Source organism: Juglans microcarpa x Juglans regia, chromosome 5S (assembly GCF_004785595.1).
Source record: "Juglans microcarpa x Juglans regia isolate MS1-56 chromosome 5S, Jm3101_v1.0, whole genome shotgun sequence".
Classification (NCBI taxonomy): domain Eukaryota; kingdom Viridiplantae; phylum Streptophyta; class Magnoliopsida; order Fagales; family Juglandaceae; genus Juglans; species Juglans microcarpa x Juglans regia.
Genome location: NC_054603.1, coordinates 29323277 through 29395365, shown reverse-complemented (window position 1 = coordinate 29395365; position 72089 = coordinate 29323277). Strand labels below are relative to the sequence as shown.

The window sequence follows — 72089 nt, the reverse complement described above, 5'->3', positions numbered from 1 at the left end:
AAATTTAAAATAAAAATACTAGTTAGACCTAAAATATCTTAAAAATTAAATATAAATATAAATTTACTTGTCCAAATGCAACCATTAGGCTAGTTTGGGTAATAGAGTTGAGAATATTCTATTATTATTTATTATTTTATTGTTATTTTTTATCTACTTTTTTTAATATTGTTAAATATTTTATCATTATTTTTTTATTACTATTTATAGAATATCTAAGATTACCACACTACCCAAACGTAACAAAATTGATTATCCGTGGAACAAGAAAGATTACGGGAAAACACAGGCATCAAGCTGGAAAAAAAAAAAAAAAAAAAAAACTAAAACTAAAAACAAAAATCTAGAATCTTATATATATTGTTTTGATAGATATATTTGAATGAATCTCATGGATGATGCATTCTCTAAGAATATGTATAAGGGTGGTGCTAATCCCGTCAAGGGAGCCACCGGAGACTAGAGCTGTACAAGAAATTGAGAAACTGACCTAAATTGACTTAGACCGGCCACTGGAGCTCAGAACCGACCGAAACCGATAGAGAACTACTAAACCGATATCGGCCGGTACAGCGTCGATTTGAATCTAGTTCAAACCGCTGAACTGACTGACTAAATAAATGTTATTTTTTTTTTATATATATTATGCACTCAAAACGACATCGTTCTACTTAAATTTAAGTAGAACGACGTCATTTTAAGCCTCTAGTTGTGTTTTAAACACAACTGAAACGACGCTATTCATAACATGTTAAAAAAAAATTAAGTAGAACGATGCCAAACGGCGTCGTTTCAAAATTAGGTCATCTTCTTCGTCGAGCTTCTTTCCAGAGCCTCGATCTCATTTCTCATCCTCTCTCTCTCTCCTCTACAAAACTCTCTCTCTACTCTCTCAGATGAAACTCACTAATGAACCGATCGTGAACCGCCAGAGAACTATCGGTGTCAAGACAGCCGGTGTTTCTCCTCTCCATCGACCGGTTTCGATCGGTTTCCTCCCCCATAAATGATGTATTGGTCAGCGTCGGTTTTGCCTCAAAACCGCGCCGATGGAGTCAGTTTTCACCCCTACCGAGAACCAAATGGCTATTTTTTTTTTAATTTTTCAAAATATTTTTTAAACTTTTTAAATTATTTTTTTATAAAAGTTAAAAATTCATTAAAAAACACTTCATTAATTATTAAGTAAAAATAAAAAATTCAATCAGTGAGTTTTATCATTGAATTTTATAGGTGGGAGCAGTGTTTTCCTATATATAAAATAGAAGCTTGAATCTTTGTTTGCCAAAACGTGCATATATGTAAAAATGTACCATTAGTGTTTTGTAATTTAATTTGACCGAATTGGGTTGAGTTGGGTTCAAAATGTAAGAAAAATTGCAAGATAACAAGTTTCTTAGATCTCGCGTACTTGCTGGTTTGGGGATAGAACTAAGTATTTAGAGGTATTCTCATATATTTTATATTTCTTTTTCAAACATCACTTAAATATAAAATATTTTTTAATTTTAAATTTTTAAAATTTTCATCTAATCATTATAATTTTTTTAAACCTCCAAACAAAATACAAAAAATAATTTAACTTTTTCAAATTTCAAAACATAAATAATATTAAAAAATTATATTCAAACTATTTTTAAGTTTATAATATTTTTATTTTTTTTCTCTTCTTTATCTGAACTCAATAAAACATTTCAATTCAAATTATTTAACTATTATTTGTAAATAATTTTACTATTATTTACAAAAATATTCTGAAATATTCTAAACATCTAGACAACCCTTAATCGAAATTAAATAATCCCAGCTTTTAATTTCAACATCGGATGAAGACAAACTTGGTGGTGCTGGAAAACTCGAATATGATTCTACAAGTTCGTTTTTCACATCTTCAAATTTCAATGTTTATTAAATCAATTTGTTATGCCTCGTGGGACATTTAATAGGAGTAAAATATATGAAAAATGATATTTACGGTTGTGGAGTATGTAAGTAACGTGTAATCTCTTTAAAAAAAATAAACAAATACGAGAGATACATATAAAAAAAAATTATTTATTTAATAATAGAGTCCACCGTTTTTAAAAAATGTAAGGTTCTAAAAGAGTAGACTCAAAGCAATTCCACCCGCTGGGTAGTTGTCTGGTTTGCTGGAGCTGTATATTCTCATCAAATTAATGAACTCCACAATCATATTCTCTTTTGATCTACAGCTCAAACATTGCACACATAACAAAATAATCACCTCAAGAATGAAAATAGTAAGGAAGAGAAACGACATGCATATGTCCTTGTCTAAGAAACTTCCTGATCATATTAGTATCAATGGGTCAAGCTAGGAAAATAACCATTAACCCTATTCTTAAAAAAAAAATTGCACCATTTGCAAGAGCTCCTATCACCCGATCAATTTCAGAATATATTATATTAATGATAAGGACATAATATTGATCACTCAATTTCAAACATTGCACATCAATGATAAGGACATAATATTGATCACTCAAAGTAGAAAATTAACAGTGCTCAAAGTAACAATATGGGTACTCTAATTTGCCAATACGAAATTATATTTATAGTTACATAGCCGCACACTTATTTAAAAATAGAAAAAGAGTAAATATGAGAATTATATGAAACAATTAATTTTTTAAAAGTGGTTCCCGCACTTATTTAAAAGGAATATGCAGAGCTTACATAACTCATGACTATATATCCTAATGAAGGAATGGATTAATCTCCCTAATCCTTATCCTATCTGGCTTGAGGTCAATCAAAGCCCCTATGCCCCATTTGCTTGTTTGCTTGCCATATTAATTACATTATCATGTATTCAACATGTTTGAATTAGTACCTGAGTGACGTCATTTGTATACTTGTCGTACTGATCCCATAGATCAACAACAGTAAGAAACCAAAAAAAAAAAAAAAAAGAAAAATCGTGAGCGGCAGGATTCGAACCTGCGCGGGCAGAGCCCACATGATTTCTAGTCATGCCCGATAACCACTCCGGCACGCCCACCTGTGATTACTGCTCCTCCACTACTTATTTTTATCTGTCATATTTAAGCAAAAGATAGAAAGCCCGGCAAAACAAACAGTGGAGATGCGGGGTATCGATCCCCGTACCTCTCGCATGCTAAGCGAGCGCTCTACCATCTGAGCTACATCCCCTTGGTTGAAGCCATACTTATCCAGTATAATATGTACTTGGTAATCAATTACTGAAATCTACTATCTCGTCCTCATTTCCAATCAATTCAATATTAAAAAAAACAAAAAAAAAAATGATAGTTGCAGTCGTAAATATACAAGTATCGCACAATTATTTTTAAAAAAATAAATAAATACAGAACCTACATAAAAAAAAATAATTTTTTAATAGTAAACCCCACTCTTTTTTAAAACGATTGCACAGCGCTTGCACACTCTACGACTGTATGTAGCATTATTTAGAACAAAATTTGTCTGCTCACTCGTAAAGAATGTATAAAGATCGAGTCTCTATAGTCCAACTCTTTTTATTAGTTAACAATACTGAAGCTAACGCTACATTTGGATGTTGAGTTGAATTATAAATAGTAATATTTTATAAATTTTATTAAGATGAGTTTAACTTAGAAATAAATTAGAGAAATAATATTTGCGATTATAGAGTATGTAAGCGCCCTGTACTTTTTTTTTTTTAAAGTGAGTAAATATGATACATATATAAAAAAACTAATTTTTTAATGATAGACTCAACTCTTTTTCAAAAGTAGTGCACGACACTAGCACAACCCACGACTATATCTAGCATGTTCAAAAAATTAAGTTGATCCCATTAGGTATAATTAAAACAAGAGTAATACTAGATACAGTTCACATTCCTTTTGAAAAAGAGTGAGGTCTACTATTAAAAAATTAATTTTTTCATATGATCTCATATTTATTTATTTTTTCAAAATAAGTGCGCAGCGTTTGCGCACTCTATAACTACAAATATTAATTCTCTTATAACAATTGAGTCAATTTGGTGTCAATCGCATAACCCATGTACTAATCCGTAGAATGGATATGCTATGAAATTAGATTACGATCATTAGTTATAATTATGGATTCAATTATCAAATAAATATGAGAAATGATAGTTACAGTCGTGAGTACGTAAGCGTTGTGTAATCATTTTGAAAAAAATAAATAAATACGAGATTCACATGAAAATAAATTAATTTTTTAATAGTAGATCCCACTCTTTTTTAAAGCGAATATACGTCGCTTGCGCATTCCACGACTATATGTAGCATTACTCAATAAATATTATCATGAATCTAGTCGTGAATGTTCATAATTAATGTTTATAAAATATGAAATTGTTTTGGTTTGGTCAAATATCTCATCCTATTCAACTAATTTATACTAGAGCCCTACTTTCAAGTTGGTGCGGAGGATATGTCATCCACACCGCTTAAATGACGAGTTGATAAATAAATTTTTAAATTTATCTTACAAATCAAATTATTATTTTTTCATTATATGATTGTCACAGAAATAGCAAAATCCATACATACAATTATCACAAATAGCTTTGTTGTCATTAGGGATGCAACCCCCTGTTTTTCCTTACCCATCACCTCTACCTAGGCAGGGTGGTAGCTTCATAACTCGCCATTGTCTCCTCCAACACTCTTAGCCCACCTATACCCACTGAACGTGTAAAGATCAATTAGTTGCAAATACAACAAACACATAAACGAGATGAAACTCATCGATCCAAATCTTTGAAACTGATGGTGCACAACCATTGTAGATCTAAGCTTTAGAAGCACACCATAGACCTTGCATCAAATGCAATATTAGTCAAGCTAAATACTAGTGCCTTATTCGCACAAAAAACCTATGATTGTGTGTATCTTCCTCACACCAGAAACTCATTACACAGTTGTGAGTCTCTAGTGTGATCTTATCGCACCATTTTTGAACTAAAGAAGAAGAGATAAGAGAAGAAGAAAAAGAAAGGAAAAAAGAATATATAAAAAGCGAGAAGAGGGAGAGAGAAGAAGACTAAACTAGGGTTTGGGTGGACTTTTACTTGCAAGATCCATTATCAAACTCCTAATAGCCTTTTCACTAGCTATGGCTATAACAACAAAAGCATTTGGGAAGGAAACTGATTTGTAAAGACATAGGACATGCAAGTTATGTGCAAACATTTTAAATAATGGATCTCATTTTGTTCCAAAGGCCGTCATGGTGTTTACATACCCTAACTGTGTGTCTAACATTACATTTTGAAAAGATGAAGTGAAGGATAAGTAATTGAAACATTTTAAGGATGTTGAAGATACTTTTGATCTTTGAGGGTAAGATGTTGGACTTGGGAGGTATATGTATTGGACGAGTGCATTTAAAGTAGATCCCATACTCTTGTATGTGGTCTGTTTGGAATTTTCCTTTCCATAATCCCATCCATCTCAGTTGTCCATTAGGTTATTTTATTTTTTTGTAAGCTCTTAATTCAAAGGGGTAAAATGTAATCTCCCCTCAAGTAAAAGATTATTAGAACCATAGTTGCATGCACAATCTTCATATTAATTCTTGTTTTGATTATTCTATTAACTCCCTACATATAATATAAGCTGCATTCACAGCATGTATTTGTAGGTGTTGTGGATATATTTCTATGTTAATATCAATCACTGGACAAGAATTAAAAGAATTTTATTTTTTATATTTTGAAGATGGGGGGCTGATGCAAAAACTCGATCCCCAAGGAGAAATTGGAGAATATGTGAGGATAGACATCCTCTCGTAAGATTTAGATGTCTTATGAGAGGATGGAGAAATTTGGACCAATAAACATCTAGGGCTCGTTTGGATGATGAAAGCAGCTTAGCTCAGTTCAAATTTGAACTTCATCTGCCATTCAAACACACTTTGAGCCGAGTTTCATCCGTAAAAGGCAGCAAGCTCATTTCTAAACTGTAGATAGACATGACACATCCCTACAAAGGCAGGGATTCCTGACTTCATCTGCCCACTTTAATTTTTTTTTTCTCCATTCCGTTATAACTCCTCCCTCTATCTCTCCCTCTCTATTTCCCGTCCTTCTTCTTCCCCAACCTGTCCTGTAAATCCCAAAATTCTTGTTCCATTCAAAACTTATCGGATGCCTCTATTCAAAAGTAATATGAAAAACAAAAACTCGAAAGAAAATGGAATTGTGAATAGTGAATACTTTCAATAGTGAATACTATGAAAATGAAAAAAAAAAAAAAAAAAAACCAAATGGCTGCTTTTTGTTTCTTTATGTTTTGACCATTGTTTTTGTTGGCACAAATGGCCACAATGCACGCAAATGCATATTTTTTTTTCTTTGCTGTATTTGGCACCAGAAGAGCAGACAATTCGGTTTTTCTTGTCAAGTGAACAGAATAAAATAATGGTGGGATCCATTTCTTTTACAACTTTCCATAAATAAATCTAAACTTATCTTAACATCTAAACACACTTTAAACTTATCTTAAGTGAATCCTACCAAACTCATTCAACAATCTCAACTCACTACTATTCATAAAAAACTCAACTCAATTCAGCATCCAAACGTAGCCTTAAGGCCTTGTTTGGATTCAGAGATGAGATGAGATAAATTGAAATGGTTTGTGAATAATAGTGAGATTTGTGAGTTGAAATGAATAGTAGCGAGAAGATATCTCCAAATCCAAACCATCTCTTATTATGCCACACAATAAAGAAATAAGTAGAATATGTGCACAATTGTATTAATATGTACTTTATAAGATTGATCAAAATGAAAAATGAAGAAATCTAATGGAGTTTCACTTTCTACTCGTTCTCCTTGAGAGCCCTCCCTGCTTTGACAAAGAGGTAAAAACATCTCCTTTGGTTATATACAAATTTAGGTTTTTCATTTTGTATGAATATAATTGTAAGGCTCAAACTTGAAAGGTAAAGGTAAAAAAATAAAAGTAAAAGTAAAAATGAAAATTCACAAAATCTTCAAAAAAAAAAAAAAAAAACTCATGCCAAGAAAAAGTTCTCTGTAAACATATTTTCAATTCTCTCCATTGCTTTTACAAATTTAAATATAAATTTTCTCAAGCAAGCCGAACATAATTTCTAAAGACTCACAAACCACAACATATTTTGTAATTGTAGGAGCCCACAAATTGGAGATCACTTAAGCCCAATATTTCATTAGGTCCAAGCATGTCCTAAGCTGTTGAAGCAAACCCATTAAACCCAACAGCATCATCGGTCTACAGTCACAAACGTTGAAGATAATGTTTGTTTCTTCCAGATTCACAAACCGCACGCCGACTCCGGTGAGTGCTTTTACTCCTAAACTCCTGAACAACCTTTGTTTGTAGATTTCCTGCAGAACCCAAAACTTGAGCAAAATCACAATGTCAATTCTCCAAAACTCTCTCTCAATCCAGACCCTCCCGCAACAGCTCTCATTCTCTAAGGCTTTGACCGGTCCGACCCTCACATTCTTCCGCCCGAAACTCTCGTACCCTTTTCTCCAAAGCCAATCCATCACAACCAAAACGACGACGATTCGGATGGGCGGAGGGCCCAGGACCTACCCGGGCGGCGTCTCCAAGTGGCAGTGGAAGCGAATGCAGGCTAAGAAATCCAAGCAGCTCCTCAAGGCCCGCCTCTGCCGCGAGCGCCAGATTTACGAGATGCGCAAGCGAGCCGAACTCAAGGCAGCCGTGTCTGAGCTCGAGAGGCCCTGGGAGGTCGTCGAGAGGGCCCCTAACTTGTTATCCGTCGACGCAGACGAGCAAGTGAAAGTCTTGGCAGACAGGTTCCAGAGGCCTGGCGGTTTTGACTTGTGGACCGAGAGGGACGGCCCCCAATTGTTCAATACCGTAGATGACCTACCCTCGGCCAGGTTTTTCCCTAAAGGGGTTGTTCACAGTATTAAACCCTATCGAAGAAATGCTGGGTTTGATGAATTAAACGGTGTCGAGGAGGGTTTGCGATCGGATTCTGGAAATGGCGGGGCAGTGGGAGAACAAAAAAATGCGTTTAAGAGTAACAGGAGAAGTATTGTGAGGAAATCGACAGGTGCGTCTTCTAGTGAATGGGAGGGCCAGGGCTTAGATGGCTCGGAAATGAAGGGTTCTTATCGGAAAAGTAATTTGGAAGCATCGGAGGTGAATAGCGGAAAGGGGAAGACAAGTAATGGGAAATTAAGAAAGAATGATAATAGGAGGTTTGCGAGTGCGGGTTCGAATGGTTCGAGTGGGTTGAATTATGGACAAGTAGGCTTTGATAGGAAACAGAGAGGGAAGGGTTCCATTAAGCGTGGATATGAGTTGAATGATTCCCACTCTGATGTTTATGATATGAATTTGCAAGAAGATGGAAGATTCAAGTTTCAACCGAAGAATGGCCGTTAAGGGTGTATTTGAAATTGAGCCATTTTTTAATTCAGCAGCCATGATTTCTATATTGAAGAATTGGAGCTTTTCTGAGGAAGATGGTCTCTGCTGGAAGATTCTATGGAGTTGTTCGGTGATATGCCATCATCGAGTTTATGCAAGTGCAGTGATCATGAGATCGATGATCAGGCAAAGAGCTACAGTCTCTAATGTATGTGCGTACATATATATTATACTCTCACTTCTAGCGACTAGGTTGTAAATTAAGGCTTTAGTGCTTCTATGCTGGCATTGTTGAATGAAAATTTAGCTCCTTTGAGAGTATATGTTACCTACCCTCTTTCCTGAACTTAATGTCACTCAATCTCAATCGATCAATGTTCATCTATATTAATAAGTGCCACACAGTGCCTTTGAACTCAATTTGTGGATACTTCTAATGGTACGATAAACAAGAAAAGCAGGACCTTAAAATTAATTCTTTGCATTGCTTTTACATGGGTTGGGGTTTCTTTACATACTTCTATCATTGAGTTGTACTTAGAAAAGTAGATAAGTAACATGTTGAATTCAGATTGCTCTGAGTTATTTAGTTCTGTATCATTGAGGCTCAACTGCGTACATTGATGAGTGAGTGGCAATCTCAGTGTGATTTAGAAAGACACAGAAGCTTAAACAAAAAAGTTGAATCTTTCTGGAAAGTACATAATTTGAAATGTATCATATGTGATGTCACCATGTCTTTTTGAATGAACATAAGTACCGTCTTATTACATAATGTACAAAATTGATTATTTTTATGGAATCATTGGCAAGGTATTATTCAAAAGATGCAAATCTACTGCTGTTACAATTTTTCTTATTGGTATATGTCTATAGTCATATACATGTTGCATCCACGGGCATTAACATACTGTGTAAAACTGATCAACATATGATTCTTGGAGGTACAGGGAGTTCCCTATTTAAGGACCATCGTTGTATTGAAATTCGCATCAAAGTCAAATTATAGATTGTGGCGATATTGACACGTGCTGTCTTGAGTATAGCTACAATTTAGCATAAACATGGTCCTCCAATCCCGATTGATGCGTAATAGTCCTTATCTTCATGGAACTCTCCTTGACCCATCTTGTACCCAATTCTCTCATGGCATTTTGACTAATGGCATTCATGTGTGTTAACACTATAAGATGTTCATTACGTTTCCATTTGACAACATTGTCAACCTTCATAATCGCTATAAGCTTCTGATCTCCACATCTTTTTAGTCTTCAGGCACGAGTGGTTTAGTGGGGGTGTTGCACTCATCTTCTTCAACCCACTGAACCCATCTTAGTGGTTTCCATTTTCTATTTACAGTTGCTCTCAACTTTAATTCCACTCACTTGAGTAATGTTTGAGGGTTAGGCTTACCTCACTTAACCTTTGATTTGCAGATAAGAAATTGTCTTTTCCTGTGAGTAGTGATTGGGTATATTCTTTTTGTGCTCGACATATACTTGGAAGGCTTGGTGTTTTTTTTCCTGCTCTTTTTTTCTGAAATAGATTGAGATGCTCTGATGCATAGCAAATGAATGGGCCAACTAGCAAAAACTCTTTATCAATTTCTTTAGCCTACTGTTTTTTGTATCTAATGCTGGAGTTCTTGTATGATTTGATTTTTTGTTTGCTAAGACCGCTATAGGAATTAAATTTACAAGTTAGAATATGCGTCTGATTGCTAAACCAAGGTCTCATTACCTCATCGATTGGATTAAGATCCCAAATAGTTTATTGGATAATGACAATATAAGAGGGGTGGCTTGCTTTGTCTTTGATCATATGGTTCTCACAACAGATGCTGTTAATAATTGGGCTGGCTCTGGTAGTCCAGGGCCATGACATTAGTGGCTAATTATGTTATTTTCAGTACTACCACGACTCAGTGGTGCGAGAGCCGACATTACTGCCCTCACAATCACTGTGGAGAGCAGCAGTGGGATTATTTGTCATTTTTTTCATTAGTTTTTGATGTGACATCAGATAATTAAGAATAATATATTATCTTTTAATTATTAGTTAATCATTTGATGAAATAATAACTAAATAATAGTTAAAAGAATGGTAAGCATTTTTGTCATGAATATTATGCAAACTAACCAAAAAAAGTCAGAATATTCAGTATTGATCACTGCTCTAAAAAGAAATGAAAAGATGTATGGATGTTGCTTTTGCCCGATTTCCAAGTCTAAGGGCAAAGTTTGTGATGGGGGAGGGGACAGCCTTGCCGGGGGTTGATCACTAAGCTGGTCACTATGAACATCTTCAATCTTGGATAAAGGGTGATTGGATTGGGGACCAAATTGCACTATGGTATGGCCCCATTGTTAGGCCACAGTTTTGTTTGTTTTTACTTTTTATTCATGTGCATGCAGGATGTAATTAAGCATCTAAAAAGTTTTCATGTCTTAATTCTTAGGATAGACCACCTTATTTAGATCTTATGTTCATTTTTTGTCCTTTTATATAGCTATTTATCATCATCTTTTCATTATTATTTACCATTTCAAGAAAAAATAATGCATAAAAAATTAGGGGCAACAGAAAACTAATTGTAAAATCATATCAATATTCAATAGATCTAAATATCTAAGCAATCATATATAGATAATAGATATTATAAATTATAATTATTTAGATCAATTATCAATCTAAATACCAAAGATATCAAAACCAGAATCTAAGAAAGTACTAAAACAATCAGCACTTTATTTTTGTTAAACCTCCTCTAATTTAAAGATCAAAATCAACTCTGGGGTAGCCAATCCGAAGGAATCCCTGATTACATACGGTGTGTATGGTGAGAAGAATTTTTTCTTCTTACATATATATAACCCTTGTATTTAGACCCAACTTGCAATCCTGGCAAACGTCACCTCCCACCAAATTGGCTCCAGAACTCCAGAACTCCAGCTTTTTTCTTCTATATGGATCAGTACCTTAACAAAAGACTCTTCCACTTCAAATTGGAACTGCAGTGGCTGTAGAGTTTTTTGTAGTACTTTGGTATGAAACAAATAATCAAGGAAAGATTATCTTAAGAATTCAATATGTAATCAGGGAGTTTTCTATCAAGGAAGACAATATGTGAGCTGTTATTACCTCTCACTCTACACTAGAAATCAGACATATTGATCTATAGAAGTTTCTTTAGGTTGTTTAGAGACTCCAAATCCAAGTTAAATTGTGTTTCCCACTATTTTTGTTCGAATCAAGGTCGAGCAAATGTTATACGAACTTTCTATCTATTTTTCGGTCAATACAACGCCGAGCAAACTTTTCATCTAATTTTTTGGTCAAGACAACGTCGAAATGTTTTCATGACCTAGTAAACTTTGGAGTTCGAAGAATTTTGTGAAACATGGATTTTTATAGAGTTAAGTCAGCTTTCTAATGGCACAAAGCTCATCTCAATATTATGTTGGGATAAAAAAATTAAGGTCGATTTAGGCTGCGTTTGGATGTTGAACTGAGTTGAGTTGAGATGATAAAATATTGTTAGAATATTATTTTTTAATATTATTATTATTTTGGGATTTGAAAAAGTTGAATTGTTTATTATATTTTTTGTTGGAATTTAAAAAAGTTGTAATGATGAGTTGAGTTTGGTTTGGTTTCCAAACATACCCTTACTCTAACTAAGTTGATCTCATCAGGTCTTATGAATTTGTAAGTTTTGTACTTTGTTTCAATTGCAATCTAGACTCTACCCAACGCATTTACAACTCCATTAGACTAGGTTTCGCCATAGAAATATGTCAATGAGATATTATATTTTCAAGTCGGTGTGTAGAGTATATAATTCACATAACTTAAATGATAAAATTTGATTTTTAAGACTCAAATGTTAAAATGAGTAATTCTACTTAGTTAAAGTAAATCAACCTTAATTTTACTATTTAAGTTGGCGTGGAAAACACATTTTTTACACCGTTGAGATGGGAGGATTTAATTTGTAAGAAATTTGAATTATAACTTCTCTTGCAAATCAAGTTTTGTCATGTCAACGGCATGAATGATGTATTTTACGTGACACCGGCTTATAAATAGAGTTTTTCTTTTAAAATTGATATTCTGAATCAAATTATGTAATGTAAGAACTTTATTAGGTGTTCTCTATACACAAGCTTGATAATAGAATTTTTCTATGCCAATATATGATTTTTACATCAACATACATAATTTCCTTTTTACTGTTTTTCCTTTTTTTTTTTTTTTTCTATGACTGAATGAGAATCCTTCTTTGAGGATTTTAAAAAGAATTTCCAGTTTAAATTTGTGCATCTTTACATCATCAGTTACAACTACATACTTTTTCTAGGAAATGAAAAAGAAAAATTAAAACTCATGATCATATTGATATGAAAGTCCATTTCCTTTAGTCTATCCCATCTGTTCAATGCATGAGTTTCTTAACTTTCCTTTATTTGACAAGAAAAAAGAGAGATATTTGCTAGCTCGATCGTCGGCAAACTTTTTGAATGCGAAATAAAGTAATGACACGTGAGGATTTTGCAGAATCAAAAGGAAGATGGCCATGAGTCGGAGTAAAAGATGTTCTTAGTTCGTAGACATTGGAAAAAATTAAAAGAATACGTGCATGCATGACTTTTAATTGACGGTACATGCCGGAAAGTGCATGCAAATTGCAAGGACCAGACAACAGCGAATTAAAGATAAACCGTCCACTTCGCTTCAATCAAATTAATTTGACACAAACAGGCACCAAACACTGAAAACTCTCACGTTCAAAATGTTTTTCTTTCTAATGAAAAACATCCATCAATTCTGAAGATTAAAGTTTACTTTTTGCGATCGTCGGAAAAAGTGATTTGCGATATGTAATGTTATAAAAAAATTTGAATATCTATCTCTAAATACAAATTACGATTAGATCGATTGGCAGCTCATGGTTTGACATATTGAACTAAAGATACTCTCATCTCATTGATCACTACGACAAAAGTGGTTTTTTGGGACAAAAACTTTCGTCTCAAAAAATTGTGATTTCGTCCCAAAATATTTCTTAGAATGAAAAAAAAAAAGGTTCCAAGGTCGTTCCAATAACAGTATCCCAAAAGATGCTTTAGGATGAAAATATAAATTTCACCCCAAAAACTATCTTTTAGGATGAACTTGAGCAAAACTGTTCGATCGCATGTGAACATAATATTTCTTTTGGAACGATTGAATTTCGCCCCAGAATCACGTTCGAATGATATAAACTTGACGTTCGAACGTCAAATATGTTTGAACGCATCTTTCATGAGTGGTCGATCGATACTAGTCTATTCGACCAAATAGGAATGAGGAAACGCTCGCATAAACAATTTGATGGTCAAACAGTAAAATATATTTGAACGTATTGAATAAGACGTTTGATCAGACCATGATAGGATGGAAACGATTTCTTATGAGATGACACTCGAACATTTATTTCACGTTCGATGATTTAATTCGAACGGTTTCAAGTACTATTCCAACGTTTAATTTCAATTATATTCGAATGTTTTGTATCAATGTTCGAATGGTTTTACTTATCTTGTTCAAACGGTTTTTGGTCATTTGAACAGTAATTATTTTATTTTACCTAATAATAAAAATTAAATAGACATACATAATATTTAAACAAATACATTACAATTTGTTTAATACTCATAAAAGTAGTCTGATAAATGTGAACTAAATAAATAAAACAGTAGTACTAGCGTTCTTCGTATAAAAATATATCTCAAAATCTGTACATAATGTAAATCAGTTGCTTGGAGGCCTGAACTGTTGCATAAGTATCTGCTTTTGAAGTTACACCTCTCTCTCGAACTCTTATTGTTGTTGTTCTTGTTGTTTCATGCGCATCTCCATATCTGTTTGTTTTGTCAATTGAGCCTCTAACTCATACTGTCTTATAGTCAATTCTTCGATCTTAGAATTCATTTTTTCTAACGTTGTAGAGGTATTAGAGGCAACCCGGACGATGAGGAAGAGATAGAAGGTTTTACAAAATATGAATTTTGTTCCTACATCTCATTTTTAGGACAATTTTCATTTCGTTCCAAACAAAAATCGTCCAAAAATGAATTTTTTGTTGTAGTGATTGAGATTCTATCTTATTTCATTTCGTCTTATCTTATCTCAATATCCAAACATTAAACACTTTTCAATTTCAAAGTTTTAACTTTTTTATCTAATCATTACTTAATTTTTATAATTTTTTCAAACTTCTAAACAAAACACAAAAAACAATTCAATATTTTTAAATCTCAAAACAAAAATATTAATAAAAAGTTATATTATAACAAAATTTTAATTTTATAATAGTTTTATTCATTTTTTCTCTCATTTTCCAAAACTCTATAAAAATCTTAACTCAAACTATTTTACTACTATTTATAGATTATCTCATCTTATCTCACCATCCAAAATTTCTATGTATCTATTTAATTTGATGACCAATTCATTACCAACCTAGCTACGTGCATGCGGATCAGGACGGCCTTATACTTGGTGGAGTTTTTTTAGTAAATAGATCTAGAATATCATCTACCAAGACACCCAACCTAGAAAGATTTGGAGATGAAGAATTGAGTGCATTAAATATTAGTATGAAATCAATCTCAGTGTTAAACTCACGGAAACCTAAATGAAAAGATCATTCTCACCCCCAAATTTTTTTAAGACTAAAAAAAAAAATGGAGCTCCATCCACATTTTTAAGAGTTGGGCTGCTATGCCGCCCCACTCTTACTACTGAGCTTGCTGTCCAGTGGTTTTGTTTTTTTGTTTTTTTCATATTTTTTTAATACATTGAAATATTTTTAAAAAATAAAAAAAATACACCAATACATTTAAAATCACTTCCTTAACCACTAAGTAAAAATAAAATAAAAAAATAAAAAAATTTTGACCAACGGTCAAATTAAGCGGTCATAATGAGGCGACATAATAGACTTTCTACATTTTTAAAGGCTTCTTGGAGGATGAAACCTCCGATATCATGAAGATCACATTTCTACTTGAGGTTGAATATAAAATTCCGAATTTGAGGTGCATGTATTAATTCTTACTCACACACACACACATACATACATATATATATATATATATATGTATGGTATATAGGAAGAAAATCCCGACTAATCCCTACAATATACCGCCTTAATTTCAACAAAAAGTTTCTTGCAAGTAATCATGAATACATGATATCTTATTTGAGTACCACCTGGTAGAAATAAATTAAAAGAATATTTAACTAATTATATACAACTATTCTTTTTATTATCTTAAAAGTTAAGCTTAATTTACAACCAAAGGATATATAATGAATTTATAATCCACTCCAATCAGCAAGAATTCAAACCACCATGCTTGGATAATGGAGCTGATGATAGGATAGCCCCCAATCAATGTGGTGGGACTAAAGGTGACGACCGAGTATCCATCTCAAAAAAAGATGAATCCCACCAACGCATGCAAGCAGTATTCTGATCTAAATCTCAAGTCCAAGCCACATGCATTAATCATGTGCTACATGTTTCTTCCCCTATCTTTGCATTGAAACTATAAGACTATATATTATTTTTGTTGAATAAAAATAATGTTAGAATATTTGGATAACGAGTTGATCAGAAGAGATAAGATAAAAGTTAAAAATTAAATAAAATAATTAAATGAGATTGAGATTATTAGATATGGAAAGACTTCTTGTATCCAAACAATCCCATATGTCTCTATCAAACGTCGTTATACGCTCGTATTCCTTCCAATACGACTAGCTAGCTAAACCTAGTATTCGGCCTCCAATTTCTTTCGCACATAATTTTAAAAATAATTTATAAGTTTGTCGCGTAAATACATAACTTTTTGTGAGATTCAGAATAATTATATATAAAAAAAAAAGTTTAATCTATAAATATATTTTCATCGTATATAAATTCACGTGATAAACTTTCGAATCAGTAGTAGCACTAAGCTTTTTCTTTTAAAGGATATGCACAGTTATTTGACTTTTCTCCAATTAACTTATATTATCCATGAATTGGACCTTGTACGTCAAAAAACCCATCAGACCGAACTTGATATTATAATTAAGTTTTAGAACGAATTTGAAGGAGAACGATGAGTATTACCTGCATGCAGGTTTTTTCATGCAGGTTTTTTTATTGAAAAATATTAGGGAGCCCGTTTTGAACTATACCGATTATTTTGCCTGATTGCTTATTTTATTTTTTTTTTTAGTTTTTTTTTTTATTTAGTGATTAAGAAAATATTGTTTAATAATATTGTAATTTTTTTTAAAATATTTAAAAGTGTTAAAAAAATAATGTGAAAAAAAAAATAAAAAATATTTAATTTTTTTTTACATCATTTTTTTAACACTTTTTTAAATATTTTTAAAGAAAAGAAATAAATTCATAATATTATTAAATAATATTTTCTTAATCACTAAATAAAAATAAATAAAAAAAGAAATCGGGTAAAATAAACGGGAGCCCGGCCAAAAAGGACTCCTTATCATTTTTCTTTTTTTATTTTATTTTTATTTTGTAAAGAAGTACTGTTAAGTCTATAAAAAAATACTTTATAAAAGAAGTACTATTTTACATATTATCAACGTAACTAAATGTGATATGTAATATCTATTTATATGTAATAAAAAAAAATTAAAATACATGACTAGAAGTACCACGTACAATGTCATTTTGTAGGCCAAGTAATATTTCTTTTCTGGCTAGTTTGGATAATGAGATGAGATAAGTTGAATAAAATATTATTAGAATATTATTTTTTAATATTATTATTATTTTGTGATTTGAAAAAATTGAATTATTTATTATATTTTGTATAAGAATTTAGAAAAATTATAATGATGAGATGAGATAAATTGAGAGTATTTTTGTATACTCGTGTCTATCAGTACTTCTGTTGAACAATGCTTTCTTGATCAGGATTGATTATTGGACAGCTGCCAATAGCATATTTAAGGAGAAAAGAATATTTAGGCAGAAAGATAAAACACATGGGTACCTTGAACATGGGTAATTTAATGTCATATCACCCACAGTACATGATGAGCCACCAAGTATATATAGCAAAATTAAGCCTATGGTGGTGCCAAAAGTAATGAGCAAAAAAAGGCCAGATTTTGACCATTTAATTTCCATCGTTTTTTATATGCTACTTATGCTGTGAGAGTGTTCTGTCCACCAAATGAAAAGTAAATCATGCACTTCAATTTATAACCACAGCCACTGAAATCTCATGTTGATCACTATATATATATATATATATATATATATATATATATATATATATATATGTCATGAGATACTACAGTTGACCTTACCCATATATAATTTAAAATTGCCTACATTTGTGGCTGAGTTTGATTGGAGATTTGATCAATATGATCTATCTATAATTCTCAAGGCCCCACAACATTTTGTGAACATTCTCATTTTCAAGTTTACACTCATCGTATCCATTGGAACATGAGAGAAGAAAAACTACTACTACTTAATCATGCTGTTTCCTTCCACTTTGTCATTATTTTATGAAATATGGCAGGCTCTATTACTCAAGTCATTCTTCAAAAGGGTTTCTTTAATTTCATCACCTATATAATTATCTTAAAAGCTATCCTAATCTAATATATACCACTAGCTAGCCATGATTTCTGATGAGGTCTCTGTAGGCACAAATAACACCATTAATTTCCACTGGATGGATATATATATATATATATATATATATGTCTGTGCTTGGTCAAGATGAATCAGTACCATAGCGTGTTGGAATAATTAGGGGTCGAACAGTATATGTTCTTGGTTCAAAAGAGATTATAATCAGTACGTGAGTATTATATTCATTAGTTGGGTAACTTGTTTATATATTTAATTAGGTGATAATGGCCCATTAATTACAAATTGTAATGATATCAGCTACTAATTAGCTAGCTTGTGCTATACTTATAATTTTCTTGGCATTATTACATTTGGAATATATTATTAAATAAATATTTTCGTATTCATCTCTAGAATATTCATTCTTCTTGACGCAAATCCAAGCAAAAGCTGGGGATAAAATTACAGGGAAAATAAAAGTATACATTGTTCAAGTTTATTCTAGATTTGAACTGCAGGCCGCGGTTAGGAAAGCCAACACATGCAACAAAAAGTGGCTTTACTTTTTTTTGTTTTTCTTTTTCGAAGGATCAGAAGAGGTGACCACCTTCACTAGCCAAATCCTGCAGCTTGATCTGTCTTAATCTTCGTAGGACGTGGAATCCACGAATTAACTCCAAATTAACGTACGTGCAGTGTGTGAATAAAAGTGGATTCAAAACGCAGAATATAACCTAGCTAATTATTTACTCATTTGTCATGCAATGATAACAGTTCTTTTCAGTCGTATCACTTGAGCTCCTTCTTTTTGGACTCTCAAAAGCAAGCACTCAACATGCAGATCGATTAATATTCCAGTAGTAGTAGTAGTACTCATGTTGGGAAAGGGAAAGTCAAAGTCGCTGTTATGGTTACCTATAAGACTGGACGCCATTAATATCTTGGAGGCAATACCCTAGCTAGCTAACTCATGTGATATGGAAGTGATCAAAAAATATGCACATGAAATCCATATCAGAAAGCAAAATGATCATGATCAGAACCATCATTACGGATAATATCAAAACTATCTCTTTCACCAAAAGTTATGGTCGGATAAGAGAGTATCCCAAATCATCCAAAATCTGTACTGACCCAAATATGAGAAATATATTATGGTAGTACCATATATATATATCGTTTCAGATGTCAAGAGCTCTCTCTCAGCTTCCACTTAAAATCCATCATCCGTTTGAAAGTGCATGTACAAAAACACTATCTCCATGGCCTGTATTAATGATACGTACCCTCTAACAGCACTGTGAGGCGTGAACGGCCTGTTTAATCAAGTTAGCTCCGCACCATGATCACCTGATCTATATCCTATCCACATCCATTTTCTTTGCTTGGTGGGAGAAAAATGATTTCCTAATCTTCCTATTTTGAACATTATACGTACAAAAATTAGAATCCTGGTCCAAATATGCAAAAGTTGAAAGTATTCCCAAATCCAATTATATATGTGAAACAGAGATCACTGTTACATTAATTCCATAGTGATAATCCATGTACAAAAGGCTTTAGAAATGGAGAAGATAACAGAAAAAAAAAAAAAAAAAAGAAAAATGAGAGAGAAGCAAACTTTGCACTATTTTGATCCTTTTGTTGAAGAGTTTCTTCCTTTAATTACATGGTCCATGCCTTCGTTCGAGAAAAATAAAAAATATAACATAGCTAATTAAGGGACAGATGCGTTGGTGGGATAGGTGTACTGTGGAGTCGATCTTGAAGATTTGGTCTGGTACTGGTACGTAAGCCCCCACATGCTAGGTTGATGATGGCGATTCAAAAGTCATCTTGAAAATCAAGGATTGGGAAGTTCGGTGGAAAAGTAGTGTGTGGAGACTGTATTAAGTGCCCAGAAGGCACTAAATTGAGACATGATTTCCTAATTCCTACATGGAAGAAAAGAAAAATAAAGAGATCGAGGGAAGTGAGAATTAAGACTACAACATAAATAACTTTTTGCAACCAACGTTATTTTTGTAAGAGCAATGTTACGTACAATTCCTATTTGGGGATTGGAATGCAAGTTTAGATAATTATCTTTAAAATTTTTTAAAATTACAAAAATTTCTCATAAAATGATTTTTTTTTTCATTTAATAAAGAATCTGCACAGTCCCTAAGTGGGGACTGCAAACAAAATTTCTCTTTTTATAATAATGTATTTTTTGCAACGACTATAAATGTTTCAATATTGAAAATAGTTGCATTTGCAACAAAAAATTTTGCAACGGCAAATTCTCATAGGTATTAACCATCAACAGTGGATTGGAAAACACTAAAATATTATTTCCAACTATCTTTTTAACAATTGCAACGAAGATGGCCGAATAAAATTGGAAAACACATTTGCAACGAATAAAATTCATTGCAAATAGTACTACATATATCAAATAAAAATTAGGTGTGTAGTATTTGCAACGGTTCCCTTCATTTCCTTGCAAACAACAAGTTTTCGTTGGTGTAGTATTTGCTACGGTTTTCTTCATTTGGTTGCAAATAACAATTTTTCCTATCTATTTGCAACGAAAACTTTATTTCATTGCAAATAACAAAGTCTTTCCTCTATATTTACATCGAAAACTTTATTTTACTGCAAATAGATTCTCTTCATTTCGTTGCAAATAATAAGTTTTTCTGTTTGCATTGAAAACTTGATCAATTCATTGCAAATAACAAGTTTTCCTATGTATTTGCAACGAAAATTTTATTTCATTGCGAAGCAAATTTTTTCTAAGTATTTGCAACGATTATCTTTATTTCATTGCAAAAAACTATTTCTATCAGTTCAATGAAAATACATTTGTTGCAATTGATGAGTAGAAACATGAATTATTGCCCGTTGCAAAAAGTAAATGTATATTAAGTAGTTGCAATGGGATTATAATTCGTTGGGATTGTGTTTCTATTCATAAACATAATCTTGTCTGCATTGATCACCGTACAAGAATCCATTTGGTGCACTCGAACTCTTATAGCATTAGCAACAGTTATTTTTTCCCTCCCTTTTCTCTCAGCTTCCCTGTTCTCCCAAATCTGTACTCTCTCTTTCTTCATGAGTTGCCACTGCTTAACCTAATGCCAAACCCCTGTCGTCCCCTCGAGATCCAACCATGGTTCCACGCCGGTAAGCCTCTCTCTCTCTCTTTCTCTCTCTCTCTCTGTTTGTGGTTTGGATCTACCGCCTCTTCAGCTCCTCTGTGTAGCAGCAATGCCACCACCAGCCACCGTAGGCCTGCTACCCGCATGGTGCGGGGCGGGGGGTGCCCTTCCCCGCACCCCGCCCCGCACCATGCGGGGTTGGGGATTTCCCCCCCGCTCCGGTGCTGGGGGGCGGGGGAAAAACCCCCATCCGCCAGACCCCCCGCCATTATGTTAAAAAAAAATTTTTTTGGTCTAAAAATATTTTTTTAGACCAAAATTATAATATATTTTAAATAATAAATTAAAATTTATAAATATAAAAAAATTTAAACTCATTAGAGCTAGATTTTGGATTGATTTGGCCTCCTAGGCCAATCTTTATATAGGAGGCCAAGGCAATACAATAGTCATCCTTAAGCAATGTGGGACTTACTACTAAGTCCCACATTGCTTAAGGATGACTATTGTATTGCCTTGGCCTCCTATATAAAGATTGGCCTAGGAGGCCAAAACAATCCAATGACTTGAATATAATTTTAAGTCTTTTATAAATTGTGTATATCTATATACAATATATTTATTTAATATATATAAATAAAATTTTTTTTTTAATGTGGGGCGGGGGCGGGGCGGGGCCCCGCTGGGGTCATCCCGCCCCCTGCCCTCGCTATACCCTCTCTATGCGGGGCGGGGGACCCCGCCCTCGCATGGGCGGAGCGGGTTAGCCAGCCCGCCCATGCGGAGGCGGGGCGGAAGCCGGGCGGGGCAGCGGGGGCGGGGCCCCGCTGCCCACCCCTAAGCCACCGTGCTCAATAGTCGCCCTCTAAAGCACCACTTGTCAGAAACCCTAGCCGTGCCTCCCCCCCATCTACGTCGAACGTCTCTCTCTCTCTCTCTCTCTCTCTCTCTCTCTCTCTCTCTCTCTCCTTCTTCTTCTTTAAGCCGCAACCCTCGTGATTTTCCAGTGCCATCACAGGCTGCACCGCCTCAGGCCGATAAGCTCTTCCCTATCCATCTGTCTCTCTGACCACCTTTCTCTCTGTTTCCCCCTCTAATGTCTCTCTGTTTCCCCCTCTAATGTCTCTCAATTTCCATGGGTTCTAAAAGTCAAGGTCAGCAACCCAAGAATCACGCCACCAGAAGCCGAGAGCCACACACAACAACCCAAGTCTCAAGGTTTTGCATCGTATAGCACTCACGTTGATGCAATCGTGACCCACTACATGACAGCACCTCCCTCACCCCCAGATCACCACAAGCCATTGTAAGCTCCCCTCGGCCGTGAGCCCGGCCCTTTATCAGTGCCTACAACCATGGTAGGCTAAGGACCTCCACCCTCCCACTCGTGCATTGAAGATCAACCAAGCAACACCCATTCATATAGCACATTGTCCTATCCTTTGTCCGCCACGGCTTAGCCCTTCAATTTTGTTATCACCCCTAATTCTTTATCTCTTAGATTAATCTCCTTACTTGATTAACTGGAGTTGTGTCCAAATATATGGAGATATTTTATGTATAAATTGAATGTGTTTATTGTGATAAACTTAGAAGTGACAGGATTAATGTGTAGTTGTGATAAGGTCGTGCGTTATTTGAAGTGATGGGATTAATGTGCAGTTGTGATGTGGTCGTGTGTTGTGTGAAGTGATGGGATGGGATGCTTGTGTAGTTGGGATGTGGTCATACATTGTGTGAAGTGATGGGATGATTGTGTAGTTTGTGAAGTGGTCAAATGCCATGTGAAGTGTTGGGATTGTGGAGCTTGGAAAATCGTGAAGTATGATGATTGTATTGGGTTGAGAATTTGTGAAACCAAGTGGTTATGTTGGTTGTTGTATATTGAGTTTAAGTGAATAATGGACTTAATTGATGTGTGTATATTGATTTAGTTGACGAGTTGGGTAAATTTTTACTTAAAAATGATGGCTTATGAATTATCATTTATATGAGGACCATGAGGTCCAAGAATGTGAACATATTGTGGTTAAAGTGATATTTCTTTGTTTTTTAATGTTTGTGTGAGGTGTGTATGATTATAGTTGTAAGATTGTGATATTTTGAAGATATATAAATGCTATTAAGTAGCATAAAAATTGTATAAGGATACTCTTAAAAAATCGTATTATGTTTTATTAATTGAATTACGTATATGGAAGCGTTTAGAGGAAATTTTGAATTGATGCTATGTAGTTAAGTGTATCATGTATTGAAACGACTATTAAAGTTTGGAAAACAATGTATATATGTTGATGATTGTAGTGTGATGGTTCAACGGGAGTCTCTTATATAAATATATGTTTGGATGTGGTTTGAAGGTAGCATAAGTAATTTTTCATCATGCTTGGTAGGGGTTGCATATTGTCTATTTTGGATTCATTTTTAATTATTGTAACACATGAATCGGTTTGAATGGATGATGAACCCTATCCCTAATGTGTGATAGATATTGTATTTTCTTTGTCATATGTAAGATTATTTGTAGTGAGATACATTCAACACAAATAACTATTTGCAACGAAAATATTTTTTTGTAAATAGACATATTTGTACATTTACATATTTGCAATGAATAAATTTCGTTGCAAATATGTTATTTGTAAATAGACATTTTGTTACAAATAGACATTTTTAACGAGTATATTCCATTGCAAATAGACATTGAGTACATATATGTAACGAATGTACATTTTATTATAAATAAACATATTTGCAATGATGAAATTTCGTGGCTAAAAGTGGTTATTTGCAATGAAAAACCCATCGCCAGGATATACTTTTCCCATTGCGGTATTTGCGAGAGTTTTTGTAACAAGATAATTGCAAATACTTTTTTGCAACAAGATATAGACTTTTTGTAACGGTTTTTTTCATTGCAATATTTACTATTCAATAAACATATGTTTAAATTAATTTTAAAGTTGTTACATTTGTTTGGTTACAAAGAAGAAAGTACTTACAGAGATATAAAATAACAAAAAGGGATATTTAAGGTTGTTTTAGATTACAAAATATATTATTCGTGGACATTTGAAGTTTGTTTTTCAAATCACATCTTCTCTTACTTTTGTCCATTCAACATACATATCTTATTAAAGTGAAAATCACAATCACGTAAGTTGTTGTTGTATATTTTCTAAATTATCAAGTTGAAGCTTTGTTAAAAAGCACACTTGTAGCTAATTTTTTAAATACTAAAAGTACTTTTATAAAATCTACCAAAAAAAACTAAATTACAAAAAAATGTATTTGTTGAGTCTAAACAGCATTTCTTGCCCTCTCATTTAAACACCATAACAAACAGGTAGTACTACTCATGACTACTTTCAACCAAATACTGCTGAATTAAGTAACTATAACTAGTTATCTAATTAAAGCTATACAGAGTATCAGCAATCTTTGTTAACTCTAATAATAATGTTAGATACAGTCTAAGTCTAAGAGTGTATAACTTCCGCATACTTCTTTTGAAAAACAACGGAATCATCATTAAAAAGTGAATTTTTTATATGATTCCAAATTTATTTATTATTTAAAAAAGAGTAGTGCATGATTCTCACATACCATATATATAATTGTATAAATCATTTCTCTAATTCTAAATGCTGGTTTGGTCACACAAAACTAAATTATCTCATCTCATTACATATAATTATTATAACTTTTCTAAACTCCTACACAAAATATATTAAACAATTCAACTTTTTTAAATTATAAAACAAAAATGATATTAATATAAAAAATAATATTATAACAATATTTTATTTAATTTTTAACAAAATATCTAATTTCATCTCATCTCATTTGAAATGTAAATTGTGTGGACACGGGGAGTTAGTAGCTAGGGATGGTAGGCTTAGTAGGCATAGCTCCTTTTACGTACGTATGTTCCACATCATGTAAGGAAGATACTCATATTGGCATACATATGTTTAATTTAATCTAGAGGCTAACGTTTGACGTTCTAATTATTAGTGCCCCTTTTGTTTTTTTACTTTCCGTCCTAGCAATTATTGCTACGAAAAAAGATTTCCTATTTCTTAGCCTAAAACATTCCTCTCTGACCCCTCTAGCTACATGATCGATGGTAGAATGTCAGAAACCCAAACTCAGTGGAGGAAAAGAAAGCTAACCCTAGCTAACTCCTCTATATAAGAAGCCGAAAGCCGAGCTCTTTCATCACCAAAATCATTCTCTCTCCCACACACATCCTCTTTGCTACATGAATCATAACAGCCTTTCTTTCTAATTCTAGCTTGCTTGCCTTTTTCTAGTAAGGAACTGATCATCATCATCGATCCTACTGTTTTCTAAGGGAGTAAATTAATGGAGCAGAGAAAGGTAGCAGAAGTACCAAAAGATCAGGCTGACCAGGAGAAATGGGTTCATGACTCTTCTGTGGATCTTAAAGGAAGAGTTCCTGTTCGTGCCAAAACTGGTGTCTGGAAGGCCTCCAGATTTATTATTGGTAAGGAATACTGCAAATAATTAATTAATATGCATGACAGAATACATGAGCTCCTAGCTACGACTGCTAGTGATATTATTCAGAAACTTCTTGTTTCTTTATGCTTCGATCGCTTGCTTGGTTGCCAGGAAAGTGGGGGTAGGAAAATTCCTTCTAATTTTTTCTCTCATTTTCCCTCATCTCATTGGCAACCGGAGTTTCAACTTACTAGCTAGAACCTCCTCCTAATTATTCAGAAGCTGGTTCAACTACAGGAAGGAAAGAAATTAAAAATAAAAAATTGTAGTGGACGCTCTAAATTATTTGCATATGTTAGTTCTTTTTCTTTTCTTTTTTTGGCCCAATTAATGGTATACATACATATACATAAATATATATATACATATACATAAATATATATATATATATATATATATATACTTATCCATATCTAATCTTATAAACATATTTTTCTTGATCTCCGGTATAAATCTAGGACCCAAATTCCGTTTCTGGAGCATGTTAGTGCATGAGTCAGAAACCACATTAATCTAGTGCCAAAAGACATACGTATACATACCAGCAGCTTGCAGCCATGCTGATGTATTGATCTCTTCCTCTTTTTTCGGCTGCAATGATTCAAGATTAACTTCGATCGTATACTACTACTACTACGTTCTTGATCTTTTCTTTTGTTTCTGGAGAACAACCTGCGGCTATTGCATGTAAGTAGGCGTAATAACTACGCCGATTAGTCAATTCTGAAAGGGGGGAAAAAAATATCAAATTGCATGATTTGCCATCATGTGGGCCAGAGAAAATACGTTCAGATCATAAAAATGACCTCAAATAAGAGTAGTTCAATAGAATCACCGCCCATCAAAAAGTGTTTGGAATCAAAAAAGGCAACTCCCCCACTGAAAAATTTTCCAAATAGCAGTATTTACAATAAAACTGTTAAAACTGTTTATTTGTGATAAGTTATTTTTAATAAAAATAATTATTTTCTATTAAAATAAGTTTATTTTTATCGTACATAGTCATTATTATTACAAATAATCCTTCACAAATATTTATTTTTCTTATAGCGCGTTAAACGTTGCAGTTACATATGCATTATTCAAGTCACTGTCACAAAATTATAATTTTTTTTAATTTTATTTTGATGAATGGCCCAGAATAGTTCTTGAAGCACATGGGTACTAGGATATGTGTTTTAGAGATATGAGCATCCATATGATCCGCTTCTTCAAAACCCTCTTTTTCTTTCATGGTTTGAAGAATATAATTTGCTTTATATATACACCGTTCTTCATATATTTAAACATGAACCTATAGTACTTAATATTCTTTATATATATGTAAGGACTACATGAGTTGCTGCTTCAGCTTCTAATTCCCTTTTCTTCTCTTTTTTTTTCTTTTTTTATTCCATCTTTTTATTTGAACTAATAGAAAAAGTCTCTTCCATGCACCATTTCAACAGCCTCTCACTTGAGGTGTCCCTTCAGCCAGCTCTCTCCCCCTTAAACCGGCCTGCTCACAAACTGTCTCCTCCTCCTCTGATATCTTTGTTGACTTTTCAAAAATAAAATACTTTTTTTATTTTTGAATTATTTTTTTTGAAGTTTTCTTATATTTAATATTAATTTTTTTTTACTTTTATTTTGAAGCTTTTTTTGTTTTCCCCAGTTTTAGAGCTTTGTAATTTATAACAAGGGTATTTATGTCAATTTCTTTATGAAGGGGGGATAGATTACAAATTTTGGAAAATTTCTACTCAGCAGCTCTATTCATGCATGCATTTATATTGGTCCGCAGCTAGCTAGGGGTGTACCATGAAAATCGACTTTGTACTATTTCTGCGGACAACTAGCTAGCTAGCTCTTATTCTGTACATCAAGTCACCTTTAGCCAGCCTGCCTCAACTTCCATCTTGTTTCTACTTTTCTGTTCATTCAATATCAAAGTATTAATGGACAGCTTCATCGTCATCATGTCCACATGAGCAACATAAAATTACGATAATTCATTTCATGATCTATCGTGACTCAGAAAAATGGTGTAGATCGGCCCTGGTTCTACCACTTTAAGATTAACTCATGTTAAAGGAATTAATTAATCATATGCTATTTGACGGTAAACAGAAGTTGGAAGATGATCTAATTAGGCAACAGTTTTGAGGGCATGCAGATGATGATGTAAATTGTAAAACACGTAGTAACTGTAAAGTAGTACTTTTTCTCTCTTGATCTATTCATGCCAAGCTAGGGGAAAAGAAAGCTCTTAATTTTAACTAAATTTTGTGGTTGTGTTTGATCACTGGGCAGCAATCGAGTTCAGTGAGAGGTTAAGTTACTTTGGAATTGCAACCAGCTTAATCCTTTACCTAAGCAAGGTACTTCATCAAGATCTTCAGACAGCAGTCAAGAGCGTGAATTACTGGTCCGGTGTTACCACTCTGATGCCACTGTTGGGAGGATTCATAGCTGATGCTTACTTAGGCAGATTCTCTACAGTGCTTGTGTCAACCATCATCTACCTTCTGGTAATTCCCTTTGGAAATATATATCTGATTAATCAAAATTATTTTGTATTAGTTTAAGATATATTGACATGTATAAGATGATCTTAAATTGACATGCAGGGTTTGATTCTCCTTACGTTGTCCTGGTTCATACCAGCCTTAAAGGCTTGCGAGACTGATATATGCACCGAACCCAGGAAGGTCCACGAGGTGGTTTTTTTCCTTTCCATTTACTTGATCTCCATAGGAACTGGAGGACATAAACCCTCTTTGGAGAGCTTAGGAGCAGACCAGTTTGATGATGATCATGATGAAGAAAGAAAGCAGAAGATGACCTATTTCAACTGGTGGAACTTTGCCCTTTGTGCTGGAGTTCTACTTGGTGTGACTGTGATTGTCTATGTGCAGGACCATGTGAACTGGGGTGCTTCTTATATTATTCTCACAGCAGTTATGGCAGTTACACTTGCTATCTTCACTATAGGAAGACCATATTACCGTTACAGAGCAGCCACAGGTAGCCCCTTGACGCCATTGTTTCAAGTTCTTGTCGCAGCCATTCGCAAGAGAAATCTTCCTTACCCTTCCAGTCCTGCTCAATTGTACGAAATTCCCAAGATAGAGAAAACTCAAGGGAGGTTTCTGTGCCACACAAAGAAACTCAAGTAGGCATCTCATGAAGTACCCCTCAATTCAATTTCACTTCAATACAAATTAATTATCCTTATCAGACATTATAATATTGATGGTTTTCCGCTATTGCACTTCAGATTTCTTGACAAAGCAGCTGTTCTTGAAGACAAAGACAATGCGGCCGAGAAGCAAAGCCCTTGGAGACTCGCAACTGTGACGAAGGTCGAGGAGTTGAAGCTTCTTCTGAACATGATCCCCATATGGCTTGCTACCATGCCATTTGGACTTTGTATAGCACAAGGCGCCACATTCTTCATCAAACAAGGTGTTACTTTGGACCGAAAGATTGCAAATGGTTTTGAGATTCCCCGGCCTCCATCTACGGTATTGCTGCCATAGGAATGATAATCTCTGTGACCGTTTACGAGAAAATCCTGGTTCCTTTACTAAGAAAGGCAACAGGAAATGAACGAGGGATCAGTATCCTACAGAGGATTGGTATTGGAATGCTATTCTCAGCAGTTGTAATGGTAATTGCAGCCTTAGTTGAGGCGAAAAGATTAGGTGTAGTGGAGAATGATCCCAAAAAGAGTTCACTTTCAATGAGTGTTCTTTGGTTGGCTCCACAACTTTTAATCCTTGGCGTTGGAGATGGATTCGCTCTGGTGGGATTGCAGGAGTACTTTTATGAACAGGTTCCAGATTCTATGAGAAGTTTAGGCATTGCATTTTACCTTAGTGTAATAGGAGCTGCAAACTTCGTTAGCAGTTGGTTGATGACAGTTGTTGGCCACATAACCAGGAAGGGTGGGCCTGGCTGGTTTGGTAAAGATTTGAACAGCAGCCGCCTGGACAAATTCTATTGGCTATTGGCTGGCATTTCTGCTGTGAACATGTTGTTTTATGTGTTCTTGGCTCGAACATATTCTTACAAAAATGTGCAGAGGGTGGTTGTTGCAGACTGCAATGAGGGTGACAATGATGGTATGGTTTAGGCTTAAGGTTATAAGTGATGATAAATGCCAGATGTTGTTCGTCGGTTTGTATCTTTAAGGATCAGTAGTAGTGTTGCTTTAGTAACAAGTGAATCATGAAATGATCAAACTAAGAAATGAAAATTCTGATTGAAGTTTTATCTAAGCACGTGTTAAAGTTCATATTTTGCTTTTGTAAAGTCAAATTTCTGTTCACATGCTATAAAGAACCACTTCCATATCCCACTATCTCAGTTTTTTGTCGTTGCAGAATTAAAATAGTTTAGAACTGTTAAAAAAAAAAAATTACAATAGATGCTTTATTTGTAAGTGTATGTGCCTATTTATTGAGTATTTATTCCTATCCTTATAATTTAGAGAAAAATATTTTAGAGATTCTGTAAAAATAAAATGAGAAACTGACTTGACGTGATACGTTCGATTATAAAATTATTTTTATTATAAAATATATCTAATATTTTGACTGTAGTCTTTTATATATATATATATATATTCATAAGGTTTCAAGTTTCAACGAAATTAATTCTTCGTTAGCCTCAAAAGCGACATAGGGGTCCCTGAAGACAGAGAACCCATTAATAGTGTCTTTCCATTTGCTTAAAAAGAAAGAAAGCAGAAGCCTACTTGCTTTGAATCTGAGAAGGCAAAAGTGAACTTTAGCAATCAGGTCCACAAAAGGGTGTTCCTTTTTGCTGCCTCCCTCTCTCACCAATGGACCAATAAATTCTCCAGGCTGGATTCCATTTTTGAAGTTCTCCTTTTACCCTAATAATGCAATGAGGTATGCTTTTTAAGACTGAAAATGCTTCTTACCCTACCGACATTTTCACTTTTTTTTTAGGATTTATGTAGTTGTTTATATTTTAGTATTTATTTTTTATTTTTTGTTCTTTATTTTTTTTAAAATTCTTTTAAAAAAAATAAAGTTTTACACCGTCGGTAGAAATCCGATTTCAACTTTCTTTGATGGCTCTAGCAGCTCTTACATAAATGAATTATGATAAATATAGTTTTAAAATACGTAGGTAATGTGTCATTCATTTAAAAAATGTGAGAGGGGTTGTTTGATTCTTAAATTTCTCTCAACTCATTATTATAATTTTTTCAAATTTTAAAATAATAATAATATTTTATCATCTCAATTCAACTCAGTTCAATATTCAAATACAATCTATATTAAAAAATAAATAAATTTTTTCATATAAATTCTAAATTTTTACAAATCATTTTCTTATTATACATGCAGCTTATCAACGTTAGTCATAAAAAATTAAATAAAAATAAAAATAAAAATTCAAGAATCAAAATGCAAATATTCTAACATGTCAATAAATATGTAAAAAGTCGTAGTTATAGAATATGGTAAGGCCAAACCCATTTTAAATAATGGGATCCATTTCTTTCTTACAGTTATTAGAAAACAATTAAAATTTGCTGAGAAAAACATAGAAAGGCTAAACTGTTCCATTTCTTTACATAAAATTAATTTAAAAATGATTCAAAAACTTATTAGTCCACCAGTTGCACCCAACGAGCGACACTTGGCACGCCCTGGTTGACAGCAAATGCCATGTAATAACCCGGCGGAGCAACCATCCCATTTGGCGGCGCTGTACATCCGATTCTATAACGACCGTTACCGTCAGGAAAGGTGTTTGTAACGGCTAATTTCACTAGCCTTTGACCTTGGGAAAATGAATGCGTTGCAAAAGGCGCGCTTCCGAAATTGACCTCCACGATCCCCACCACCGGCAACGGAACCGATACTGAGACGTCGAAGACCTCTCCGTAACGTACCCTTTCAGGAATTCCCTGGATCTCAGGTCGGATATTCGCACGGTCTGCCGACAAGTACTCCGGTGAAAACGCTTCGATCCGTAGCTCCGTCGGGAACTCGGCTTTGAATTTGTAAAAGTAGTGAGGATTACTTCCCGCTATTAAAATCCTCCCGTCCGGTAACAGGTTCGCGGTGGAGTGGTACAATCTGGGGACGGTTCCTGGGTTCAACGTCATGTACCGTAACCCGACGGGTTGATCGGGTCGATAAAGAAGCGGGTAAAGACACGGGTTGGAGGCCATCTCGAACCCTTGGGTCCCTGCCTGGGCTCCATTGATAATAAGGACGTCGCCAGTGGGGAGCATAACCATGTCCCCCATTATCCTGCCGAATGGCATATCCTCCATTTCCCAAACTGGGTCCGATGCAGTCGCTACGATGCGGCCGCAGCTACCGTGGGCCGGGGTTTCCGCACTCTTCTCCAGAAACGCACCGTACTGTGCCCCGCCGCACACGACAATCACGGCCGTCGAGTAGTCCCCTTGGAGTGCCAGCATCGCCGATGATCCAGCTGATGGGTAGTTTCGTGGGCCACCGGCCAACGGTGGAAAATCTCTAATAACTTTGTTAGCCTCATGATCGTACAATACTGCTTTGTTATTAGCGAAGATGAAAAGGCGACCGTTGGGGAGGAGATGAACGTAAGGGTATAAATTGTCCATCTGAGTATCCTCGACGTCGGCAAGGAATGGAAACAAGACGGCGCCTCCTTTTCTCGGCGGGTAATACTCAATCGTGTTCGTTGCCCTCCCACCGACAATAATCACCGAACCATCAGGTAATATCTGGTTCGTAGCGTACCACCGCCCATTCACCAATTCCACATCTTTAAGCTCAACCCAGTTGCAAAACAGGTGTGCCTCGCACGGTTCGAACTTTCGGATCTTTTTCAACCCGTCCATGTCCCCACCCGTCTGTAACAGCGTACCATCCGGGAGAAACTGGCCGGAGGAGCACCAAGTGTCGGTGAGGATCATCAAGGGCCGGATGTTGTTGGTCTGCAGGTCCAGAACGACAGAGTGAGCGTAGCAATCGCGCTTGAGAAATGCGTCAGTGCGATCGTACCGGCAGTGGCCCCTGGGGAGCATCTTACGGGATGGGCCGATGTTAGTACGATCGAGGAGGACGACGGTATTGTAGCGGGTGACGGCCGTGTGCATGGAGGCTATGCCGGCATTTGCGACCAGAAGCTCCCAGGAGCCTGGAAGCTCAGCCCGTGCAAGTAAACCGCAAAGCGTGACCGCAGCTGTGAAGACGAAGAGAACCCAACATTGCAAAAGAAGAGAATCCATGAGGTTACAGTCACAGACACAGAGTGTCAGGCGGTGGTAGTGAAGCAGAGCACAAGCAGCTGAACGAAGCTTATGTTTAAAGGAATGGAATTATATACACAAGAGGATTTGGCAAGGAGAGACAAAGAAGGAAGTGAATTAGAGAATCCATGAGTTTACAGAGATCGAGAGTGGGGCGGTGAGGTGGTAATGAATCAGAAGTAGTGGAAGGTAGCTTCTTCTTAAAGGAAAGGAATCTGCAATTGAGTCGATTTGGTAAAGAAAAACAAAAAGGAGAGGAGTGAATGTTGGCCGTCGATATGGGAGTCGGGATTTGGATGGACGTGTCTCAGCTGTCCGTTCGACCCGTTGGCCTTTGCGCGTAATTAAAGAGAGTAGGTAAATTCAATATTTAACGGCAACGGTCTATTAGTAATAATAACGCCCGTACGAATACGATAAGATCAGGAAGAAGAAGATAAAGGAGTGTGACTGTGTGTATGGGACTGCACTGCGGGACTGTGGTGACACGTTGGCGGTGAAGGGTCTTCGTGTCGCTTGGTTTTTGGAAATTAAAATGGGCGACGTAAGCTTCCAAACGAACATTTTCTGCGTACAAAAAGTGGGGCCACCACGTGCGTGATGTCTTCTTTTCCCCCGTGGACTGTACTCCGTTTACTCTGTCCGTTACGTTGTCGGCAAGAAGAAATGTGAATCAATTATAATAAAAAAAATTCTGCCAATCATTCTCATATTACATATTATTTTTATTTTTTTTATGTTTTTCTTACTAAATATATCTAATTAAATATAAAGTACGAATGAGTTATAAACAGTATTTTTATCTAATATTTTTTCTTTCCATTTTATCCCAGTTTCAATCCCAAATTTTCATTCTATCCAGTGTATTCCCTCTCTCCTAAACGACAACCACTCTCCCATTGTGTTTCTCTCGGCTCCTTCCAGCCACAGCTACTCATCACCAACCACCACTGCACGAGCTCCACTTTCCACTGGCAACCACCTCTCACGGATCCATCCATCACAAGTCATTCTCTCCCACATCCGAAATAGCTTCCCTCTCTCACGGATTTGCCCTCCTCAATCTCGCGCCGCCGTGAGGCACTAGCGACGTCACCGACCATCACGGCAGCTTTCCCTCACGCCGACGAGCACCATCCCACCAAACCCAACCCCTCACGGCAGTCCCTCTTCCCCATGCGAGCCCTTCTCTCCTCTCGGGTTCCTCACTTCGCACGGCCATGGCGCCGCCATCGTCAGCCTCCAGCTCCACCGAGCACCACCAAGGGTCTCCCCTGACCTCCCCCTTCCTCCTCCCCTTGACCTTGAGCCCGTAGCTCCTCCCTAGGCCACGCACAAAACCCACGGGTTTCTCCCCTTACGCCGTCGTCAGCCTTTCCCACTGCCATTGCACCACCACTAGAAGCTTCTCCTCCCACCGAAGACCTCCCCTAGCTACCCCCATGTCCAGCCGAGCCACCTAACTCCCCCACGCTATCTCACTCTCTCACGGGTGTTCCTCCACCTCACGCTCTCTCACGGGTTTCTCTTCTTCTAATGTCAATAATAGATCAAATAAAATAATCAAATCTGCAATTTTAATGAATTTTTTTTTCTATAGATATATTATCAAAATTTATTTATTTATTTTATTTATTAATTTTTACAATATACTATATATCAGTTTATCTATTTTTTCTTTATATTATTTAAATATTATATTTTTTAATAAAAAATCAATAACAAAAGAGAGAAATTAATTTAAAAGGTTTATAATGATAAATATTTCCTCTCCATAATTCATGTAACAAAATACAAAATAACGAATCAAATATATAAAAAAAAAAAAAGTTACATTGAAAATAATCTCTTTATATTTTAAAAACATTATATTACAGACGAGTGATAAACTACACCCTATCTATTACGTTATGAAAAATGCTAAACTCACTGAATGTGGGCCTCGAATTTGTGTTCCAATTCATTTTATTTTTTTTTACATAGTGATTAAATAAGTATTTTTTAGTAATATTGTCAATTTTTTTATTTTCAAAAAAATATTTAAGAATATAAAAAAAATGACTAAAAAAATTAAAAAACTTTTTTCTACCTTTCTCGGTGGGTTCTCGAGCTACATCCCTCGGGGATGTACCACTACTCTTACCTTATTGGATTCATTTTTTTGGTTCTCCCATTTTATCAAATGGTGAGTCCAAGGCTTAGAGCTATTGGAATTATCTTCGTTTTTTATTTTTTCATTTTTTTAAAAAGAAGAAATATCTGCTCCAAATCTTATATTCTTCACTTTGATTTTGATTCAACCTAAACGATGCATGGCCACATTAATTATTTCCTGCACTTAATTCATTTCAACGCATATTAGAAACCATTATGATTTTGTTTTTTTTTCTTAAAAAAATAAAAGAAAAAAAATGAAAAATAGAATATAGATATATTTTAATTGTATTCGATGATTCATAATTTCATACAATAGAAGTACATAATCCCACCAAATGACGAAACAGTTAACTCAAATAACATCTTAAGAAGTTGAGGGAAAGTATTTCCAAATAATTTATAAATGTTTATTTTTTTATTTTTAAATAATAAATTTAACTTATTATATAAATTTATAAATTTATTTTTAAAAAAATTTCTACGTGGTTGTCTTACTTCTCAGGAACTATCATTTCTATGGCATAATCCCACCTACTTTAAGCAATTATTTATTGCAAAAAATAAAAAATCATACAAAATAATACAATAAATATCCTAAAATAAATTTGACATATTAAAATATCTGATTAACGTCTGTAGAAATAATGAAATGTTATTTCCAATTTTTCAGCACGCAGACATTGAAGAGAGAGGGAGGGACAAAAAAATTAGTAACAATTCATTTCTTTATTGAATTCTCTAATTTTCGAATGATAGCGATAATTTTTTTTTAGCAGTGAGCAAGATAGTGATAATTGATAAATTTGCTTCTGTAAGTAAATAAATAAATAAAGTACGCAACATTCAGGAGGGAGTGGAGCTTTGATATAAAAGAGATAACTCACAGGACGACCCGCATCTATAATTTAAGATACACAGTGAGCCACCGATGCAAGTAGTCAATCTCAAGGGACGTTGAAGGCCTCCCACAGTCCAGATCAGCAACATCTCTTTCACCTTGAAGTTCCACTACATGTTCCGTACAAATTGTAATAAAACAACTGGATATGACTGCAATGAAAAATTTTTGCACTATAATTGCAAAAACATGAGAATCTCATCATTTTAAATAATCATTCCTTACAAGATAAATATAACATAATAATTGTTAAAATTACGCAATCACTAATATTCTCATTAATTTTAGCTAACGAGTCTATTTAGAAGTAAAGGAAGATATTGGATGTATAGCAGTTGTTATCTTTGGATTGATAGGAAAAGAAATATTGAATTGTACAACTGTTGATCTTTTTGAATAAACAGGCGAGGTAGAATATTTAATGCATTATGTCTTTATATTTTTTCATTATTACAGGAGCACCTACCATATTTAGCAAATATTGCAACTACAGTTTCAGAAAATGAATAGATTATGTACTTGCGCACAAAAATGAATCAACATGGACAACTGCGCTAGAAAAAACTCAACATACTTGTTGTTCATCCTATAAATCAAACTACGTCATAAACACTCAAAATCTCTTCTTCTTAAATTTCTCATTATTGTAATTATATACGTAAATAATTAAGACGCTAAATTGTATGTAAAGTCTATACTTCTTTCTTCACTTTATATGTTTTGTTCAATTTTTGTTTAAATTTCTTTTTTCACCTTCTCATTTACTATTTTGTTCTTTTTTTATTTTTTTTTTATATTTATCAACTGGGCATACGTGCAGCGCACTTTGCCCTTGCTAGTATTATATAAAAGATGAATAGAATAAATCAACTAGTTTAAAAAAATAAAATCAAAATATTAAAAATTAAAAATTTAAATAAATAAAAATAAGTGTGGTGTGGAGATGATCAATAACAATGCTCATTATCAAAAAGATAACATATGATGTGAACTCACTTCTCTGTCCAAATTGGAAGAATGGGGCTCTGTTTGGATGCTCAAGATCTATTTAGAAATTAAACTATTTTCAAACTACATTATTATTTACAAAGAGTTCATTACTATTTACAAATATTTTATTACTATTCACTATAATTTTATTACTATTTATAAATTATTTCATTATTATTCACAAATAATCTGAAAAATGATCTTTAACAATATCACAAATTATCTATAAATAGTAGTGAAACAATTTGTAAATAGTAGTGAATAATAATTTGAAAACAGTTTAATTTCCAAACAGACCTTCAATTGCACAATTTCAAGTCCATGAAACCAAGTCAGCTTCTATAAACCTTTGGATAATGGTTAGAGGTTGTATAAAGAAAGTGAGGGGGTTACAATAGAAGTGGTGACCTTGGCCATCAGTAACTTGTCCGACGAGGGGCCATGGTGCCCAGGATGCTAGCCGATCAACGACGCCCCCATCGTTCCATAGGAAAAGCGTGTGTTCATACGGTAAGCACACTCTAGGCGTAATAAATCGCAGCGGAAACTGAATGGAGATTAGTCAGAGACTAATGCTAAATATACTAGAGATACAAACAAATAAAAACCTTCATTAATAGTAATATACATAAGTCACTATCACTTCATCCCAAACAATATTTTACATCGTCATCAATCCATCGCTTACAGGCATAACAAACCATAAAGCGTTTGTCGCCTAACTAAAATAAACATTTATAATACAAATATTCACTAATCGGAGACAGACCTCCATAGTTACTCATCAAGCTAGGCTGGTCACTCGTGATAACACTCTTGGGCTAAATCTGCATCAAAGTCTATACTTCTATTGAGTAAAACAACAAATGGGACCACCACAGTGAGCTTTCTAAGAAATTTCCATAAGTTAAAACACATGACAGTACTATAACAATGAATGACAATGAACTTGAATTTTCATGCATCAATTTATGTAAATAAAGTTGATAACGCACATAGTTTTGTCTATTGAGGAATCAATTTTTGAGCAAAACACAAGCATATAAGTATAGTGAGAAATCACCTTTTGAGCAAATCACATATATGCATATTCATTATCATGGCAATGAATCACCATCTTATTAAAATGCATAAAATCACAAGATCTCATCATATAGATACCAACAGGGAGTCACTCCACCCATTCGACACAGGGAATCTCTCTACCCAGCTAACGCCTGAACTCATTCACCAGAACTAGAGAGGGATCACTCAACTCATCCTATACGGGGAATTACTCTACCCGATCAATACATAACAAAGGACACCACGCATGCCTCTAACTACCTGTGATATCAAATGAGATCAATAGAAAAATGTTATGTTACACCCCAATCATCACAGGGAGTCCCTCTACCCGTATGAAACTCGTAGCCTGGTAACGTGTCATTAAACTGGCATGGAGACTCTTCAACCCGTTCCATAATTTTTAGAACACTTAGAAGACGCGACACTTAGGACCACAACATCTCAAATTGCAACGTAAAGATATCCAATAAACATAATGAAGAAAATATGCACTTTCTTATGTGAGAAAGAGGTGAGATACAGAATATGCAAATCCTGAACATACTCATGAACATTTACCTCACATTTTCAGTATAAATGTTGGAGCTAAACTACCTGAACAATATTTACTAATACTAAAGTCGTGCTGGTGCTATTTTCTCAATGGTGATGCCCGTAAGCTCCTTGTTTATTTGAAGGTTTCAAAGTAGAAGAAAGTGAAACCCTTTATGATCTCAAAAGTGAGAGATTGATGCTTGCCTAATGTCTTTTTGTACAACAAGATTATCAGCCACAATTATGACATTCTCCTGACTTCTACTATGCTTGAATGAGAGACATTTGATCTCAACCATCCATTTGTCCTCTGGACGTGAAGAATTGTAGAGACTGAATGATTGATTGTATAAGGCATGCATGTCCCTATAGCTGGGTTAGGTCCAATCCCACATCCCTTCCCCTAGTAAGGGTCTCCCACGTTGCATTAGGTCATACCTCTGAGGTCAGACGATGTGCCAATAGGTCCATAGTCCGTATTTTCCCAAGCTTACTCCAGATGTGATGTTTGTGATGAAGCATGGGCCTTTGGGTATTACACTCACCGCCCTCTAAGCATTGTCGTGTTATCTCAGAGAGCTCCCATCTCTCCATTGAGTTTGTCCTTTCCCATTGCTAGTCTTTGTACAATCAACATGCCCTTCACTCGTCTGGTGTCGAGCAAACTATTCTTCATCGCCTGAGACTGTTCCACATCTACCGAGCTCTCTACAACTTACTGCTCACATATTCCATGCCCATCCAACTACCTTTTTGTCGCCAGTATTTTCCCAGAGGGATGGGATCTCTTCACTTGGTTTGGCGCAATCCTCACAATAGTATAATAAAAAATTATTAAAAACTAAAAAAGAAAATATTACAAACGAATGTTAGAAACTAGGAATACATACACAATCCAAAGGAAAAAGGCCAACAATATGTTTGGGAAGGTTAAAATTTGAGGAAAAACTAACTTTGTTGCTCGGAGCTCCAAATCTAGCATGATTATCCGCTAAAACATTCACCTCCCTATAAACATAATTAATACTAAAAGAGAACATTTTTGAGATAATTGTTACAGCTCATTTGTGATCACTGAATGATGTATGTTCACCAAAAGGGCTTTCCATTTTAACAATTAGAGTTATACATAATCAGATTCAAGTTAATTCAGCTCAAGTTAATTTGTAAGAGTGATCTGATTAACAAAAAAGAAGAGTCACTTGGGTCCGTCGAGTACTGACCCAATAACCTAAGTAATTAGAGTGATTCAAATGTTAAGAGAAATCACCACAAGTGTAATTTTTTTAAAACACTCATGTTAAAAATGTTTCTTAGTATTAATGTGTTGTTATCCAACTCTTAATTGAGATTAATTCATACATAAATCGATTAAACAAATCATACCCCGTCAATTCATAAAATATAATATTGAGTTCAAATCAATATGATTTTCTCGTTTCATTATTTTTATCAGGAGAAATTATATTTGTAGTTTTAGAGTGTGCAAGTAACGCACACTCATTTTAAAAAAAAGTAGGTAAACTTAAGACATATATAAAAAAATCATTTTTTTAAAGGTGGTAGGGGTGTAAAAAAATCGAAAATCCAATTACGACTGGTAAGCGGTCCGGTGCGATACCGATTTTCATATTTTGAAAACTGGTTTAAACCGAATCGAACCAGTATATATATTTTTATAATTTTTTATATTATATTATATATATATATATATTATATGTTAAATTGCTAATTCATATAACATGAAATTCTAATTTTATTATTCAAGTTTTTTAATCTTATAATGTAAAAATAATATAACATGTGATATAACATAAAAATTAATCTTATAATTTTTAATATAACATTTGATATAACATCTAAATTTTAATCTTATAATATAAACTTAATATAACATAAAATTTTAATCTTAAACATAAACATTAATATTAAACTATTAATATAAACTTACTTTTAATATATATTTATCAATGACAAATACATTTTTGGCATAATAAATTACAATATATATATTCTTTTTGTAAATAAATATTTACACATTTGATCATATATACTCTTATAAAAAGTCTAGAATTTATATAGACTATAATTAAATTCAATATTATACTAATATGTGTTAATTATTATAAAATAATATATTTATACTATAATAGAAATAGACTAGTAGTTTACTATATGTAAACATAATATTATTACTAACATAGATAATCCATAAAATCGAAAAAATCATACCAGACTGAACCGAAATTGAAAAATCGAAAATTCTGTTTTCAATAGTGAATCGATCCAGTATCAATTTTTAAACTTTCAAAACCTATGTATACTGATTTGGTTCTGAAAAATATACAAAAGTGGACCGGTTACAGCCCTAAATGGTGGATCTCATATTCTTTTTAAATAGAATGCATAAGACTTGTACACTTTAAGACTATATCCAGCTTGTATTAACTCAAAATTAACCCGACAAACACAATACGACTTGGTTGACAGCCATACTCAAGAGTCAATTTTGATGACAAATTGAAAATGATAGTTAGAAGCATACACCCCTTAAAATAAAAGAGTAATGCTACATACAATTTTAATATATACAAGTATCACACACCCATTTTTTAAAAAAAAAAGTAGAATCTACCATTAAAATATTTTTTGTTATGTGAATTCTAAATTTATCTATTTTTTTTAAATTAAGTGCGACTTCCCGAACTATATAACTGTAAATATCATTTAAAAGAAAAGTATTTCCCCAACAAAGTAATGAAAGACATCTCCATTGTAAGGTACTTCCACCCATCCTCATAATTGCCTTAGCCCAAAAAAATATAACTAATCAAAAGCATTGACAACTAGGGAACGGATATTTTAATGATTGTCTTGGTAATAATAATAATAATAACAGTAACAATAGACCAAATAATGCCATCATCTAACCGGGAATCGCATGCAAATGATGATGCTATTCAGTTATCATATTTTCAATGGTAGGAGAATTGTTTTGCTTTGCTATCAAGTCAGAAGCTACCATTCTATTCGGCCATAAAAGTTGACGATCGACAACCTCACGTGGTTGGACTCTTGTAATCAAAGCTATCGAATTTAAAAAATCCATATTATATGTATAAGAGTTAATGCAACAGTCCCGGAGGATCGAGCCATATTATATGCTCAAATCGGCTTTTATAATCTGTGGTTGTTCCTCTTTAAGATTAGGCCAACTCAACTTAACTGTTCAAGCAGCTTACATGATGAATCTTCACCAGCCCCCATCGTATATTATACGGAGGTGAATTAATGAAATTCCGGTATCTTTGATTATGAAAAAATCTTTAAAAATGTTTTGGATTTTTGGAGTTTTTTAGGAATATTGTTTATTAGATTTTGGAAAATGAGAGAAAAATTTTACATAATTATTTTTTTGATAATAAATTTTGTATTAGAACTTGTGAAAGTAGATGCATAGAGTTGAGAAGTAGTACATTTGAACATAATCTTTTAAAAGTATTTTTGTTTTGGAATTTGTAAAAATTGTGTTAATTTTTATTTCTGGAAAAATGATTGACTGAGAAGTTGAAATAGAAAATTATTTAAAATTTAAAATATTGGATTTAATTTTTTAAAAAAATGAGAATTTTGTATAACCAAACAAAGGTTATTGTTTCACATGCGTGACTAGATAGAAACCATTTGCACAAAATTATACATTAATTTCTTCTCCTTTTTTTTCAACAAATTTGCATTGAATTAAAAGAGAAAATATAAGAGGAGAGGACGGGGGACCATGAAAGAATTCTATTGATGCATGAAAAATCACTCAAATAGCCAGAAGGGGTGAAAGAGTTATTCCCAACCCATTATGGCGATTCAGGCCTCGATCGGTATTATTTGGAGCCCCCGTAATGATCCGGTAAGGCTGTACTATGTCGGTGCATACATCCATGGCGGTGAATGGAAAACAAGTTCAGAAAAAATAAAGAGAAATGGACACAAATTTACGTAGTTCGGCATATTGTCTATGTCCATGGGTATTTGGGGAGGGAAAATCCTTTATAATATGCTTGTTTATAGTCTTTCATAGCCGCTCATTTCTCATTGTACAATAGGAGCTGGAGATCTACTTACTAGAGAAAATGTTCTCTGACTCGGTCTCAAATGTGCTTCCAAGTGTAGAAGTGTCAAGTTGTATGAAAGATAAGTCCAAGATCGTATTCCACAGAGACAAATGATTATCAAAGCATTTGTGAAATTTAATTGGAAAGTATGATGATGTATGAGAGTGTGAAGAAGTAAAATGAGGTATAAAACTCTCTCCTTTTGTATTTTTTTTATGTATGTATAAACAATGAGCAAAAAGGATTATAATATATTTCTTTGAAAATGATTTAAGAAGATAAAAAAAAGTATGAATTTAACTCCCGTTAAAAATTAAATCAAAACTGAAATTAAAGTTTCTAATCAAATAGGCAAATTAACAAACACTTGAGTTGGGTATGAAACTCTCCTTGTTTCGATTTCTAGAATATTTTCTCGATTAACGATCCAGTCAAGGCATTGATAAAAGAAAGATAAAAAGTTATGCTCAAGTTTTTGCAATATTTCCCTAAGGGACTCACAACTTTACTAACCAAACACACTTTAACAATCAACTGAGAGAAGCCTTGATAATTTTCAAGCATTTGTTGTGCCTTACGTCAACAACAAATCAAGAGCAAGAGCTGCACTCTATTTTCAATTCAAATTTGACTAGCAACAAGTGGAATCAATATTCATCAACAAAATATTGCATTAAACTAGAACCCAAAACAAGTAAAGTCTCATTCTACAACCCAAGCTTCAGAAATTAGCTACACATGGTATTTCTAACAGTAAAAATTAATCTAAATAAAGTTGTCACAAAATCTGAGAGCAAAATAAACCCAAATGAATTAAACCCTAGAATGCATAAATTAACTTCTCAAAGAAAATGTTGTGGTTAAAATGAGCACAAAAGGAAACGAGAACTAAGTCGTGAAACTTAACTGTTCGAAAAAAACCAAAGTGAAATGTGAAGAGCCCCCTTTTTCCACAAGAGGAAGCCGACGCCCCGTGTATGAATAAAAAGAAAAACTCCAAAACATAAAATCCCTTCGGGAATCCAAAGCAAAAAAAAAAAGTAAAAAAAACAAAAATAAAATGTGTCTCAGGCTTGATTTTTTTCTTTTCCATTTATCTCTTCTCTCTGTGTGTCCGTTGTGTCTATTGCTGCTGCTCTAACATCCAGCCACGAATGTACGCAACCACGTCTCTCCATTTGCCTTTGTTCCACTCGCAAACCATCTTTTTTTCTTTTTGCCCAAGACCACTTTGGCCTTTATTTCCTCCCAGGTGCAACACTTAGGCCTGAGACATGCTATTGATCTTCATAGGCTTCCTTCTATGGGCCTAAGTGCTTGTATGTGGGCTTAAGTGCTTGATGATGCCTTTCTGAATTTAGTTAAAGACAAGAAAGTCATTTCACATGCCAAAAAAAAAATTAAATCACATTATCTAATTAATACTTTTAATTTAATACATAAAACTCTTTTAATTTAAGATATTTAAGAGTATTAATACCGCATAATTGACCATTTATCACACCCTCAAGTGACTTTTTGCTAGTCTCTAGCAAATAAAGTGAATGAAATCATACTAAAGGAAAGTTACCAGCCACAATTTCCAATAAATCTGAAAATCACATGCCATGAAATAAACTTGTTGAGTTGAAGAACACTAGAGATAGATTAATCTGAATTTTTGTATCAACTGGAAGATTTATACACTATTTAGTTAATCAACCAAGGAAATTAAATGTAACAAAGTTTGCTTTCCTTTAAGTGCATGGGAATAAGGTTAGAATTCTAAGATCGACTACCAAGCGGCATTAACAATTTCAATCACAGCAGTTGATCAGACATAACCACACGGTCTTACTTTAATTCAAAACCATTGTAGTGGCAGCTTTCACGCTATTACACTTTAAAAGGCACCTATTCTTTTATTTAGTAAGGGCCCCAGTAATAGGTAGCCATTTCTAAAACACAAATGTAAACCATACATGAAAACCTTCTTATTTCACTTCCTTTTTCTTCTTCTTCTTCTTCTTCTTCTTCTTCTTCTTCTTCTTCTTCTTCTTTTTTTTTTTTTTTTTGTATCCCTGGCTTGTCCATTTTCTCATTCAGCACACTTCAGATTTCTTCCTAAACCATTAGGATATGGTTCATTAGAGTCCCAAATAACAGATTTCTTTCTAAGTATTCTGGGCATGTGTTGTGTGTTTTAGCAAAACTTTTGACATCTTTCTCTTGGTTTAACAACTAAATAAAATGGATAAGTCCTTCTTTTGACCTATACTCAGATTTGCACTATATTCCACATGTTCCATGACCTCAACAAATCATTTTTTAGTTCACTTTCCAACATGTGAAATTCGTAAATAGGGATTTTAATTTGCTTTGAACTCATTACCAACACTCCCCCAAGGTGGACCAACATATGTCTGAGGCATGCAAACAGAAAAATAAATTATCTTCCACACCCCGCAACTAGATCGTAGCATTGTCCTCAATGATGCATGAGAAATGAAAGAATTTACACAAAGAGAGCACTTAAGGGGCAAAACAACTAACAGAAGAACCAAGTAGTTGAAAAAAAACTTGAAGAAAAGAGGACAAAGAAGTACCTGTGCAGCTTTGAAAGGAATGCAGCCAAAATGAAAATAAAGAGTGAATAGAAGAAAACAAAGAAAAGAAATGGACAGATCAAGAAACCACTAATTAGGATCAAGCAAATGTAGAGTAGATTCGTCAGGTGCAAAGTTAGAAATAGAAGGCTTGAGCTTTTGACCATTAACCTTAAAAATGTTACCATTGAGAGGATTCATTATCTCTATAGTACCATGGGGAAAAACAGTTTGTACCACATAAGGCCCACTCCACCGAGACCTTAACTTACCAGGAAACAAGTGTAACCGAGAATTGTATAATAACACTTGTTGGTCAGGCTCAAAAGTCTTACGTTGGATGTGTTTGTCGTGAAAGTTCTTCATTCTTTCTTTGGACAACTTAGAGTTGTTGTAGGCATCCATCCTCAACTCATCCAACTCAGACAGCTGCAATATGCTCTACGTTCCAATATTGAAATTACATTGCTTAATGGCCCAATATGTTCTACGTTCCAGTCTACAGGCAAATGGCAAGCCTTACCATACACTAGTCTATATGGAGACATGCCCAAAATGCTTTTAAAGGCTGTTCTATAAGCCCACAGGGTATCAGACAATCTCAAAGACCAATCCTTCCTGTTTGGGCTAACTATTTTTTCAAGGATGTTTTTAATTTCCCTATTTGCTAGTTCAGCATGTCCATTGGTTTAAGGATGGTAGGAAGTAGAGATTTTGTGATGGATATGATACTTCTTCACTAAGGCCGAGAAATGCTTGTTACAAAAATGAGTGCCATTATCACTGATTATGGCTTTAGGCATGCCAAATCTTGCAAAAATATTGTCTTTCAAAAATTTTAAAACAACTTAATTATCATTAGATTTGCAAGGGGCTGCCTCGACCCACTTAGAAACATAGTCAACAGCAATCAAAATGTATAAATAGCCATAAGAAGAAGGAAATGGTCTCATAAAATCTATTCCCCAACAATCAAATATTTCAATCACTAGTATGGGTTGCATGGGCATCATATTTCTCCTAGTGATTCCTTCTAATTTTTGACAAGGTTCACAAGCTTTACAAAAACTAAAAGCATCATTGAACATAGTTGGCCAATAAAATCCACTTTGAAGAATTTTAGCCATTGTTTTATGGGCTTCAAAATGCCCACCACAAGCTTCTGTATGGCAAAAAGATAAAACACCAGAAATTTCATTATTAGGCACACACTTCCTAATGATTTGAACTGAACAGTACTTAAAAAGGTATGGATCATCATAGAAAAATACTTAGCTTCAGATTTTAGCCTCTTGATGTCCTGACCAGTCCACTAAGGAGGAGTTTTTCCTATGGCCAAAAAATTTACAAGGTCAGCATACCATTGTAAAGTCTCAACTAAAAATAATTGTTCATCAGGAAAATAATCAAAAATTAAAAGAAACTGCTCAGAAACTTCAGGTGTAAGGCTAGAAAGATGATCCACCACCACATTTTCTATTCCATTTTTGTCTTTTATTGTGAGATCAAATTCTTGCAATAGGAGTATCCATCTTACCAGCCTCGGCTTAGTGTCCTTTTTTTACAATAAAATTTTAAAGCTACATGATCAGTGAATATTATGACAGGTGAACCAAGAAGATATGATCTAAACTTATCCAATGCAAAGACTATAGTAGTAATTCTTTTTCCGTGGTGGAATAATTCTTTTGGGCAGCATTCAAAGTCTTACTAGCATAGTATATGACATATGGCGGCTTATCTTTTTGCTGTCCAAGTGCAGCCCCCACAGCAAAGTCACTTGCATCACACATTAATTCAAAAGGAAGTGACCAATCTGTGGGCTGAATGATAGGTGCAGTGGTGAGAAATGTTTTCAGCTGATCAAATCAATTTTGACACTCTATGCCCCGAGGAGATACAATATGCACCAAAATTATCCCTTGTCTTACCATGAAATGACATTTTTTTCAATTTAATATCAATTTTTTTTCTTCACACCTTTTCAAAACAGTTTGTAAATTAGACAAACATGCATCAAATGTTTTCCCAAAAACTGAAAAATATCCATGAAAATCTCAACAATGTCCTCAATCAAGTCACTGAAAATGCTTAATATGTATCTTTGAAAAGTGGTCGGGGCATTGCATAGCCCAAATGACATTCTCTTGAAGGCAAAAGTCACAAAAGGACAAGTGAAGGTGATCTTCTCTTAATCCTTAGGGGCTATTTATATTTGATAACAGCCAGAGAAGCCATCTAAGAAACAATAATATTCATGCTCCGCTACTTTTTTTAAAATCTGGTCAAGGAAAGGCAAGGGAAAATAGTCCTTTCTAGAGGCAATATTTAATTTCCTATAGTCTACACACATTCTCCAACCTGTGGTCTCTCTAGTAGGCACCAATTCTCCCTTGTTATTTTCCACCACAGTTACACCAGATTTTTTTGAAACAACTTGGATTGGGCTAACCCATTTGCTATTAGCAATAGGATAGATGATGCCTATGTCTAATAATTTCAAGACTTAATTTTTTACCACTTCTTTCATTGTATGGTTTAGTCTCCTTTGTATCTCTCTAGAGGGTTTTGAATCTTCTTCCAAATATATCATATGTGTGCAAATAAGAGGACTTATACCTTTGATGTCAGCAATGGACCAACCAATGGCTGATTTGTGTTGTGCCAAAATTTCCAGCAACTTACTCGCTTGGTCAAGGGTTAAGAGTGCAGAAATCACCACTAGGAATGAATTTTTTAGCCCAAGGTAGGCGTATTTCAGCTCCGAAGGCAGTGGCTTTAATTCCAGCACTGGGGTCTTTTCATTTGAGGGCTGTGCCGAGGCTTGTAATGCTGGTAGTGGCTCAAATTTGAGCTTCCACTGCATCTCATTTGAATTTCCTGCAGCACAAAGAGAAGAAAATTAATTAGTGGATTCCATTAAATCAAGGGAGTCTTCTAAATCCTCTCAATGTACATCACAATTGTAATTAAATAAAGAATTTTCAGAAAGTATGGATTCCAATGCATTGACTTTTTCAACGTCTTCAAGTTCTTGAGATTGCCTGCACAAGTTAAAAATATTCAGTTCTAAAGTCATATTCTCAAAACTCAACTTTAAAACACCACTCCTACAATTAATTATTACATTAGAAGTTGTTAGGAATGGTCTTCCTAAAAATCACAGGTGGTGAAGAGTTTGAGTGGAATGACAACTTCATATCCAATACCACAAAATCCACAAGGTAATAGAATTTATCTACTTGGACTAAGACGTCCTCAACAATACCCTTAAGAATTTTTACGGATCTATCGGTAGGCTACAAAATGATGGAAGTGGCTTTTAATTACCCTAGCCCCAATTGTTCATACACACTACAAGGCAGCAAATTAACCCACGCACCTAAGTCTAGCAAGGCCTGACCAATCTTGGAATTTCCAATGACACATGAAATAATAGGTGATCCAGAGTCCTTGTACTTAGGTGGTGTGTGATTTTGAATAATGGCACTAACTTGCTCAGTGAGGAAAGCCTTTTTCTACACATTTAGTTTGCGTTTTACAGTGCATAAATCTTTTAGAAACTTGGCATAAGCAGGAATTTGTTTAATAGCATCAAGAAGTGGAATGTTAACCTTAACTTGCTTAAAGATTTCTAGGATTTCAGCATATTGTTTTTCTTTACGCAAAGAAAGCAAACGATGTGGAAAATGTGCAGGTATGGGACATGCATCATTATTTGGATCTAAAGTGCTTGACTCACCACTAACTAAGGGAGGGTTAGCTTTTTTACCTGAATTTCCTGCACTATGGGTAGGGATATCCACAACCTTACCATTTCTCAAAGTTGTAATGGCTTTCACTGATCTCACATTGGCCCCTTCACCATTATTCTGAGACGATTGACCTTGTCCTTGTGGATTGGGTTGGGGTTGAGCTAAGAATTTTTCCTTCTCTTGGTTACTTAGAGTAGTGGTTACTCTAATGAGGGTCCCTCTGATCTCATTGATGGCCTGGGAATTTTGGGTGTTGATCGTGGTCTGACTTTGCATAAACTGTTGTAGGCTAACAGTTAGTTGTTGAATGGAGTCTTCCACTCCCTTTTCTGCATTGGAGGGGGCTGATTTGCAAAATAAGGGGGTCCCGAGCCTTGGCCAGCTACTGCATAAGGGGTGTACTGACTTTGTCCTTGTGTAGATGGCCTAGCTTGTTCATTTTTCCAGCTGAAATTTGGATGATTTCTCCAACTTGCATTATAAGTATTAGAATAAGGTGTAGAAAAATTCTTAGAAATCATATGCATAGGGTTGGATTGATCAAGCAAAACTTCGTTAAAAGCAAGAATTGTTGGACATGCATTAGTCACATGCCCTGGATCCTCACATATGTTGTATTTTTCAGAAATTGATAGTAAAACATGCATTTCATTGACTTTCTTAAGCTCTAAAGACTCTAACTTTTTAGACATTAATGCAAGCTTAGCATGTAAATCATCATATTCTTTCAAGTGGTACTTTCGACCCCCACTGACACATTTTTTATTTTTAGATTTATCATACAAGTCAGAACATCCCAAGATTGGGCATTTTCAGCCAAATAGTCAAAATATTCAAAGGCTTCTTCGGGCCCTTTCTTGAAGAACTCACCATTGCACATGGTTTCTACAAATTGCCTCATTTTTTGTTGCAAACCCTCATAGAAAAAGCTTATGATCCTCCAATTCTCATATCTATGATGAGGGCATGCATTTAAGAGGCCTTTGAATCGTTCCCAACAATGATAAAATGTTTCCACATGCTTTTGGCAAAAATTCATGATTTATCTTTTCAAGGCATTGGTTCTATGCATGGGAAAAAATTTCTTTAAAAATTCAGTTTGCATTTCTTGGCAAGTCCCAATGGATCTTGGTCTTAAGGAATTCAACCATGTCTTAACCTTGTACTTTAAGGAAAATGGAAACAATTTTAATCTTATTACCTATTCAGTGCATGTTCTATCCATAAATGTGGAACAAATTTCTTCAAACTCTTTGATATGCAAGTAGGGATTTTCGGACTCCATGCCATGAAAATGTGATAGCAAAGGAATCATCTCGGGTTTAAAATTAAAAGCATTTGCATTAAGAGGCAAAATGATGCAAGAAAGGGTGCTAGTCCTAACACGCTGTAGATACTTTCTAAGTGTCATGTTTTAATTTATCATTTCTCTATTATGATGTTCATCTTCAGCCATGATGTTATCAGTGTCAGATGATGTTTCAAGAGATATTGATGCAAAGCTAAAAGATGCCAATGATTCTGTCCTAACCAGCCGAGATGTTTGGTCTCTAGTCCAATCAGTCATACACACAAGTGCAGAAAATCAAAGACAATAAAAAATAAACAGAGAAAATGGAAAAAGATCATATATCATCCAGGCTGTGAAGAGGTTTACAGCTCCACAAACGCCCTTTCAGCAGTAAAGGAATGCTTTGATAAGTACCAGTTATCCCCGGCAACGGCGCCAAAACTTGACTCGGTCTCAAATGTGCTTCCAAGTGTAGAAATGTCAAGTTGTATCAAGGATAAGTTCAGGATTGTATTCCATAGGAACAAAAGATTATCAAAGCATTTGTTAAATTTAATTGGAAAGTATGATGATGTATGAGGAATGTGAAGAAATAAAATGAGGTATAAAACTCTTTCTTTTTGTATTTTTTTTTTTTTTTTTATGTATGTATAAACAATGAGCAAAAAGGATTTTAATATATTTCTTTGAAAATGATTTAAGAAGATAAAAAAAAAGTATGAATTTAATTCCCGTAAAAATTAAATCAAAACTGAAATTAAAGTTTCTAATCAAATAAGAAAATTAACAAACACTTGAGTTGGGTATGGAACTCTCCTTGTTTCGATTTCTAGAATATTTTCTCGATTAACAATCCAGTCAAGGCATTGATAAAAGGAAGATAAAAAGTTATGCTCAAGTTTTTACAATATTTCCCTAAGAGATTTACAACTTTACTAACCAAACACACTTTAACAATCAATTGAGAGAAGCCTTGATAATTTTTAAGCATTTGATGTGCCTTACGTCAACAACAAATAAAGAGCAAGAGCCGCACTCTATTTTCAATTCAAATCTGACTAGCAACAAGTGAAATCAATATTCATTAACAAAATATTGGATTAAAGTAGAACCCAAAACAAGTCAAGTCTCATTCCACAACCCAAGCTTTAGAAATTAGCTACACATGGTATTTCTAACAGTAAAAATTAATCTAAATAAAGTCATCACAAAATCTGAGAGCAAAATAAACCCAAATGAATTAAACCCTAGAATGCATAAATTAACTTCTCAAAGAAAATGTTGTGGTTAAAGTGAGCACAAAAGGAAACGAGATCCAAGTCGTGAAACTCAACTGTCCGAAAAAAGAAAACCAAAGTGAAATGTGAAGAGCCTCCTTTTTCCCCAAGAGGAAGTGAACGCCCCGTGTATGAATGAAAAGAAAAACTCCAAAAAATAAAATCCTTTCGGGAATCGAAAGCAAAAATAAAAAATAAAAAAAAAACAAAATAAAATGTGTCCCAGGCCTATTTTTTTCTTTTCCTTTTATCTCTTCTCTTTGTGCGTCCGTTGTGTCTATCGCTGCTTCTCCAATGTCCAGCCACGTCTCCCCATTTGCCTTCGTTCCACTCACAAACCATCTTTCTTTCTTTTTGCCCAGGACCACTTTGGCCTTTATTTCCTCCCAGGTGCAACACTTAGGCGTGAGACATGCTATTGATCTTCATGGGCTTCCTCTCATGGGCCTAAGTGCTTGTATGTGGGCTTAAGTGCTTGATGATGCCTTTATGATTTTAGTTAAAGACAAGAAAGTCATTTCACATGCCAAAAAAAACATTAAATCACATTATCTAATTAATAATTTTATTTTAATACATACAAATCTTTTAATCTAAGATATTTAAGAGTATTAACACCGCATAATTGACCATTTATCATTATCTCTGGAGCTCTCCCTCCAGTGGTTGAAGAAGAAGTCGAAGAATAAGCCCAATTTTCAGTCGTTTGGACTTCCTTGCAATGGTGAGGTATGATCCGCTTTGCGTGTCTGAGCATCTCTCATTTTCTCACTTTCTCCTGACACTGCTCTCCTTACTTCCTAACACCCTCTTCTTGCCTTATTACACGCTCTTCTCCCTTCTCTCCCTGCTTCTCTTATTGTCCCCTAGTGGTGGCCTGGTCAGCTAGGCCTGGTGTTGGGCCTAGATATTTTATCCACTCATAGTTGCCCGCGATTCTTAAGGGCAATTTGTTCCAACAAAGACCTTGAGAATCTTTAAGGTAAAATATGCAATAGAGGTTGTCCGTAGAAATCTGTGAGGAAATAAATTTCAAGAGTCAATCCCTAGCTGTCTGCTCCCCTTGCGTTAAGCAGTAAAGATTTCTTAGCGCTGGATTAGGTTGGAGATGGACTCGACCACGTAAAATGCGAACGTAGAGCTCAACTGTGGCGGGAGATGTACTCGACCGTGAAAGATGGGAGCACAGAGCTCGGACATGGTGGGAGATGTACTCGACCAAGTAAGATGCGAGTGCAAAGTTTGGCTATGGCGAGAGGTGTACTCGACCACGTAAGATGCGAGCGTGGAGCTCGACTGTGGTGGAAGGTGTACTCGACCACGTAAGATGCGAGCGTGGAGCTCGACTGTGGTGGGAGGTGTACTCGACCACGTAAGATACATGTAGTCCAGCGGTGTGTTTGTATGTATGCTTGTCGTTATTGGAAAGTGTATGTTATCCCAATGTTTCCATTTTCAATTTTGTTGGTATTGGAGTTTATATGAAGTAACCCACATAAAGAGGTCAAAGGGCCTGTCAACCCCCTGGGTCCACCTTAGGCTGATGACGAGCCCGTCGGCTCGTTTCTGAAGGTAACCTACGCAAGGCGGTTGTGGAGGTTAGAGGCCTATTAATTTCGAAGGCTCGTTCCTGGAGGTAACCCACTGGAAATTCTTAAGGCTTGAGTGTGACACTCTGCGCGAGTCTAGGGACTCGTATCAGCACGAAAGTCGGCAAGTCTAGGGACTTGTATCCGATGACCTTCTGGGTGAGTCTTGGACTAATGCCCTACCTGAACTTCACGACGAGTCTAAGGGCTCCGCTTTGCTGGTGCGAGGGCTGTCAAGTCTAAGGACTTGTGTTCGACCATTGTATCGCGGAGAGTCTAAGGACTTGGCTTTGTGACACGAAAGTCAGCAAGTCTAAGGACTTGTGTCTGACTAGTCATGTGGGCGAGCACTAGGGTTCTAGCCCGACCAATGCATCGTGATGAGTCTAGGGACTCGACTTTGCTGGCATAAGGGTCTTCAAGTTTAGGGACTTGTGTTCTACCGTTGTATCACTGTGAGTCTAGGAACTTGGTTTTGTGGCACGAAGGTCAGCAAGTCTAAGGACTTGTGTCTGACTGGTCGTGTGGGCAAGCGCTCGAGCTCTAGCCTGACCAGTGCATCATGGCGAGTCTAGGGACTCGGCTTTGCTAGCATAAGAGTCGTCACATCTAAAGACTTGTGTTCGATCGTTATATCGCCGCAAGTCTAGGGACTCGACTTTGTGGCACGAAGGTCGGCAAGTATAAGGACTTGTGTTCGACTGGTCATGTGCGCGAGCGCTAGGGCTCTAGCTCAACCAATGCATCATGGCGAGTCTAGGGACTCGGCTTTGTTGGTGCAAGGTTCGTCAAGTCTTGGGACTTGTGTTCAACAGTTGTTTCGCAACGAGTCTAGGGACTTGACTTTGTGGCACAAAGGTCGGCAAGTCTAGAGACTTGTGTCCGACTGGTCGTGTGAGCAAGCGCTGGGGCTCTAGCTCGACCAATGCATCGTGGCGATTCTAGGGACTCAGCTTTGTGGCACTAAAGTTGGCAAGTTTAGGGACGTGTGTCTAACTGGTCGTATAGGTGAATGCTAGGTCTTTAGCCCGACCGATGCACTGTGGCGAGTCTAGGGACTCAGATTTGCTGGCACAAGGGTAGTCAAGTCTAGGGACTTGTGTCCGACTGGTCGTGTGGACGAGCATTAGGACTTTAGCCCGACCAATGCATCGTGCCGAGTTTAGGGACTAGGCTTTGTTGGAGCAAGTGTCATCAAGTCTAGGGACTTATGCTCGACCATTGTATCACAACGAGTCTAGGACTCGACTTCGCTGACGAAGGCTCTTGTCCATGCAAAATTGTTGTGCCGGAGAGAGATGAAGGTTGGAGATGTGCCGATGAGGCCTGTGGGTTGTCATGTTTCAACAATGACGGAGGTTCGATGTGCCCACCTGCGTGTTAGCGCCAAACAATTTGTCCCGACAGAGTCAAATTAGGCATCCGGGTGATGCCCGAGCGAGGCCCATGTGGCCAGTGTTCCTCACCACTAGAAGTAGTTTTATTAGTAGAAATAAATCACAAATTTTGAGAGAGACAAACCGGAGGGTTTTAGCAGCTGTAGTCAATTTATGCTTGACTGAAAATGCCCGCGGATGGTTGTTTCTCTTTTGCTCTTTTTTTTTTTTTACATATATTAGGAACCCATGTAGCAGCATGTAACTCTCTTGGGAGATAAGCCTTGACCACGTGGGAGGACTTGAAACGTGTGGGCCGTTAAGTCTAGTGCAGCCAAGGAACTGTGCCTGAGCGAGTGTGTCTTGCACATCCAGGGAACTGTCCCGCACAGTTGCATTCAATGCCTAACTACTGTCCCAAGCAAATTTGTCTCAGGCAACCAAGGGACTACTCCTGAGCAAGTGTGCCCTGCGCACCCAAGGAATCATCCTAAGCAAGTGTGTCTCGTGCGGCCAAAGGACTGCTCTGGAGCAAGTGTGCCCTGTGCGGCCAAGGGACTGCTCCTGAGCAAGTGTGCCCTCTACATCCAAGGAACTATCCCGAACAAGTGTATCCCGTGCGACCAAAGGGCTGCTCCTAAGCACTTGTGTCCTAACGACCAAGGAGCTGCTCCTGAGCAAGTGGACCCTGAGAAGCCGATGCAAGGGTCCGAGCTGAGGTTCCTTGAGGCGTGAGGCCTAGCAGAGGGGTCAGGATGCATGGCCAAGGAGGTGGTGGCCGAGAAGCTTGGTACTGTGGAAGGACTGTGCAACGTGTGGGCCGATGAGTCTGTCCAATTAGCTCTGACAATTGCCAACAGACTGGGTTCATGGTGTTCACACGTGGCCGGGAACTTGCATTGCCAAGGGACTCGGGAGGCATGGTTCCGAGTAGAGGGTCGTGCCGTGATGCAACTTGGTCCGAGCAACTTGGCTGAGGAACTTCTACATGGCCGAGTGAGTCTAATAAAGTTTGGTCGTGGAACTTAGTCCTAGCAACATGGTCGGGGAGCTCAATGGCCAAGGAGGGTCGTGATAATGGAGGTTGTTCGTGGCAGAGAAGCTTCAGGCCGCGCATGTAATGTGTACCCGCCATGGGGTGGCCAAGGAAGGTCTCGGGCTGAGAAGTATTGCCAGCCACTGGGTGGCTGAACAACCACTCGAGTCGAGCTGGGGTGCGCACCATTAGAAAGGCAAGGAACATGGTCCATGGAGTGTCCTGCCGACAACAAAAATCATCAGCGGGCTTGGTAGTTCTAGGCTGTGATCCCTCCAGCTAGTGAGTGTCGTGGGAGGGGGCCGCCATGCGCAAGGCATCATGTGCCCATTACCTCCTACAGCGCATGGTGTGCATGTCCCCCATCGATGGGGAACGTCCAGACGGGGACAGAAACTGCCGACTGGCCATGTGGTGGCCACCGATAGGTCTAGTTCAGCGGGCTCATGACCCAGCCGTGAGCCTCTCAGGTGCACATTGCCATGCACTCATTAGGTGCTCCGTGCTCAGTCCCCAGTGGCTAGGATAAGCTGATCCAAGACAATCATTAGACCACGTGGTGGCCTTCGGCAAATTCATTGCGCTAGCGGTTGTTCTCCACGCACCTCACCTTTGGTGCCACGGCAAGTAGGGCACAATCCCGCACTTGGGTCGCTCCTCATTCACGGGAGGTGGCTGATTGGAAATAGAAACCTTCAGTGGCCCAAGTGGTGGCTGCCGGAGGGTTGTGGGGGCTCACGGCCGACTGCCGTGAGCCTCTCAAGTGCACGTGAGGCAACGTTCAGCAGTTGTCCGCCGTGCACTACCATCGTTGGTGACCACCACGAAAGCGGCAGACAATGCCAGCGGCGTCCGTGGTGGCCAGGAGTTCTCTCCTGCGGGCCCCCGCATGGGCCCGAGATGGATCTCTGGTGCACGGAACATTCACCCATTGTGTTGTCATGCATTGCACTATGCATTCCATGCATGGCTGGTACATGCACAGTGCCGTTTTTAACACATGTAGTGCTTGTGTACTATGTGCCTAAGCGGGTCTTAGTTCACATGCCTACTTTCGTTTCTCTTTATGCAGAGTGGCGGAACGTGCATGGTACTGTGCACTCCCCCTGTGCACGACATTGTGCACTTAATTGTATAGTATCTTTGGTGTGTGCAGTGCATTGTGCTAACGACTCGAAAAGTATATGTGCTAGCAACTTGGGAAGTATATGTGCCTGGGCAGAGTGCCTCTCATGTGAATAGTACTCGCCATATGGCATGTACCTCCTCTTTACAAAGTGCATCCTAAGTGTACAGAGTGCAGTGGTGAGGAGCTTGGGTTCTTGCTGGGGCAAGAAAAAGTCCACTCACCAATTTTTTTGCAGTAGGAGAATGTTGTGTGCTCGTCTTGTAATTATTCAGTGTGCTGAAAAATCATCTTTCTTCCACCTATGGTGTAAAGAGTAAATCAGATCACACAGACGGCACCATCTGTTGATGGATGAAAAATCGCTCAAAAGGCCAGAAGAGGCGAAAAAGTCATTTCCAGCCCGCTATGGCAATTCGGGCCTCGATTGGTATTGTTTGGAGCCCTGGCAATGGTTTGGTGCGGCTGTACTGTGTTTGTGTACATCCATGGCGATGAATGGAAAACAAGTGCAGAGAAAATAAAGAGAAAGGGACACACAAATCTAAGTGGTTCAACATGTTGCCTATGTCCAAGGGCGTTTCGGGGGGAAAAATTCACTATAGTATGCTTGTCTATAGTCTCCCATAGCCTCTCATTTCTCATTGTACAATGGGAGCTGGAGATCTACTTGCTGTAGAAGATATCCTCTCTGGAGCTTTCCCTCCAGAGGTTGAAGAAGAAGTTGAAGAAGAAGCCCCATTTTCAGTCGTCTGGAAGTCCCCTTTTATCTGATCTCTTTTCGCGTCCCCCTACAGTGGTGAGGCATAATCTGCTTTACATGTATGAGCATCTCTCACTTTCTCACTTTCTCCTGACACTGCCCCCTTACTTCCTGACACCTTCTTCTTGCCTGCTGACACGCCCTTCTCCCTTGACTCCCTACTTCCCCTCTTGTCCCTTAGTGGTGGCCTGGTGGGCTAGGTCTATCTTGGGCCTAGATATTTTACCCCCTCACAAAATCTCTTTACAAAAATTGTAGTACAAACAACAGAACATAAAAATAAACTGGGAACGAGACAAATAAATTGGACCTGGGCCCTTATTCAGGAGGAATCTACTACAATAACAATTAAAAAATTCAACTAGTGCATTTCTCAAATGAGGTTGTGATCTGCATCCACGAAAGAAGCACCACAACCATCTGTTCTCGAGTCATTGATTAGGAGTGAAAAAAAAAACCTGTAAACAGGACCGGACGTGGCCGAAACGGTGGGTTTGGTCTGGTACCGGGTTCAGTCCATTCCGGTACCAATTCCATTTTTCTCAAAACAGGTTGAAATCGATCCGGTTCCAATTTTCTTTTTCTAACACCAGACCGGTTCATATATATATATATTAATTTTTTATATTTTATAAAACTAATTTTTTTATAATATATATTATATAAAAAATAATTTTGTATTATATGATAAATTACTAATTAGTATAATATTAAATTTTAAAATCCTATATAAATAACTATATATTATCATTATAGTCTATTGTATTAGTAGCTATACTAATATTATATCACTATATATTATAATATATTATAATATATCACTATATTATATATACTATATAATATAACGAAAAAATTGGATCGAACCGGACTAGAACCGATAAAATCAAAAGTACCGGTTTAGAGGTATAATCGGTACGGTATTGATTCTTCAAATTTCAAAATCGATATATATCGATTCATATAGAATATGTCTAAAATCAAATCGAACCGAAGCAATTACATCCCTAAAAATATGGTTACCACGACTAAACGATTGATTCAGCTTTTTATTTTTTGAATCAACGGTAATCATACCGGCAAAGCTTGTACGTCTACAATCTTCAGTTGGCTTTACCCAATGCCATCATTTTTATCAACCGGACTTTCCTTACTAACATATTAGATTTAGTAATTTAGAGAAAAAAAATATTAGATTTAGTAATGATACTTTTTTATATAATTATATTTTAAAATAAAAATATTTAAGAAAAATGATAGACATAGAATTTTTTTTATAACTTTTTATATAGCTATGTTTTAAATTAGGAGCAATTTTGTAAAGTAACTTATTAAAGTAACATCATTTTAAAATATGATTGTATAAAAGATTGTAAAAAAAAGTTATACATGTTTCATTACTCTTTATTCAAAGTGATATTATTTTTATAAATTACTTTATAAAAAATTATTATAATGCTATCATTTTTCTATTAGATTTACTTCCACAAAAGAATGATAACGATCTCCAAGACACATGAAATAGAGAAAATTTTGCTTTGTTTGAGTATGAGCTGCATTCTGTAAACTTGAACATGGGAAAAAAAGTTATAGAAAAAAATAAATTTTCTCCGTGACTCTATTTAGAGGTAGAAATATATGACACAATACGTGAATTAGACATGAATAATTGTGGCAGAATCATCAACCTTTTGGAGAAGAGACCAACTTTTCTATCGTGCGACACATTTATTTGAAATAAAAAGAGATTAAAATATATTAAAATATAACTATATATAAAATTAGATTTCGATAATTTGTTACATACACATAAATAAAATTCTAAAATACAACTTAATATATGTTTCAGATTTTCGACAATAATGTTTCGTGGAATAATATTCATCCATTATTATTTTTATAATTAAATATTTAGAATTTATTTTCTTCATAGAAACTATCAAGTGATCATCTTTTTGAAGGTCATCTTTCATTCTAGTATGTAAGTTAGTTTATCAAATTTCATGTAAAATTTAAATATTTTCGTGTCACATTAAACATATAATGCTATAATTGAGACCATAAAAAAAAATAATAATTCTTGCACAAGAAAATCTAGAGGATAAAACCTCTCAATTATTTTTCTTATAAATCATCAATCTTGAGTGATTTTTCTTGTATTTTCACTTTGGATTTCATATTAAGAAGTCCAATATTGTGTAACTAAATATTTTGCGATCCATATTAATAAATTTATTATTTCTCCTAAACTTAGTTTTAATTTAATTTTGGTGAGACCACATACTTGAAAACAGATAATACATAGGAATTATACAAAATTTTGGGACTATAAGAAAAAAATTAGAGAAAGGCATTTCTAGGTATATTGAAATTTAATAAAATTCTAGAGAACATATAGGGATTATAAATTTGGGGGGGGGGGGGGGGGGGGGGGGGGGGACCCCTAAAGACAACGTGGGTCCACCACTGACGAACACAACTTGAAATTAGCAAGTTTGAGTTTGATGTTAACGGGTTCGAATTAAAACAGTTTGATCCATTAAGACATGATTTATACACAAGTTGAACCGTTAAGATACGATTTATAAACGAGTTATTAACGGTCAAACCATTTAACCTAAAATCAACACTCGTTTAGATTTTTACCTACATACACCCTTATTAACCATAAAAACCAAAATATTTTTAATTCCCCTAACCTATCTCTCGACCTGTTTTGGATAACAAAAGCATTTCATCTCATTTTATCTCATCTTATCTTATCTCAATTTTCAAACACCATAAACACAAATATTTTTCAATTTCAAATTTTCAACTTTATCATTTAATCATTGCTTAATCATTAAAACTTTCTCCAACTATCAAGTGATCATCTTTTAAAAGGTCATCTTTCATTTTAGTATGTAAGTTAGTTTATCAAATATTCAACTTTTTCATTTAATCATTGCTTAATCATTAAAACTTTCTCAAACTATCAAATGATCATCTTTAAAAATGTCATCATTCATTCTAGTATGTAAATTAGTTTAACAAATTTCATGTAAAATCTAAATATTTTCGTGTCACATTAAATATATAATGCTATAAATGAGACCTTAAATAAATTTTTTCTTGCAAAATAAAATCTAGAGGATAAAACCTCTCAACTCTTTTTCATATTAAGAAGTTCAATATTGTATTAGAAAAGATTTTGAGATCCGTATTAATAAATTTATTATTTCTCCAAAACTTAGTTTTAATTTAGTTTTGCTGAGGCCACACCCTTGAAAATACATAATATATAGGAATTATACAAAAATTTTGGACTATAAGAAAAAAAATTGGAGGGTGGCATTTCTAGGTATATTGAAATTTTAAAAAATTCTAGAGTACATATGGGGATTATAAAATTTTTTTTTTTTTGGGGGGGGGGGGGGGAGGGGGGGAATTTTCTATATTTATAGAATTATGAATAAAATCTAGGTGTTGTTTTTTAATTTTCAAAAAATTTTGGGGGGCCTTGGAAAACGTGGGTCCACCACACAGACGAATACGACTTGAAATTAGTAAGTTTGAGTTTTAAGTTAATAGGTTCGAGTCAAAACGGATTAATCTGACACGCTTTATATACAGGTTAATCTGTTAAAACACGATTTATAAACGGGTTATTAACGGTCAACTCATTTAACTTGAAATCAACACTCATTTAGATTTCATAAAACCATAAAAACAAAAATACGTTTAAGTCCCTTAACTTATCTCTTGGCCTATTTTGCATAGCAAAAGCCTTACATCTCATCTCATCTTATCTCAATATCCAAACACCACAAATACAAATATTTTTCAATTTCAAATTTTCAAATTTTTTATTTAATCATTACAACTTTCTCAAACTTTCAAACAAAATATAAAAAATAATTAAACTTTTCAAATTCAAAAATAAAAATTATATTTTAACAAAATTTTAACTTTATAATATTTTTATTTAATTTTTTCTCTCTCATTTTCCAAAACGATATGAAACGTCTCAACTCAAACCATTGCATTACTAATTACAAATAATTTAACTACTTTTCACAGATCATATCATCTCACTGTCCAAACTGCCTCCTTAGACTCACTCTCACTCTCAACTTCTTCAGGTCACGCCGCCCCCAGTGCCCCACTCCCAATCTTCCTCATCGCCCCTCGAACCTCATTCTCTTGAGTCTCAACTTGCGCTCTCATGCTACCGACCGCCCCCACTCCCACCTCTCAGTCTCTAAAAGCTTTAGGCCTCATCGCCTCCCCCACTCCAATGGTCCTCCTCCCTCGATCTTACCTCTCAAAACTCATTCTCTGTCTCTCACGCAGCAACCGCGTCATTGCCCCTCCCATGGTCCACCTCTCTCAAAGGATCTAGACCCCGCACAAGACAAACCGAAGACTGCTCATGCCATGTATCCACTTAAGGCGGCTATGAAATGGGATGAGGATGTTAGTTTCTTCATATTAAAGCTGATTTTATATTTTGATCTTGATTTCAAAGCTTGCTGAAGTATTGTCATATGCCTCTGCCAGCAGGTGTTTGGTCTTGAGTATGATATGGATCTCTTTAATATTGTGGCTCTTCCAGATTTTAACATGTAAGATAATTATTTTTTATGTAATGCGTCGTGTGAATAGACTAATATGTCCTATGTGCCTAATTTCTTGATATCTAATTATATTCTTTCACTTGTTTGTTTCTAAAATATGCATCCATATCATCTTGAATTGATTATCATGATTCATTTGTGTATTAGCTCTTGATATGACCTTTCTTTTCGCCATCTACAAAGTGGTATTCATAACCTCAAAAATCGTATATTTTTTCCACCATATTGAGCATATGAATCTAGAAAACCTTTCATTATTGGTAGGAATTAATTTCATCTAACACGGGAAGCCGTACTTTGAACCCAATTGCTGATGTTTCAAAGCTTCAAAATTATCAATTTCTACATGTCTTCCTTGTTTCTATGTTGTGATAAATTATTTTGTCCGATGGAGCTCCATGTGGATAGAAATGTAAATTTTGATATTCTTGAATTTTGGAAAGAAAATGAATTTCGTTATCTGATCTTGGTTATATGGCTCGTAACATTTTGAATATTTCTATTTCTACAGTTACATCTGAATCTATCAGATATTGTTGAGCCTTAGTTTGCACAAGAGATTGGTTATATGACGAGCAAGATAACATTAATTATATTTTATTAGATAATTGATTGTAATGATTTTAATACAATAATTCTATTTGATATAAAATTTAATGATGTCATTTTTTTAATGGAAACACAAGAAATAAAACTGGACAAGCTAACTGAAAATGTTATGAAGTTGGATATCAATAAAAGCAAGGAGAACACTATTTCTTCAAGTTATATCAATGTTTAAATAATTCATTATTACTATTGGGATTGTAACATTAATATTATTATAATATGTTTATGTTTTATTATTTGGATTGTAATTTTGAACATATACTTATATTTGCTATTGTTGGAATTCTAATTTTGGACATATGCTCATATTTATTATTGTTAGGTTTATAATATTGGTTTTATTATATATTAATACCTAAAAAAATAGGTAGTCTTATTTTTTTGGGAGAGATATTTTGATTTTAACTTTTATATGAAATTATATTAATCAGGTAAAAAAATAGGTTATGTGAGTCAGTTCAACCTGTTAACATAAAACAGGTTGAAACAAATCGAAATGGGTCATGTCGTGTCAATTCATTTCTAATTAATTAAAGACAGGTCAAAACGGCTCATGTCGTGTCAACTTGTTATTTAAGTGGGTCATGTTAGGGTTTGAATATCTAACTTGTTTAGCTTAACGGATCGTCCTCATGTTGACCCATATAGTCAAATAACTATGACTTGAAATGACACAGACACAACATGTTAATATGATTTGCCACCCCTCTTTCTATCTCTACTATTTCTCGAATAATATTGACTTCTGAAATAATTTATAATATAACAACATGTCAAAAAATGACCAAAGCATAACGGTTGAGAAAATATTTTTACATTTCTCATTAGAAAAATGAAAACCCTACAATATTGCCGAAAAATGATCTAACAATGATACATTGATGTCATATTAGATAAGGTCCCAAAGACCAACCCAAAATTAAATTGGAAAAATCATCTCAATAACAATCAAAATGTATGGAGGGAAACATCATCCACGAGAAAATTAGAAAAGAAAAGTGGGTTTACTTATTTGGGTTTTGTAAAGACCAAAGGCCAGCCACAACCGATCCAATCATCCATCGTTTTGTGGAGGAAAAAAAATGTATAGTCCAATTAGAAAAAAGCAAAACGAATACTCCGAGTCCATATAGATAAACTGGCCCATCAAGTTGTAGAACTTGTGGCTAGGACTCAACCACAACGTATGAAAGTTCATGCTGAAATATGACCACTTGCTAAAGTGGCTACGTCAAGGGTACCAACTAGGGACGGAACTAAAGTTTGGTGTGTGTGGGCGATTGGCAAAGTGTACGTGTCATGTGTCAGTATAAGTAATATGTTTTTTTTTTTTTTTTTGCACGTGATTATATAAAGAATAATAATCATAGGTCATAAAATTATGTATAAAAAATACATGTCTATAAATTACCTTAAATTATCTTATAAGATAATTTTCCGCTTTAATTGCAAAAAATTTCCTATTTTACTAGAGACCTTCACAAAAATAAAAGAAATTAAAATATGAACTTAGAATTTTCCATTCAAATTAAGCTCGACGGCAGTCTTTCATAGAATAAAATTCGACCAATATCACATTTGAAGTGAAATTCTTTACAATTTCTTTCTCAATATAAACTAGCAAATGATCTGCAAGAAACTCATCTTCCATTTGGGTACGCAATCTAGTTTTTATAAATTTTTATCGCAGAAAAGTTCACTCAATAATAGGAGTAGAAACAATAAGAGTTAATACTAGACAAAGTAACCTGTCACTCAAATAATAAATCTTTCACTTTTTTTTTATATTGCTAGTCATTTGCATAGCTCAGATAATGTAGACATATCTTGAAAATTGGGATGCATCAACACATCAAACTCATAATGATGCAATTGAATTCTCAAAAGCAATTTTTCTTGCTTGGTAAAATCTTGTGGATAAAACTTCACAACTAATTTGCATATATCATCAATTTTAAATGACTTGTATATGCACCTTTAGAGTTTAAAGAAGCACTAAGAGTGAGAAGTTCCAATGTATAGTCATTAAATCTATTGTTGAATTCTTGCAACTGAAAGTCTATTGTAGTAGTAAATATATCAGTCTTAGAATGATACTCCATTATTGTCAATAAATTGTCAAGTTGATGACGAGATTTACCCCGAACTCTAGTATAATGACCATTCATATTAGGAATATTAACTTGGTGTTGTTCACAAAATGATTTAACATCAGCAAACAAGGACTCCCACCCATCATCTCTCAGCTTTTGAATGAGTTTTTTTGTAATTGAAACTAGGTTCATGGCATTTACAATATCTTGAAAAATTTATTGCAAAGATTGGCAAAGCAAATTAGTAATTTCCATGATTTTTTTTATAATATGTAATATCAGAATAAACTCAAATGATGTTATAGTACCATGTAAGCTGCTTCAGTATCACCACGTTGAGAATAATTTAATCCCTAATTTGAGATAGAATTGATAACTAAGCAAGTAAATCCAAACATCCTCATCAGGCTACAAATAGAATGAAAATGAGATCTCCATCTGATATCTCCATCTCGTTGTAGCGTACCAATTTGATTTGCCCATTTTGAATCTTAATTTCATTGGAAGCGATCAAATTTTTAATTTCGGTAGCTTGAGCATATTGTAATTCATCATTAAGTTTAGGAGAATCAACAACAATATTGATAATGTATATCAAATGGACAAAAAAATGATGAATATGTTTGGCTTCTTTAGGGCTTGCAACTAAAGCTAATTGTAGTTTATGAGCTCAAGAATGCACATAATATGCATAGACACAATCTTTAAGAAATAAAACTTGTAATGCATTCCATTCATAACACATATTACTACCTCCATCATATCCCTAACCTCAAATATTCTCAATTTGCAGGTCGTAACAAGAAACAACAACACATATCTCCAATTGTTTAGAGTTAGTGCCAAAATATTTTTGACATACACAATATGAAAATCTCGTTCTAAATCTCATTCTCTAATAAAACGATCTTTATCAACAAATCTAAAAATGATAGCCATTTGTTATCTTTTAGACTCATCCCAAACTTCTTCAAATATAATGCAAATTTTGGTATCCTCGATTTTTTTGTGAATCACATTTCTCACTTTATTTGCATATATATACAAAATTTCCTTTCGAATTTTGGGTGACATAAATTTGACAATCTGTGGAACATTTTTCATGAAAGTTCTATCAACTTGATCATTATAACTTGCTAGAAGTTTTATCAGTTCAATAAAATTACCTTGATTTTTGGATTTAGAGCTTTCATCATGATCTCTAAAGACACAACCTTGGAATGTAAGCCATGGAACACTATTTATCAAACTTTGAACCACAATCGATTATTCTCCATCTCTTGCGATATTTGTTTTTCAACTAACTTGTCAATATGTCTTGAATGATTTATTAGACCCTCACAACATTTCACAGCATTTTTATATGGTGAATTTGAATCCCTCCCCGCATGTCTTATCAAAGGACAATTCATTCTATCATTCGATTTTTTTCCAATTGTCGAAACAATTATCTATAAATGCATCTAATCCTGGACGAATCGTTGATTTCTTAGCAAAAACATAGCATGGAAGACGAAATACAACATTCTTCGATGGTGAGTATTCCAACCAATTTGAATATCTTTGAAATCAAGAAAATTGAAATCCGCGACACTGATTACTTGTTCTTGAAAATGGATATTATGAAGTTTTAGGTTGATATGGACCAAATTTAAGATAGGCATGTTGGATCTCATCTTATAGGTTAGTTTGAAATTTTTATATTTGTGGTTGTAATATTGAATCACGTTCGAAAGAGATAACATCCATCTTTTCAAGTTGGATTCTTCAAGTCTTAAAGGGACAAAGTATCGTGTTCTATTGTTATCAAGCTCCCTAAACGTGTATTAATCTCCGAATTATCCATGTCTTTATTTTTAATAAAAGAATCAATTGTTCTAGTCTCGCTCATATTTTCTATACTTTTAAAAAAATTATAAATCAAGAATAGACCGGAAAAGCACCTGATGATATAAAAGTTGATAGAATTCTTCTTCTTTTTTTGTGTAGTTTGTATTATTATTAATAAGTGAACAAAAAGAAAAGCACGTGAATAACAAATAAATTCTTCAAAAAATAACCATTTTATGTTAATATTTTTTTTTTCTTTTCTTTTACTCGACTTCAATCAAATACTACAAAATTTATATGATTCTCATAATCTCCAATTCATGAGCAAACAAGCTAGCCTAGTGACCTATAAAAAAGTGAATGAACTAATGAATATTTTGTTTTTGTTTCATAGATGAATGGATCAACTGATCAAGGATCTTTCACAGAATAGTTGGCAAGAAATTTTCAGTTCTTTTAACATAATGCTCCACGTTTTTATCACCTCAAATATTTTTTTTTTTTTTTTTTGTTGGTGTTTGTGAAAGTCTACGCTAAACCAAATTCACAAAATTTATTCATGACAAAATATATAGAAATAAAAGAGGGATTAAGATGTCTTACTATGAAAACTGAAAGTCTAAGCATCTCAACAAGGTGCAAGACCAAATAGTAGCAACCAAAAGCCCACAATTGTACAATTTTCCAACGCCAGTCTCCATGCCTTGAAAGACAGAAAAGGAACAAAATGAAAAAAGTGGAAGACAGTGATAAGAGAAAAAGAAAAAAAAAAAATGAAAGATAGCGATAAGAGAGAATTCTTTTGTTATTTAGTCAGTCAATAGGAAAATAAATTCAATTTATGTCACTTTGTATTGCTAGGCGAGAGTGGAGATGGCATGTGTGAGTGTGTAAACATAAGTGTTACACAGTGTTTTCATAGAGTTAGACTTTTATCATATCAAATCAAGGCCACTATGTCATATGATCTTAGGGATATTTGAGTGTTAATTACTGGGTGTTTGATTGTTTGGTTCCTAATAATATCTTAATAAATCAAAGATCTTCTTGTCTTTTTCGCCACTCTGTATATAATTAAGAGGCGTGAAGTGTAGAGTTAGATATTAAACCCCCGAAACTAAAGCTTGTATCAGATTAGTAAATCTATACTAAACTAAGCAATAATAACATCTAACAAAGCATTTAATGTGTAAATGAGCAAACCGACTCTCTCTAAAACATTTAACTGATCGAGATACCGAAGCAACATCACGGCCAATAACAACTATATTGGATATATATAGCATCAGCCATCCATTCCCTTCTCCATAAGTCCGACCTATCTCAAAAGAAAAAAAGCAATGAAAAAGCAACCATATAAGCCCACAACTCAAAATACATTTAGGGTGGCTACTAGGGGTGTAATTGGTCTAATTCAATCCAGTTTTGAACGTATTTTAGATTTAAAGAATCTGATACTGCACCGATTACACCCATAAATAGATATTTTTTATTTTACCAATTTCGGTCCGGTTCGGTCGGTATATATATATAATATACCATATTATAGTATATAATAATATAGTGATAATATATTGTACTATATTATAATATATATTATAATTATATTATAGACTATAGTGATATACGATTTTAAAATTTAATATTATATTAATTAATAATTTATCGTATAATAAAAATTTATTTTATATATAATTACATATATAAGAAAATCATATAAAATTAAAATATATATGAAACGGTCCAGTCCGATTTAGTCTGGTGTTAGAGAAATGAAAACTAGAACGGATCAATTTTGATCGGTTTTAAGAAAAATGAAATCCGTACCAGACCGAACCAAACCCGGTACCAAACTAAACCCACCGGTTCGGTCCGGTCTGGTCCGATTTACCGGTTCATCGGTTTTTTTTACCCCTACATATTCCTTTTTTTAAGATTAAGGGAATGTTTGGCAAATATTAAAATTCTTAGAATTTTTAAAATTCTCAAAATTTATAATAATTTCATTCATAAACATACTCAAACACAAAATACTTTTCAATTTCAAATTTTTAATTTTTTTATCTAATCATTATTCGAATATAAAAATCAATACAATTTTAATAAAGCTCAAAACAAAAGGAATATTCAAAATTATATTCAAAAGATTTTTTAACTTTATAATATTTTTAAACTTTTTCTCTCTTATTTTTCAAAATTCAATAAAATTTTCACTAAAATAATTTTACTACTACTCACAAAATTTTGAGATACTCCAAGCATCCAAACATGCCCTAAAAATGAAAGAAGAAAAGTTCATTTGTTCCATAATCTGAGCAAATTAATGAGAGTATTTAAAAAAATAACTCAATTATTGATTGATAGTGCAATTAGTGTAATGGGTTGAGCATATATTTTTTTAACATTTTTCTATATTAATTTATTAACCCTCTAATTAAAAGAAGAAGAAGGAGAAGGAGAAGAAGAAAGATCTATTATTAATTATCTTATATAATCATTACAACTTTCTCAAACTCTCACACAAAATATAATATGCAATTCAACTTTTAATAATATATACAAATTCTAAATGTACAACTTTTAATAATATATACAAATTTTAAATGTATAACTTTTAAATAAGTATTTTTTATAAAAAATTAAATTTAGTATAAAAAAGTATGAAAATTTTAATTCTTTTTATAGTGGGATCTAATTTTTTTATAAAAAACTTGTATAAAACTCATGCATTTGAAGTTTATCCCTAACATTATTCTAATAATTTTATCTCGAACGGAATAATATGCACGTTCTTTTTTTGGAACTCTTTTCCCCACATCAACACTATCCTTGAATACGTCACTATTGAAAGTAAAGATGTTTTGTAACTAAAAACTATCATTTTTTAATTTATATCCCAAAATTGTATTAAAAATACACAAAACTATTTTTTGTATTTACACTTTTGATTAGCCCTCCCCCCCGCCGTCCACTAGATATGGGTGGCGGGGTAGGCTGTTTACATCCGGGACCCTTACTAGTGCATGGGACTGACCGGGCAAGGCCATGATCTGCATTCCCCCCGCCTAACAGCCCTCCCCCATTATTGACTCTCTCTCTCTCTCTCTCAGACTCCCTCAACTCTCTCACCTCTTTCTCTCGCACCCATACACAGACTTCTCATTTATCGCCATTGCCTCAAACCATCACCCTCACCAAGCCCGTGTCTCTCCTATGTTTTATAAGTATCTCGAGGACCCTAAATTAAGTTTGAGTTTTACATTGGATGACGTTTTGGATTGGACTATGTTGGATGGGATTTATGAACGCATTTGGAGGACGGAATTGTGATTTCTGTGCTGTGGAGATATTTGTGTGAATTTGTGATGTAAATCTAGGGTTTCAATCCGATACCCTAAATTAATTTAGTGTTCGGAATATTAATTTAAGGTTTCAATCTCAAACACTAAATTAATTTAGGAGTTTCAATAATGAAACGCCAAAAATAATATAGAGTTTTGGATTGAAATTCTAAATTAGTTTAGGGTTTCAATCAAAACCACAAATTAATTTAGCTAAAATGGTTTTGATGCCATCATGACTGTATGATTCTTCTTGTTGTGTGATTTTTGCATTATGTTATCATGTCCAGTTTTTGTGAGTCAACAGGATATTGAGGCAAATCCAACAACTAGTGTGAGTGCTAGCTCTTCTGACCCTACCAACTCCCCTATCACTATCCCTACCCCTACCTTGCCACCCATGGTCGCACTAAATAAGAAACCAATTTCAATTATGCGGTCTCGCTTCACAATTGAAACTTATATTTAAATTATGTTATTACTTATATTTAAATTTAGTTGTTCTAGGGTCAACTTCCACAAATGCCTCTACATTTACCTCGGCCACACTATGGTTTCATAGTTCGATCCACCATTCCATTGGTTTGTATAGTGGTTTTGTTATTTATTCGTAGTATGTGTATATAGTTTGTAATTATAATTGGTTTTCTTGTATTTTTTTCAGCTTTTATAGTCTCACTGTCACATGTCCAATCCTAATGATCTCTCTTCATCTCAATCTCATCTGGATTTGTAATTTTAATTTTTTAATTTTTTCACATATCTATGTAATGTTTGTATTTATATTTTTTTTTTCTTATTTTGTTTTTTAGGTTTTATAGTTTCATACTCTCACAGAGTCACACCCTCACTTGTCTAACCCTAATCCCAAATTCCCAATAATATAAACTGCAATCTTTGATAGTCTCACTTAGTTTGTACTTGTAATTTTATGTTTTTGACTTTTTTACATATGTATATATTACTTGTAATTCTAATTTGTTTTTCTATTAATGTTTCAAGTTTTATAATCTCATGATCTCACTCCCCCTGGGCCACCACCCCAAAATTTCACTCTCATAACTCAAAGTCATCTTGCTAGCTACAATCTATATTATTGTAATATTATTCATTTAAATTATTTGACAATTTATAATATTTTTAGATTAATTTGTTATAGTTTTAGATTAATTTGTATCATTGTAATAAGTTAGAATACTTAGATTTATACGTTTTATGTTTCATTTTATGTTATATGTCAAATATAGTTTTTATTTTTTCTTTGTTTAAAATCTGGACCCATTTCTGGGCCCAGAAAGAGATTCTGTGGCCATATTTAAGCCCAAAAAAGGGTCTGGGCCCAACGGGCTATGGGCTCATTACGTCACAAATAGTATTTTTCATAGATCTCAACGGTCACGTGACTGAATCTTAATTAGTTTAAATGTTAACAACAAGGGTTCACGGAAATGTAATGATGATTCGAGTGCACACTAGTAAATAGATCCTAAAATTCTAATCAATGCTTTAAATTGAAATCTATTTGTTCTTTAGGATGTAAATTGCAACATTTCATAGTCTAACTTGTGTTTGGCTGCTGAGATCTTAGGCTACTTTTCTATTATTCACAAGCACAGTTTATTACTATTTACAAACAATAGACTACTATTCATAGGTGATCTTATATACTCTTAACATCTAAACGTACTTTAAGTGTACCATACAAAATGATGGCGGTCCAAGGATGCAAAATGTAATTAGTTAATGATATATTCTACTCCTATATTAATGATTCTCTCTCCTTGCTATTATCATGATGTGCATGATTGAATTAGTAAAAATATTTTAGCCGCAAATAAATTATACAAAAATAAACTCATAAAGTGATGTAAATTTATGTGGTATGTTAGATTATAAAATTACTTTTATCGTAAAATAAATCTTACAGATCACATGAAGTCACATCACTTTATGGATTTACTTTTATGTAATATCTTTACACTTTTCTTGAATTATACATTCAAATGTCCACTAAAATTCGGAATTACTTATTTGTCAATAACAAAGTTTTCT

The 72089-nt window shown here is 34.6% G+C and overlaps 3 protein-coding genes, 1 long non-coding RNA gene, 3 other non-coding genes and 1 pseudogene across 7 annotated transcripts; 3 read left to right on the top strand and 5 right to left on the bottom strand.

Moving 5' to 3' along the window:
- Positions 1-2940: 2940 nt before the first annotated feature.
- On the bottom strand, positions 2941-3022 carry TRNAS-AGA. The gene has a single exon. It is a non-coding gene; the product is annotated as a tRNA-Ser (tRNA).
- A 79-nt stretch (positions 3023-3101) lies between these two features.
- On the bottom strand, positions 3102-3174 carry TRNAA-AGC. The gene has a single exon. It is a non-coding gene; the product is annotated as a tRNA-Ala (tRNA).
- A 4066-nt stretch (positions 3175-7240) lies between these two features.
- LOC121268085 (probable DEAD-box ATP-dependent RNA helicase 48) lies at positions 7241-8816 on the top strand. The gene has a single exon (XM_041172210.1). It carries the CDS (start codon positions 7407-7409, stop codon positions 8409-8411), a length of 1005 nt encoding a protein of 334 aa, XP_041028144.1. The 5' UTR covers positions 7241-7406; the 3' UTR covers positions 8412-8816.
- A 16489-nt stretch (positions 8817-25305) lies between these two features.
- Positions 25306-30069, top strand: LOC121268100 (protein NRT1/ PTR FAMILY 5.6-like). Its single transcript, XM_041172231.1, is given in 5 exon segments — positions 25306-25710; positions 28020-28237; positions 28337-28881; positions 28987-29213; positions 29216-30069. Coding segments are annotated over 5 exon segments (1761 nt in total). The 5' UTR covers positions 25306-25568; the 3' UTR covers positions 29845-30069.
- LOC121268101 lies at positions 27866-28492 on the bottom strand. The gene is made up of 2 exons (XR_005941113.1): positions 28354-28492; positions 27866-28261 (listed from the first exon to the last, which is right to left on the bottom strand). It is a non-coding gene; the product is annotated as an uncharacterized LOC121268101 (long non-coding RNA).
- A 1220-nt stretch (positions 30070-31289) lies between the features above and the next one.
- LOC121267897 (aldehyde oxidase GLOX-like) lies at positions 31290-33516 on the bottom strand. Its single transcript, XM_041172004.1, has one exon. The coding sequence runs from the start codon at positions 32971-32973 to the stop codon at positions 31354-31356; it is 1620 nt and encodes a 539-aa protein (XP_041027938.1). The 5' UTR covers positions 32974-33516; the 3' UTR covers positions 31290-31353.
- An 11909-nt stretch (positions 33517-45425) lies between these two features.
- LOC121267288 lies at positions 45426-49366 on the bottom strand (annotated as a pseudogene).
- Positions 49367-50040: 674 nt separating this feature from the next.
- On the top strand, positions 50041-50148 carry LOC121268716. The gene has a single exon (XR_005941227.1). It is a non-coding gene; the product is annotated as a small nucleolar RNA R71 (small nucleolar RNA).
- The last annotated feature ends 21941 nt before the right edge of the window (positions 50149-72089 follow it).

Excerpts from the sequence above, each read along its gene's own strand:
- LOC121268085 (XM_041172210.1), top strand. The coding sequence starts at position 7,407 with ATGTCAATTCTCCAAAACTCTCTCTCAATCCAGACCCTCCCGCAACAG.
- LOC121267897 (XM_041172004.1), bottom strand. The coding sequence starts at position 32,973 with ATGGATTCTCTTCTTTTGCAATGTTGGGTTCTCTTCGTCTTCACAGCT.